The sequence below is a fragment of the Panthera uncia genome, chromosome B4 (assembly GCF_023721935.1).
Source record: "Panthera uncia isolate 11264 chromosome B4, Puncia_PCG_1.0, whole genome shotgun sequence".
Classification (NCBI taxonomy): domain Eukaryota; kingdom Metazoa; phylum Chordata; class Mammalia; order Carnivora; family Felidae; genus Panthera; species Panthera uncia.
Genome location: NC_064809.1, coordinates 76,637,363 through 76,700,277, shown reverse-complemented (window position 1 = coordinate 76,700,277; position 62,915 = coordinate 76,637,363). Strand labels below are relative to the sequence as shown.

The window sequence follows — 62,915 nt, the reverse complement described above, 5'->3', positions numbered from 1 at the left end:
GAGCAACAACCAGACAAGTTTCACATGCTTGTATTTTGTCTCCACTTCAGTTTCAGTTTTTTAGAGAAGAAGGAGAGTGTCTTAGACGTTTCTCTCTCACTGTCCAGCGGAGAGCGGTACACACAGTAGGAACTCAATTTTACGGCTATTGAATGAACTGATCTCTTCAGACTTTGGCATGCTCAGTAGCCCAGTGAACTCAAAGACTGGGGTGGGGAGCGTGGTGGCTGATTAGAAGGTGGCCATCACAGCAAAGATCGGGACTGCCAGAGATTCCCACAATGTGGGTCAGAGACAATTCCCTGCAATTACGTTCCCTAGAATTCGCTGGGAGGGGCACCTGTGCGTGGCAGTGATGATGACACCTGTCCGGAAAGTCCCCTCTGCCTCCTCCTTTTCCTTCTGCGTCACCACCCCCAGCCCGTGGCCGTCATCACCGCCATCACTATCACTGCCCAGCCCCCAGCACAGAAAGCCCTGCGTCTTTGCTGCTAGCTGACATCTTATCCCATTACTTGCTGGTTGGGAACGCGGCCTTGAGACCAGACGCATTCCAATTCCAGTGCCAGCTCTGACTTCCTAGCCCAGTGCCCTCAGGCAAATTCTTTATCATCTCTAAGCCTCCGGTTCTCACCTGTCAAGAAAAGTATGGAAGGTCAGGGTTAAAGTAGAAATGCTGGTGGTCCTAAGCACAATGCTGGGCACATGCGGTGTGAACGATTGATGCGAACTCTTTTTGTCTGCTCTGTCACTATTACTACGGTGGGTGGGTTCTATCGCTGCCACCATTGCTGCCACTACAAGTCATATGTCAGTCCCCTGGGAGCAGCTGCTGCGAACCAGCCCCCACCCCCAAGAGTGCTGGCGGGGGGGGGGGGGGGGGTACTAGCCCCGCCTTCTGGAGGTTCCTGAAATCTATGGTCAAAATTAGCGTGCTTCCCCCAGCATCACAGTGCTGTTCTGTCTGGAGCTCTGGCCCCAGATTAAGTTCTTTACGGAGATTCCTCTTATTGGTCTGCAGCTCCTTGGTGGCTGGGGCTGTGTGTTGGTCAAGGGACTCATTCACAAACCAGCACCTGCAATATGGCTTAGAAAGCCACAAGAAACCACTTACATTATGCCCCCCCCCCCCGCACCCCATGCCCTGGGGTGAGGCCCTGCTGGGGCGATGGGGGATGGGAGGGTGGGGGGCTGGGGAGACAGGGTCCCTGGAGAAGGCATCAGGATAGCTACCAGATGCCTGTTTTTGAAGGAATTTTGTAACATTTCACCCCACCAGGACTACCTGAACTAAGAAAGAGCTGCTCTCTCCCGCCCCTTAATTGAGTGGCTTCCTGAAATGATCAGGAAACTGACAGAACTGAAATGATCAGGAAACTGACAGAACAGTCCACCCCAAACTCAGGGACTCCTGCAGCTTGGTCCCTGGGTGTGGAGTGTTTCTCCAGGGATCACAGGGGTTGGGGAGACCCAGTATGGGGTGGACAACCTTATTCGGGAGCAAAAACGTGGTTGCGGGAACTGCCAGCTGCCTGAAAAGGTTTTTACTGTTGAAAAGGCAACATCAAGGTCACCACCAACCACCACCCCCCGCAGGCCTCACCCACAGAAAGCCCCAGACAATACCCCTGCTGAGGGCCATGCAGACTCTGTGTGGTTGCTTCCATTATCTTCCTATGGTTCGTTCTGTTGTTGAACAGCTGGGGTCCCGACAGTGACCCAAAGAATGACTCCTGGAACTTCTGTCTTGGATCTAGATCTTTGAAGACACCATGTTCTTTCCAAGTCTCCTCTTCTCTGGCATGAACACTTCGGCTCCTCACTACCACCAACCCAATAATGGGAGATGGGTTCTCTTGGGAGGAAACCTTGGGTTTTCAGATGGGTCTTCTCTGGATAAAGCCAGGCATTGCCTTTGCTCCTCACTGATAGATAAACAAAATGGAGGAAGCCCTGGAAAAATAAAGCTAGGAGATCTCTGAAGGGGATAAGTTTCCTGCTCCTTAATTAAGAGCACAGATAAATGCCAGATTAGACCACTCCAGTCTGCAAGGACAGCATATTCCGCTTGCTATCAGAAATGCTTTGTTCCCACGAAGGGTTGGAGATCTCTATTCTACAAATTGCCCATGGCCCCTGGCCCTTTAGCACTAGGAAAGGAGATAGTGGAGAGACGCCCTTTTCCGGTGTCCTGGGCTCGACAGGATAAAAGGAGGCAGCACTCTGGGTGCCCCGTCAGAGTGTTCTCTATCCGTTGGTATTCTCTCCAGCTCTGTCAACTCCATCCTTCCCACCATGAGTCGCCAGCTGAACATCAAGGCTGGTGGTGACAAGGGTGGCTTCAGTGGGCGCTCAGCCGTGGTGCTGAGGAAGGCTGTGGGCAGTATGGCTTCTTGCCGTGCCACTGGCAAAGGACCTGGGGCTGGCTTCGGCAGTCGGAGCCTCTATAGTCTTGGAGGGAATCGGTGTATTTCCTTCAATACAGCTGGCGGTGGTGTTTGGACTGGAGGTTACAGCTTTGGGCCTGGCTCTGGATATGGAGGGGGCCGGGCCACTGGCTTTGCTGGCAGCATGTTTGGCAGTGTGGCCTCGGGGCCCGTGTGCCCATCCATGTGCCCACCCGGGGGCATCCACCAGGTCACCGTCAACAAGAGCCTCCTGGCCCCCCTCAACGTGGAGCTGGACCCTGAGATCCAGAGAGTGCGCACCCAGGAGCGGGAGCAGATCAAAGCTCTGAACAACAAGTTCGCCTCCTTCATCGACAAGGTGGGTCTCACAGGAGGAGGATGAGACAGTCCAGTGAGATGGGAACAAATCCCTGTTGCCTGGGAGTAGACAGGGCACAGTGGATGGAAAGGTGGCAGCTGGGTGTCAGGAAGGGCTCCCTGATCATAACATCTTGTAAGCTAGGTAGCACAAAGAGATGAATGAATGTGCTGCTTTCTTGGGGGATTTTGCAAAGAAGGGTGGAGAATTGAGTGAAGCATAGCCCCACCTTGAGAAAGAAGTGCTGGGTTTCTGGAGGACAACTTGATGAATCTCCAGCTCTTTAAAGAAGACAAGGTAGGATCAGCACTATTGGGAGGGGAGGGCTCACAGTACAGAAGAAACCCTTGACTGAGTCATCAGGGGAGCATCTCCCAGGTGCTGAGTCAGGTGACGGAAGAAAGCTATGGAATTTCCTTCTTCCTCGAGATTTCAGGGATTGGTTTTGTCCAGAAGGCTATGGAATGAGCACTTGTAAAGGTCTAGTTTGCATGGAATCCCATGAGTGGAGAGTCAGCACTTAAGCCAAACGACTTTAGAAAAATTCATATAACCTGGGAGTCAATGGCCCATGTCCATGGACACAATAGCCTCCATTGTGGTCCCAGGTGCGGTTCCTGGAGCAGCAGAACCAGGTGCTGGAGACCAAGTGGGAGCTGCTACAGCAGCTGGACCTGAACAGCTGCAGGAAGAACCTGGAGCCCATCCTCGAGGGCTACATCAGCAACCTACGGAAGCAGCTGGAGACACTGTCCGGGGACAGGGTGCGGCTGGACTCAGAGCTGCGGAACGTGCGGGACGTGGTGGAGGACTACAAGAAGAGGTGAGCACGGACCACCAAGGTCATAGGTCATATTCCCAGAGGCTTCTTGGCAAACCCAATCTCTGTGCCACTATTTCGGTGGGGAGGGAGCAAGCACCAGGGCCAGGGGCTCACACCCCTCCCCTGGTTGTGGCACAACAGCTTGCTCTGTTGATAAGAACGTCCTATCTGGTTGATTGGAAGGAGTTCCATGCTCATTGATCCACCAACTGGTTCAGTGGCCAGTTTAGGGAGCCTAATGGACACTGGGATATTTTCCTGGGATCCAGAGAGTGGAATATAAATGAGGCAACTCAGGGACATAGTCCTGCCACTCCCAGCCTGTGCAATGCTAGGAGATCCAGCAGGGACTCTGCACCCAAGCATTTGCCCGGACAGTGGGAAGGGAAGGTTACTTGGCCAGTGGGACTGAGGTCTCTGCTATCCTCTCTCCTTTCTCCCAGGTATGAGGTGGAGATTAATCAGCGCACAACAGCTGAGAATGAGTTTGTGGTGCTCAAGAAGGTAAGAAAGAGAAGAGCCTATGGACCTTGGTCTCTTGCACCCCTATCTGAACCGCCTCCACTCAGGACTCCAGCCCAGGCCTCCTCGGGAGGGGCTTACGCCTAAATGGGGACAGAGTCATTGTTCTGGCCTCTAGAAAGTTGGAGAGACAGGACACACACCCAGGGGATGGGCAGAGAGACAGACAGCAGAGAATTCTGGCCTGGGAGTCAGGAATCTCTGGTCCAGCTTGACCTTCCTGTGTGACTTGGGGAAACTCATTCTACCTCTCTGGGCATTGTTTTTCTCCAATGTAACAAGCAACATTCCCCTTTCCCTATTTTCAGAGAGTAAGTGAGTATGAGAAAAAGCAATATTAAGTGATTTTATTCAACCATATGCTTCCATTTGCAGGCAAAAAAATAGGAAATCAGATGGCTCTGGGATCAGGGACAGGGAAAGCTGATGAGATGGGATGGTATTGACTGAATGTTCTGGGCACCTCTTGGCAGGATGTGGATGCAGCCTACACGGTCAAGGTGGAGCTTCAGGCCAAAGTAGACTCTCTGGATAAAGACATCAAGTTCCTCAAGTGTTTGTATGACGTGGTGAGGATACTCCTACCCTTTCCCCACCCTGCCTCTTGCCAGCTGGAGGCTTCACTTGGCTCTTCCCTGGGATGCCAATTAGAAGGATTTAGAATAAATAGAATGAAGCCTGTTTTTATAGAAAGGTGCAAAACTCTGCACTGCGAGACCACGGAAGTGTAAGATCTTGGTCCCCAGAAGCCATATACATAAGAGACAATCCCACCTGGACTATGATAGTGACCTTGTGTGCAGGCAGGAAAAAATGACCTTGTGAAGTTCTACTCAAGCACAGGTTCTTAACCCTGTGAGTTATGGGAAATGCCGTTGACTGCCTGCTGCCCATGTGGGGTATATCCTGCTGCTGTGAGCCTTCTCCCTCGGCTCCAACAGACAGATCTGGAGCAGGCACTTCTTCCCACCACGTCAGCCCAGAAGACTAATAAGCAGCAGAGGGAGGCTGGGTGACACTGACTCTCCTCATCTCTCAATTCAGGAGATGGCCCAGATCCAGACTCATGCCAGCGAGACCTCTGTTATCCTGTCCATGGACAACAACCGGGATCTGGACCTGGACAGCATCATCGCCAAGGTCCGAGCTCAGTATGAGGAGATCGCCCTGAAGAGCAAGGCAGAGTCTGAGGCCCTGTACCAGAGCAAGGTGGGCACCAGGGGGATCGCTGTCCTCCACCAGCCTCTCCTTTCCTGGGAAGGGACACCTCCACCAGTGAATTCAAGAGCCATCTTTGTAGATGTGCTGAAAGAAAGAATGGTTACAACCAATGCTTTAACCACATCCTACTCGAAAAGAATTCTTAGTAGAGACTATTATCCAAGGTAAAACATAAAATTGGTGTGGATGGGCATATTCAACGGAGAGGGACAGGCAATCCATTGATGGAAGAAAGAAGAGAGGTGTTCCTGCTGTAAAACAAATGTGTTTCCAGGGATTATGGCATGTCATTATGGGGCAGAAGAGTAACAAATATGGGGGAGAGTAACTAGGGAAGACCCAGGGTGGGGTGGGGAGGGAAGAGGAAGCCCCGAGCTCTTTCCTAATCAGTGTGGGGAGACTTCCAAGATGAGGAAGTGAAAGTCTAGGCACCTTCTGGGCAATGGCAATTATGTTTGGAGGAGACTCTACCTGGGTGCTCTTCAGGGCTTCACACCTGCCATGCTCTGGCCCCCCTTGTCATGTTTGTTAAATCCCACAAACAGCAAAGATCACAGGTTCCTCGTCCCCTATCCATGGATATGTCCTCTTCTCTGGAGGACTGGGCAAGGGGAGAGGGGAAGATATGAGCTATAAGCCCCGAGCCAACAATCCCGCCATCTTAAGGGTACACACAGCCGTCAGTTTCCTGGCTCTCCACTTGTCACTGAGAAAGGGCTATGGGAGAATTTATGTTCTGTGGGGACAGGGACTTCACCTATCCTGCTCACTGCTATGTCCTCCAGTACCTGGAGCAGAGCCTGGCCTATGCAGATGCTTCTGTAAAGAGGTGTTAAACAAGCTGAAAGCACTTCTTAGATTTTGAAAGTGCTTAATAAATGTGACTTACGTCTTTCTTTCATCCAGCTGAGGAAAGAACACAAGCAGAGCAATGAGAAATGATGGACCCAGCACACGGGCTCTGCTTAGAGAAGGGGGTGGACTTCTGGGCCAGAACCACCACAAAACCCCTGGAAGGGTGCCCAGGCCCCCGCTCTATCACTTCCTGCTCTGGAACCACCTCCCCTGGTTGGTCCCAGCCATGGGATTGTTTGCTCAGGACCTTTCCCCTACTTCAAGTCGGGGGACAGGGGATGCAGTCCTGTCTCATAACCAACTTTCTATCTCTGGGAAACCAGATCCAAGAGCTGCAGCTGGCAGCCGGCCGGCATGGTGATGACCTCAAACACACCAAGAGCGAGATGTCAGAGCTGAACCGGCTCATCCAGAGGATCCGGTGTGAGATTGCCAATGTGAAGAAGCAGGTGGGCAGCAACTTCACAAAGATTGTCAAGTTCTTGGTGAAGTTCAATTTCATCCCCTGCGATGGAGAAACTGGAGCCCACCCTTTTGCACAAAGCACATCTCCCAACCTGGGCGTGGGAACCCCTCAGCCATCCACTGTCCCTGTTTCCCACCTGCCTCTGTACCCCTGTGGTCAGAGCTGGCACTGTGCTCAGGATTGGGAAATGCCTTGAGCTTACCTCATCTGACTCCCAGTTCATAGGTAAGGAAGATGAGCTGGAGAGGGAAAGTGACTTGCCCAAGGTCTCCAGCTGGTCATCAACAGAGCCAACATTAGAAATCAGGTTTCCTCTTTCTTTTTTCCCTCTTTCTCAGACCTTTTCTATGTGAAACACACCTGCTGTACAACCCTTCAGATGTGCCCTCTGGCGGCAGCTCCCACACCTCCTCCTCCCAATGGACACTCAACACATGTGGGATGCGTGGGGAATGCATCCCGGGCCCCTCCATGGCCACGTTAAGCTCTTGCCCTCTGGGTGGGGCGTAGTCCTGGTGACGGAGGGAGGACAACAGCAGATGAAGCCCTCCTGGGTGGCCCTGCCCTGTACCATGTGGGATGTCCACTTCAGCTGGGGGATCCTGTCTCACCTGGAAGCAGCAAGACTTAAACACCATGTCAGTGGGGAGCTGATTTTAAGGTGGTGGGGAATCCTTCCTGTCCTGGTCCTCCCCAAAGAACCAGGTCAACTCTGCCAGTGACAGAGTCACCAAACTGAAAGATCAGAGCCTACTCTCCTCCCTGAGGCCTCTACTCCAGGCGATGTGGGGGAGCCGGGGAACAGTTTCCCTCCCCATCAGTACATGACATCACAGTGCTGCTAGGTGTTTGTCAGAATCTAGTTTCTGAGGTTGTAGTTGTGATTTCAGGCCTTTAATCTCCTGCTCTAAGGGAAGCCTCCTTCACCCAATTCAGGCTGCCAAGGGGGGAGCACTGAGCCAGACTCCCTGCAGAGTGCTGGATTGGTCCAGAAATGCTTGCTCTTGGTGCTAACAGGTAGCAAGGGTCCTGACTGGGAGCTGTCCTGCAGGCAGGAATCTGACTACAGTGGCACCTTGGCATGCTGTCTGCTCCTTAGAGGCGTTCTGGCTGGGGTCTCAGCATGATTCTCTTGGACCTGGTGTCCTTTGAATTTATAGCCACTGGTGGCCTCCAACCCCAGGGACTAGACAACTTTGCGAGCATCAAAGTTTTTTTCCTATACTCATGAAATGTAACTGCTTCAACAGCTTCTCACACCAATTCCTGTAAATATCCATCTGCGACAGAAAATAGAGGAGACCCAAGGTCTAGTGCTGGCTCTGCAGCTTTTAATTGCTGTCACCTCGGGCCTCATCTGTAAAGAATGGGGGTTGTGCTACCTAACCCAGAAGATCTAAAAACTATCTTGCATTCTGATGATCTCCCTGGTCTTTGGCTTTCAGTGTGCCAACCTGGAGACGGCCATCGCCGATGCCGAGCAGCGGGGCGACAGTGCCCTGAAGGATGCCCGGGCCAAGCTGGATGAGCTGGAGGCTGCCCTGTACCAGGCCAAGGAGGAGCTGGCCCGGATGCTGCGGGAGTACCAGGAGCTCATGAGCCTGAAGCTGGCCCTGGACATGGAGATCGCCACCTACCGCAAGCTGCTGGAGGGCGAGGAGTGCAGGTGGGGGGGTGGGCGGGGGGAAGCAGGGGAGAAGGGGCTGTGGGTGGCTCGCTGCTAGGCTGGGGACATTTGGGAAGTGGAAGATGAACAACATGAGCACAAGGTGGTGGTTTGACTGGGGAGCTCAGCTTCCCTTCCTTCCTGTGATGGAGGTCAAACATGAAGCAAATAGCATGAGGGGTGCTCTGAAAATACCAGGTGGGGTCACACAGAAACCCCAGATTGGGTTTCATCACTAGCTTTGCCACGCACAAGCTCTGCAGTCCTGGTAAATCATTGAGCGTCTCTGCATCTTTATGTTCTTACCTGTAAAATGAGATTATAATCCCCATCTCGAGGAGTGTTTTAAGGATGAATGAAAATAATCTACGTGTTAAAGCAGGTGCCCATCCAGGTTTAGCTGAATGTAGACACTTCCTTGAGGTTTTATCCTTCTCTAACTTTCTGTCTTACAGGATGTCTGGTGAGAATCCATCATCTGTGAGCATCTGTAAGTGTCCCTGAGAGATGGGTTGGGTGGGGACTCTGGCTGGATGGGAAAGCTGTGGACACCAGGATAGGGCGATGCTACCTCCTTTAGTGGTTCTGCCCCACCCCCAATCTGGGAATTTCTGCAACTGTCTTTTGAAGCTTCTCTGGCTTCAAAGGAAACCTATTTCCCTTTGTCCCATGGAAACAGTGACTGAAGTCATGCCTACCCCATTTCCTTCCTGTCTCTTCCCAGGGCGTTGTCATCCAGAGAGAGGGTTAACAATGCGCACAGGGGCAGGGACGCCTGGGTGTCTCAGTTGGTTAAGCGGCTGACTCAAGGTCATGATCTCATGGTTTGTGAGTTCGAGCCCTGCATCGGGCTCTGCACTGACAGTGTGGAGCCTGCTTGGGATTCTCTCTCTCTCTTTCTCTCTCTCTCTCAAAAATAAATAAAATAAACTTTAAATAACAAGTTAAAAAAAAAAGAATGTATACTGGGGGCCAAACAGTCCAAGAATCTCCAGGAGGACAGGGATCGCATCTGTGCTGTGTGGTCCTCGCCTCACGCGGAGCCTGGCACATCGCAGGGTGTCTGTGGGTCTTTGTGATGTTTCCAGGCTGCTGAAGGTTGCTGGGGGTTGAGGGGGGATGGCTTCTTTCCTGAGTGACCCTCACTGCCCTTCTTCTCTGTTCTCGGCCCTTCCTCCTCAGCTGTCATCAGCAGCGGTGGAAACAGTTACTACCACCCCAGCACCTCTGGCAGTGTTGACACGGGGCCCAGTGGCCTGGCGGGCAGCTCCAGCAGCACTTGGGCCGGACAGTCCAGGGCCAAAGGGGCACGAGTGGGAGACCTCAAGGATGCCCGGGGCAAGAGCGCCCCCTCCAGGAAAGCTACCCAATAAGCCCCCGGCACCTAGGAGAAGAGAGATCCTGGCCACCGCCCTACCTGGAGTTGTCTGCTGTCCCCCACCCTCCACCCCCGAGTCCCGGGACTGTCTGTAGTGCACTCGGCCACCCGTGCCGTGTCTCCCCTGACTGTCCTGTTTCCTCAGGTACCGCGTGGACTCTGACTTCTTGTTTCCCCTTACTGCCTTCAGGAGGCTTTGGGGCACAGGCTCCAATTACCTTCTTGGCCCTGGGAAGCTCTGGTTCTCCCCGGAAGAAGAGGGGAAGGGGGTGGCGGAGAAGGAGGGGAGGGGAGGGGGGAATAGTCTTGCTGTGTGCTGAGGCTGAGGCTCATTCCATGTGCACCCAGGAGGCAAGCGGTCAGCCAGCCCTTGCCTGTCCCCTCAGAAAGGTCTTTGCCGAATGACTCCATTATTTAGGAGAAAAGGTGTCCTCTCTCAGACCACCAGCTGTATCTGTCTCTACAAAGCCAAGTGACAGAGAACGTAGGGATCTCCTGCCACCTTGGGTCACCCACCACTCCTCCCTTACTGGTAATAGCTACAACCATATGCTAAGCACCTGCTATGTGCCAGGCTCCCCTCATGCCTGTCTTTCTTACCCAACCTGCTGGGTGGATGCAACCAGCATCCTCAGGACAGAGGAGAAGCCCCATCCTCTGAGAGGCTGTAGAATCTGTCCCTGTGACCCACGAAGTACCAGGGCCACGAGTCAAGCCCAGGTCTGGCTGACTCCAGGGTCTATATACTTTCCATGGCATATCACTGCCTCTTTCACAAAGGGAGTTTTTTTGAACCCATGGTTCTTTTGATGAGGGCAGCATGATTATGTTGCCTTTTTGTTGAGGACTGTGGGTGTGTGACTTATCTTGAGTGCTCTCTCTGGGGCTGTATCCTGCTGTGCTTGTGATTCTCAATTCTTATTGCTATGAGCTGTGCTTGGTGGGGGGAGCTTGATCTATCTCTGATGGTACTGCCCAGGCCAGAAGTCATGGCTCTTGATGTAAATATTCCTAAAAATGGTCACACCCAGTCCCTTCTTTGCTTGAGTTAAGAACTCTGGATTCCTGCTGTACATTCAATAAACTGCCCTTGAGTAATATCAGAGGTACATTCTTGTCAGTGTGTCAATCTCACCAAATTGCTCACCTCCTAATGATAATGGGCCCCGCCCCACCCACATGCACCAGCCTTTAGAAAGTCAGGAGGCAGATCAGAGCAAGCTGCTCTGGAGGTCATCGCAGGCTGATGGGACAGATGGACATAGATGCAAATCATGTCCTCGTACAAATCAGGGAATGGCAGTCCCAGGCAACAATGCTGAGAAGAGACCAGGATGTAGAAGCTAAGCAAAGAAGGCTTCCTGGAGGAGGAGGAAAGTTTAATCAAATAACTAGAAAGATAGGCACATAGATTCCTGGAAAGAGAACTTAAAGCACACCATCACGGTAGGTTTGGGGATAGCTTTTGTGTGCTTATTTTGGTGGGGAGTGGGAGGTCTTAGATTTTCCAAAGTGAGCAGTGGGGCTGGATGGGGTTCTGAGTTCCTCAGCTTTGGCCTGCAGAATTCAGCCCTCTGGTTGGCTTTCTGTCTATCTGGTATCATAAATGTGCCTGAGATGTTTGCCCCTCCAGCCCTCAGGGTAACAGGGGCAGGCCTTGCGAGGGCGGGACCTCTCGTCCCAAGCTGCCACCTCCATTGACCTCACTGTGCCTTTCATGTATTAAGGAGGTCCCCTTCTGTGTGTGCCAAGATGCAATAAACCTTGGGAAGCACAAGAGCCCAAGAGTCTGGTGGGCTTTCTGCCCAAATGCCTCTCTCTGATGTCACCGCTGTCATCACTGTGGGTACCAGAAATAGTGCCCTGGGAGTTATGGGGGCTCTGTTCTGGCTCAGCCACTAACCATCACCTGTTGCACTCAGACCAGCTGATAAAAACTGTGGACGATCCCCCCTGAAAAAAGGTACAGAAATGTGTCTGCATGTTCAGAGGTTTGCAAACCCACAAAGCCCATCCACGGACTCTGTGGGTCATGAACCCCTAAAGCCCTTCCCAGCACTGATGCTCTGCCTTTCTCCAAAGACCAAATTCCCAGTGACCCAGTAAGAGAGGCTGTGGGGAGGGGATGGGTGGATGGGATCTGTAACGTGAAACAGCCTTCAGAGGAACCCATGAGCCATTCATGGGGTTTACCTCCTCTAGGGCCACAGTGCAGGCATACCTCTGGCCATGGGGTGGTAAGGCCTGGGTGCTGTGCCCAGTCCTGGGTGCACAGTGAAGGAGTCTAGGTAGATGTGATTTTGAGGGACTGAGGCAACATGTCCTGTGCTGAGGTGTTGAGGAGAGCAGAGGGGAAGCTCCTTTGGTTGCAGTTTATCCACCTGAGAAATGGACAGATTCTTTGTTATCTGGGGCTGACTTAAGATCCTGAGAAATGCACAGGGGTGACTGTGCTGTTGCTTTGGGACTCAATTTGGAGATCCCTTTGAAGCCCAAGAAGGAGAAATCGTAGAGGTAGGACCAGTGGTGACCGACTTCAATTCTGTACGTCTGACTTCAGCACACAGGACAAAGAGACCAGAAGGAACAGGTGTGCATGGAATTTTTGGTTGGAGAGCAGCCCTGGGGAATGAGGGAGTGTCCACACTGTTTGGGAGGGTAAGCATCTGGTTTACTTGCTCTGTGTAGACCTCCAATGAAGATGTATTTAGGAGCTGAATCATCTATCCAGGTGATGCTCGTACTCACACAGCTTCTGTGCACGGACTGTCATTTGCACCTTTCATTACCTGGACAACTCTTTTTTTTTTTTAATTTTTTTTTCAACATTTTAATTTATTTTTGGGACAGAGAGAGACAGAGCATGAACGGGGGAGGGGCAGAGAGAGAGGGAGACACAGAATCGGAAGCAGGCTGCAGGCTCCAGGCTCCGAGCCATCAGCCCAGAGCCCGACGCGGGGCTCGAACTCACGGACCGCGAGATCGTGACCTGGCTGAAGTCGGACGCTTAACCGACTGCGCCACCCAGGCGCCCCTACCTGGACAACTCTTAATGCTCCTTTGAGATTCCATTCAGGTTCCCACTCCTTCTGGAAACTTCCATGAATCCCTAGGCTGGGCTGAGTGCCTATTTTCTAGGATCTTGCAGTGCCCATTGCTTACTCCAACGTGACATTTCCACACGTGATTGAGATGTTCTCTCTGTGTGACTGATTCCATCAGGGCCAGACTTGGGGGCTTCAAGGGCAAGGACTGCTTTATTCTTTTCTGGGCTTTACACTTAAGGGAGCTTTACCTAACAGAGGCACCTAGGAGATAATGCTCCTAGGATCTTTTTACCTAGCACAAATACGTTCAAAAGATTTGGGGGAGTAAAACCCATGCATTTATGGCCATTTTGACAAGGATGCCAATGCCATGCCTAGACATACTGGGACAATTGGCTAGCCACATGTAAAAGAATGAAGTTGGACGCCCACTTCTCGTCATATACAAAAATTACATCAAATGGATCAACAAGCTAAATATAGGAGCTAAACCCATAAATCTCTTAGAAGAAACATAGGAATAAATCTTCATGACTTTGGATTTGGTAAAGGATTCTTAGATATGACATCAAAGCACAAGCACCTAAAGAAAAAATAGATGAGGTTGGACTTCAAAATTTAAAACTTCTGTACATGAAACAACACTATCAAGACAGTGAAAAGAAAACCCACAGAATAAGGGAAGATCTTTGTAAATCAAACATCTGCTAAAGATTTAGTATTCAGGACATGTAAGGAACTTGTAGCACTTAACAACAAAGGACAACAACCCAACCAAAAATTGAGCAAAGGACTTTAATGGACTTCTTTTTTCCAAGATCTACAAATGGCCAAAGAGCACATAAAAGGGTGCTCAACACAATTAGTCATCAGGGAAATGCAAGTCCAAACCATAGTGAAGTACCATTTCACACCCGCTGGGGATGGCTGTAATAAAAAAAATAATGGAAAATAAAAAGTGTTGGCAAGCTTGAGGAGACATTGGAACCTTTGTACATGGCTGGTGGGAATGTAAAATGGTTCATCATTGTGGGAAACGACTGGGCAGTTCCTCATAGAGTTAAATGTAGGGTTGTCATATGAGCAATTCTACTCCTTGGTATGTATATCCTAAAGAATTGAAAACAGGCGTTTAAGCAAATTCATGTACATGCGTGTTTATCACAGCACTGTTCGCAATAACTAAAGGCAGAAACACATTGCTGTGGTCTGAGTGTTTGTGTGTCCCCCAAATTCACATGTTGAAATCCTAACCCCCAAATACGGTGATGTTAGGAGATGGGGTGGTACTTAGGTTATGAGGGGGGAGCCCTCGTGAGTGGGATCAGTGTTCTAATAAGACACCCCACAGAGCTCCCTAGCCCCTCTACCATAGGAGGACATAGTGAGAAGTAGGTGGCTATGAACCAGAAAGAGGGCCTCTTCCACAATGCGACCATACTGGTGCCTTGACCTTGGACTTCTCAGAAGGACTCAGAAGGACTTCTCAGAATCGTGAGAAATAAGTTTCTGTTGTTTATAAGGTGCCAGTCTGTGGTGTTTGTTATAGTTGTCATAGCAGCCTAGAAGGGTAAGACATAGCCCAAATGTCCAACAATGAGTGAATAGATAAAAAAAAAATGTGATATATCCTTTACAATGGGGTGTTATTCAGGCATAAACAGGAGTCAAGTACTGATACGTGCTACAATATGGACGAATCTTGAAAACACGGTGCTAAGTGAAGGAAGGCAGACATGAAAGGTCACACATTGTATGATTCCACTCATACAAAGTGTCCAGAATAGGTAAATCCATAGAGACTTGGTTGCAGGGGTTGGGGGAGGGGCAGAGCCTGCCAGTGGGTACTGCATTTCCTTTTGGGGTGATGAAATGTATGGACCTAGACAGAGTGATGGTTGCACCAGAGTGATGGTGCATATACTAAATGTCACTGAATCGTTCACTTTAAAATGGTTACTTTTATGTTATGGGACTCTCACGCAAATAAAAAGTAAAATTTGGGGGTGGAGGGAAGCAAGAAAAAGACCAAAGAGACCATGTCCTTGGACTTTGCTCCCAGCCTTTCCCACCATATGGCAAATAGCAACCTGTGATAAAGATGGGGGAGCAGTCGGGCCCAGTAGGGGGACAGAGATAACTAACCTTCCATTTGATTGGTCAAGGACAAGCCCAGGGGATTTGCCAGCCTGTCTTCCTCTGTCCCCAGTATGTGGCCAATGCCTGGCCCAGAGCGGTTGCTAAGAAGACGGCAGTCAGTGTGTGTGCTCTGCCTCCTGGAGCCACAGCTGCTCTCCCCCACCTCTCCTCCCTGTGCCTTTTCCCTCTGCCTGGAACCCTCCTGTTTTCTCATCTTCACAAACCTTCTCCCTCTCTTCCAAACTTGGTATCATGTGCGTCTCTCACTGATTCGTCCGTGTGCATTGGCAGAGAAGCTCTCGGTGAAATGGATGCTCTGTGACCTTGAGAAGTCACCTTGTCCATCCTACTGCCCCCCTCCCCCCGGGAAGAGATGTTCTTTCAGGCCCAACTAACCAGAACCTCTCCTACTTTTGTGGTTTCAGGGATGTTGAAAGAATGAATGAATTTGATTCCCTCAAATGGTCACCAGCTGGGAGTCACCATGCTGCCCCTCATGGCTATTATTGAAAACGAATATAAGGAAAATGGGACACTGACCTGTGTGCCACCAATGGAGAGGAACAGAGAGCTAGTCCCAACAGGGGCCCCTTGTCATCAGAAACCAGTGTATACATGCACAGACACATGCTCATTGGCCCACAGACCCATGTCTTCAGAAGATACCCAAAATATGTAACAGCCAGTACAGTCGGGCACTAGCCCATCACAGTGGATGTCAGCCACACACCACTGGGACAGCCAGGCCACTCCCTGCTGGCTGGCCACCCATTCTGCCCATGTCCATGCTCACGACCACTCACGCACAGATGTGCACCTACACACGTCCTCCCACATGGGCTGGGAGAACGTGACATCAGGGAAAAGCCGATATATGTGAGAAACACGTAGCTACCTCACAAGCACCCCCCGCCACCTACCTTCACCTGAGTCCTGACACTACATTAATGTTCTTCCGAAGAGCAAAGAAGGCTGAGAAGGAGAGCAGGAGTCAGATACAGCAGGCTGGAGGGTCTGTGCAGGAAGAAGAACAGGAGAAAATCCGTTTTTCACACTGAGGTTGAGATGACAGAGGGACAGCAGGGACCAGGAACCGGAACTTGAGGGGAGGCTGGAGCTGGCCCTGCGTACCTGGAATAGGACAGGCACTTGTACACAGGAAAGCCAGCACAGCGTAGAGGCTAAGAGTGCAGATGGCCACCAGGCCGTCCGGATTGGACCCTGGCTCCCCTACTTACGAGCTTAACTTCCTCGTGCCTCAATATCTTCATCTGTAAAATGGGTTGATAATAGTGCCCACCTCACACGCTGCTGTGAGGACTAAATGAGCTACCACACACGGACGGCTTAGAGTGGTGCCTGGCAGAGGTCACAGTGTGTGTTAGCTGTTATTAGTAGGATCAGTACCATCATTATCGTTGTTATTTACAAGGTGTCTCCCGTCCACCTCTGGGAGCAGGTGGAGCACATATGAGCATCCCCCTTTTTAGAGATGTGGAAACAGAGGCTTAGGAAGTTGGGAGACCTTCCCAAGGTCACCCGGCAGGACCAGGACCTGGTTCCTCACACTCCCAAATCCACACACTTCGTCAGAGGCTTCAGTGGGGTTGGAGGAAGGAGATGGCCAGCAAAGCTCAAGGGAGATGCTCCTGGCCACAGAGCTGAACGAGGAGGACGCCTCTCTGGCAGTCACACCACACAGTGGGAGTGGAGCTGAGTGCCTGGCAGGACAGCCCTCCTCCATCCTTTATACCCCAGCTCCTCTGGGGTGAGCTCACCTTTGGCCTTGCCAGCTGCAAACCTGCTGAACAGCTGTCCTGCCCCCATATGAGTGGCTCTGATTGCGGCCAAGTCCCCCAGGGACTGCGCTCCATCCAGCCACCTTGGGCCTGAGTGCCGCACCTGCTTGAAACTGCAGGGAGTACAAGGGTTCGAGGGGGACCTGTGGGGGGTCCACAGACCGCACGCTCACTTCCTGAGTCCATCTGCTGAGGAGGGCTGGCAGGATCGGAGCTGATGTCATCCAAACAACCCAGCTCATTCTCTCTAATTTTGGAGACAATTATTTTCTCCGAGAACCCTGCCCCTCTCAATGCCTCCAGCCTCTCCCCACCCCACTTTTCCTACCCACCCAGTAGTTACATTCTGCTTCCTCAAACTGTATTGCTCAGGGTCTACCTGGCTCAAGAGCCTTCAATGCCTCCCTATTACATACACAGCTTGGGATCTAGGGACCATCACCCATATTCGCCCTTTGCTAGTGCTTGCTCCAGCTGGAGGGCCCTTTCCTTACAAATGCCCTTCCTGGGCTGCTTTTGCCATTCCCCATTGCCAGCCCACCCAAACCTTTTTCCCTTAACAGACTAGAACCCAAACTCCCTCCTCCAGGCAGCCCTTGTGGATTCAGTGTCCCCAGGGCTCGCCTCCCCTCTGTGGCTTTCCTTTTTCCTTCAATCTCTAGTACCCTCTTGGATTGTACTTGATTTTCCCTTCTCCCTCTGAGGCTTTCTCTGGAGGTTTATCAGACCCCAGAAGGGAGCCAATGGGTCTTGACTGGGGCCAAGAGATCACAACGAGTGTGTCACACTGATCAGACACACAAAAAGCTGTGTAATTAAATTCTTTGTGTAAATAAAGTAACTTGTTTTGGCTATAAAACCGTACAGATGTAATTTATTTAACAGGCAATTAAAAATTTCCTTGAATGTTTAAGGAAAGCTAGATGTTCCTGGTAACGTGGGGGTTTGATTCTCTGATCTGAGACACTTCCCGACTGTTTCACAGATGAGTAAAACTGAGGCTCAGAGATGTCCATGCCTGTCTCAGAATATAATTCCCAGCTAGAAAACTCAGTGATCCTGGTACCTTGAAGGGTGTGAGGGCAAGGTGCAGTTGGGACACAAGATGTGGGAAATTGTAGCCTGTCTCTCCTGCCAGCCCCAAGGCCTCCCAAAGCAGGGGGCTCTGCCCCATCCAGCCCCTAAGTCTCCCCAGGTCTTAATTAAGCCTAGGGCAGGGCCTTCATAACCTTGCTGAACTGTGGTTCTATCCTGGTTTCCTTCTGTCCCTCCCTTTTTCCTCCAGCAAAAACACATGCACTCCAGGAGCCCTACCTGGGCCCACCCTTCCTGTGGGTGGCCCCGAGCTCTCCTCCTTCCTCTCCTATCATCATCCTCATCAACAACATAGGGTGTTCCATTCCTGATGGCTAGTATCTGATTAACTAATTCATGCTAAAGTGTTAATGACTTGTTAATAGCTTGATGAGATGCTTTTCCCAGAGACACCTGCATTTGGATGGATCCAGAAATGAAGTGCTTTGAGGACAGGATACTTTATATTGCCCCCCACTCAGCACCTGGTAGGTTCTCAGTAAATATCTGATAAGTGGATCAATAGCAATAAATGTAATGTTTGAAAAGTGCTTCTTACTGAGTTTGGTACTTGGCAAGTGCTCGGTAGACAGTGACTACTACTACTACTATTATTATTATTATTTCTAGTGGCGAGTTTTCCATGATCAGGAATGGTCTGAGTGGACTGATTCTTCGAGCCTAGGATCTCTGGGGACAGCAGCCCCTTCTTGTCCTCCAACAGCAGATGACACTGTATGGAGATGTCATGATCCAAACATCCTCTCCCAGAGGAGAGGAAGGAGGAGAGAGAGCAGAACAGGAGAGGACAAGTTGATTCCTAACTTCTACTTTACTCTGTACTTTTGGTACTTGAGAACATCGACTGAACACTGAATAAGTAGCAGGCATATACGGAGTGCTTCCCATGGGACCGTCACAGCTACCCCATCAGGAGTTTATTATCCCAGTTGTGTTGGGGAAGCTGAGGCTTGGAGAGGTTAAGCGCTGCTGGGTGGTGAGTGGGATCCAGACCCCTGGAGCCAGCTCCTGGTCTTGGCTCCTACCTGGTGGCATTCTAGGTGGATTCAAGCCCAAGGGCTCCCTGAAGATGCACCATCCATGCTGTTTGGTTAATTCTCCAACAACTGCCAGTCTTCTGGCAGTTAGGAAGGGATGCCCAGAGGCTGGTCTTGGGTCCTGAGGAGAGGTACAGGGGAAGGAGTCAACTGGGAGACATGGGACCCTCACCCGGGTCCTGGGCCCTCAGGGAACACAGCAGTACAGGTGTCAATGGACAGAGGGGTCCAGCACACAGAGGAGGAGATGGGGTTGAACCAGGGTCTTAAGCAGGATTTTGAAAGAGCAGAGGATATGGATGAGAAGGCATGGGGAGAAAGGTGTTTCAGTCTGGTTAGGGATAGTGTGGCAGAACTGCAGAAGCACTTGAAGACGAGGCCTGTTGGGGAGATGTCCTTGGCTGAAGCAGGGAACATCAAGGACAGGGAGAGAGGACAAGGCAGGGCAGCAGCTGCAGGGACATTGAAGGTTGGATTGGTTAGCTGCAATGCATGTCACAGAAACACACAGCCAGCCATCGAGGGGACATCGTGTTAGGACAGGTTCCAAGAGCTGGGAAAGGCCTTTAACGTTAGACCACAAGCCCCCATGTCCCCTACACTGGGCACATGCCTGGCCCACAGAAGCTCTCAATAGAGATAGAGGTTTACCGAAGGGAGAAAAGGAAGGATAGGGGAGGGCGGGAGGAGTAGCTAGGTGGTCTCTGATCTGGAGAACCTTCTACTTTCCTTACAAAGGAAAACTGAGATGACGTGACACAGCCTTCAGGGGGACCTCATGGGGGCTGCCCATAGAGCCACTGTCCTTCCAGAGCACACTAAGAACATGCTAAGGGTTAGGGAGATAAAGTGGGGCTCAGATATGGGCTGGGATGACCCAGGAAGACCTCTGGGAGAGGGAACAATAGAGCAGAGGTGGTGAAAGGGGAAGAGGGAAAGATGGATGGATGCCGGAGACACAAGGTGGGAAAGAGAGAAGGGAGGAAGAGAAAAGTTCTGGTAAGCCAGGAAGACAAAATGGCAGCGGGGTGGGTAAGGAGGAGTATGGGGGAGGAAGAGGGAATGGATTCCAGGCCAACTCCTAAAGTGAGAGAGCCCCACACCAGCTTGGTTCCAGATTTTTCTCTCTCCAGTGGCTTCACCCAGCCAAGAGTCACGGCCCACCTTGGGGTCCCAATAGAGATCATTGGGTAAAGGCAATCTCTGGGGACAGAGCCGGACACAGGCAGAACAGGGGTCTTGGCAGCAATGGCATTCACAGGGGAGGACTGGGGCCCAGGTCAAGAGTCAGGCATCTGAGATGGCAGGGACAGCAGGCAGAGTTTGGGGCAAGGATCGCAGGCTGGAGCAGGACAGCAAGGTACTCACTGGGCTTGCGTGGGTCTGAAGAGACGCATAGGAGTTCAGTTTCACCTGGACAGCAGTTCCTCCACTTGAACTCTAAACAGATGGTTCCTGTCCTCAGCTTGTTCCTGCTCTTACTAACAGATACACAAGACAGAAATGAGCCAACGGACCACCCAGGAGTCCTTCCTTGAAGCCTCCAGGCCCTGGTGAGCCTCTCTCTGCCATCTCCCTGCCTCCTCTGAGTTGACTCCCTGAATTTTCAGCCACCTGCTCCAACTCCCTCCTCCTTTTCTTCATTCTGTCCAGTGTCTGTTACTAGACATCAATTGTGCCTTGCACAGCCTCCAGCCTGCCTTATTGGAGCTTGAGAGTCATGAAGTGCAGAGACCCCATTTCCTGGAGAACTGATGGAAGCATATGACCCCTCATGTCCTCATGAGGGTCACTCCATCCTTCACACCCCAGTACATAGGGCCACTGTCCTCTCTGGGTTAGAGGAAGAGGCCGTCAGTGGGGTGTGTCTCCAGGAGACCAGAATGAATGGTCTCTTTCCGGTAAAGACGAGGACACACCTATGGTTGGAGCCCCCAGACACTCTACCCAGGAGCCTACTCTGTCCAGGAAAGCCCATCCCCTTCCAGCTCCCTGAGCCCCCAGGAGGAAGCCCATAACCCAGAGAAGTTTAGTCAGGATGGTGAAGTGCCAGTGACATCCCCCTGGAGAGGCTGGGGCCTGGGGCAAATTACCCTATAACAGCAGGTTAATTAGATAAAACCCAAATTACATGAGCAAGGCTTGCAAGCCCAGCAATTTGAAGGTTTCATGTTGTTTCAGAGGTGGGGAGGGCTTGATCTCTAGCTCAGCATAGAGAAAATGACTTCTTGCTCCCAGGCAAGCCAAACCCATGAATTAAGCTCTTGACTGCCCATCCACGAGCCCCAATGCCAAGCACATATAAGGAAGGGTGCCCTGCCAGTCCTCACTGCAAGCTGCAGAGCCCGTGTGGGACTTGGCCTTCACCCTTCCTGCATCTGACCTCCATCTCCACCAGCAGCATGAACCGCCAGTTCACCTGCAAGTCAGGGGCTGCCGCCAAGGGGGGCTTCAGCGGCTGCTCAGCAGTGCTCTCAGGGGGCAGCTCGTCCTCCTACCGGGCAGGGGGCAAAGGGCTCAGTGGGGGCTTCGGAAGCCGGAGCCTCTACAGCCTGGGGGGCATCCGGAACATCTCCCTCAACATGGCCAGCGGCAGCGGGAAGAGTGGTTATGGATTTGGCCGGGGCCGGGCCAGTGGCTTTGCTGGCAGCATGTTTGGCAGTGTGGCCCTGGGGCCCGTGTGTTCAACTGTGTGCCCACCTGGAGGCATCCATCAGGTCACTGTCAACGAGAGCCTCCTGGCCCCCCTCAACGTGGAGCTGGACCCTGAGATCCAGAAAGTGCGCGCCCAAGAGCGGGAGCAGATCAAGGCTCTGAACAACAAGTTCGCCTCCTTCATCGACAAGGTGGGTCTAACTTCTCTTCTCTTCTTAGAACATGAGCTTTTGTTACAGAGAAGGGATTCTCTGGTTTAACCAATCCTGACTCTTTCATTTAAATTCTTAAGACTAAGCATTAACCACAGAGTAAAGCCTACACCCAGGACACCACAATTCACATCCGGACCACACACTGGCTAATCGGGACCACTGATAAGATATACCTGTATTTTCTGGCTCCCTGGGGTTAGGGGACTGTGCTCCTCTGGACACTGAACTTATTTGGAAACTTTCCAGGCCTTTGAGCTGGCTTCTCTCTCACTTTAGACAAACCACCTTTGTTCAGAGGTGACCGTCTTCATGAAGAAGGTGACTCTTCTTTCCATGTCTCCAGACTGATTCTCCTCAGGTTAGCTATGAGGAGGCACAAAACAGGTGTTTTCTTTCATCACGGTGACTTGTTTAAGGTTCCTTGCATAATCTTTCCTAAGAGAAGACAGAGGTAGGTCTGTCTCTGCTGGCAGAGGCTCATGGGGGGTACTGGCAGGAGCTCCAAATGGAAGATCCCTGCTTCTTACTCAAGGGTCGGCTTGGTGCCATTGCTAAGCCTGGGGTCCATGCAGGCTGTGTGTGGGGAAAGCCAGTGAGAGGGAATCTGCCCCAGAGCAACCAGGAAAGCTTGTCTTTTTCCCATCCATTGCGAGCAGATCTCCTCCACTAGTCATTTGACTGATGGATCAGAAGCATCAGAGTGTGGTCATTCCCGGGTGGCTCGGCCATGGGAATTTTTTTTTTTTAGTTGGCTAAGGAGAGCCAGAGGCAGAAGAGTGCAGTGGGAAAGATGTCTCCACACTGCTCTGAGGTCAGACCTGGCTTCTACTCTGGCCCCATCACTTTCCAGCTGTCTTGGCTAAGCCAGCCACAGAGCCAGCCATGTAGAGAGTTATTTATCTCTGCCTCTATGTCATCTTTGCAATGCAGATAATAGCCTACCTCTCGGGGTTTGTCACCAGGTTTATAAAAGAAAATGCTTGTGAAGATCTTGGCACAGTGCCACACACGTACTCCCAAATGGTGGTTATTGTTACTATCATTTTTATCTTCAGAGAGATCAGGGAGGGGTGTTGAGAAGAGGAGGAACCACAGGTCTGGAATAGGCCTCAAGGCATCATGCAGTCCAGATAAGCCCCTGACTTTTGGTAGATGAGCAATTATTACTCCCATTCTATGAGTCAGCAAAAGCATGGAGATAAATGCCATGCCAGGGTTTGGCATCTGGGGCGGGGATGGGAAGGAAGGAAAGTGAGACTGTACTGGGGATGGGGGGCTACACTGGCTATGTGGCAGTTAGGCACCAAGGACGGGTCAGCCCAGAACAAAGCCTATGGTTGAAATGGTCAGTGGCCATTGGAGCCTACTCCCGTCCCCCAGCTCTAGACGCCTGCTCAGAGGATCCCTTGCTCACCTCAGGGGCCAGCACTGTCTCTGTGGCTCTTTATTCCTCCAAACCATTTCACATTTGGAAGATCAAAGGGCTCTGAGGTTTGGGGCTTGGGGGTCACATGGGAATGGACTGACCTTTGGCTGGGCTGGTCAAACCCCATTAAGGGGCAAAGTCTGGAGACATGGAAAGAAGAGTTACCTTCTTCATGAAGACGGTCACCTCTGAACAAAGGTGGTTTGTCTGAAGTGAGGGAGAAGCCAACTCAAAGGCCTGGACAGTTTCCAAATAACTTCAGTGTCCAGAGGAGCACAGTCGCCTAACGCCAGGGAGCCAGAAAATACGGGTATATCTTATCAGTGGTCCCGATTAGCCAGTGTGTGGTCCGGATGTGAATTGTGGTGTCCTGGGTGTAGGCTTTACTCTGTGGTTAATGCTTAGTCTTAAGAATTTACATGAAAGAGTCAGGATTGGTTAAACCAAAGCAAGACTGGATAATCTGCTGGGGGCAAGCAGTTTGGTGGCTGATCTCATCTCAACACTGAATCCCTGATGGTTTTCTGAGGTCCTGTGTTTATGACGATAAGGAACACAATCTTATTTAGACACTGGCTGTGCTTGGGGTGCCTGGGTGGCTCAGTTGGTTAAGCGGCCGACTTCGGCTCAGGTCATGATCTCGTGGTCCGGGAGTTCGAGCCCCGCGTCGGGCTCTGTGCTGACAGCTCAGAGCCTGGAGCCTGTTTCAGATTCTGTGTCTCCCTCTCTCTGACCCTCCCCTGTTCATGCTCTGTCTCTCTCGGTCTCAAAAATAAATAAACATTAAAAAAAAAAAAGTTTAGACACTGGCTGTGCTCATGTGGATTAAGTCACATTTAAAAAATTGTACTGCCCCAAACCACACAAGCGAGCAATAAGTAAATCCCCTCCCTCTGGTCAGTTTCCTGGCCCAGCGAATCCACAGTGGCATGGGAGTACTGCCCATCATGCCCCATATGCCATTTTTGCCCTGTGGAAGATGGTTCTCAGGGGCATAACTAGGGCTGAGGGAGGAGGACATGGGCAATGAAAGAGCTGGAGCCTGATGCAGACATTTAGATTACCTGGAAGCCCTTTGAGCCTTGTTGAACTTGACATGTTATAAAATGAAGGACAGACTCCCATCTTCAGCAAGGTCAAGCTTTCCAAAGATGGACCCAGCCTGACTCTGCCCTAGTATTTTTTAGGCACACACCTGCCCTGAGTCGGTTTGGCCATAGTGGGTTCTGAGCGACTGGGTGCATGAGTTACAGGGACACATGTCTGGGCTCCCTCACTTACCAAACCATTGGACCTTGGAAAGAGGCTACATTCTCTATGGCTCAGTTTCCTCTCCATTAAGTGGGGTTCACGATTTGCCCACCTCATGCAGCTGTCATGAGGAGAAAAGGAGAAAATTCAGGCAGAGTGCTTTGCACAGTGCCTTGTGAAAGACAGGTGTGACTGTTTCCACGGGGGGCTCAACAGTTTCTGCTCTTTGGGTTCCAGGTGCGGTTCCTGGAACAGCAGAACCAGGTGCTGGAGACCAAGTGGGAGCTGCTACAGCAGCTGGACCTGAACAACTGCAAGAACAACCTGGAGCCCATCCTCGAGGGCTACATCAGCAACCTGAGGAAGCAGTTGGAGACACTGTCTGGGGACAGGGTGCGGCTGGACTCAGAGCTGCGTAGCGTGCGGGACGTGGTGGAGGACTACAAGAAGAAGTGAGTGGGGAAGGGATCTCGCTGCAGCTGGACAGCTGCCCCTTTCCCTTTGAGCTCCCTCTGCAGGAGTGGCAGCTACCCCAGCTGAAAGGTGTTGGAGGTGAGGGGCAATGTTCCTTGTCATACCAGGCAGAATTACTCCCACAAAACTCTGGAACTTGATTCTCCAGCCTCTGATCTGGCACATAGGACAGATGTCCAGGTAGCTGGACGGTGGTCAAAGGATTATGTCTGGTTGGGTGAGGGAAACCTTGGGTAAGCCACTCAGAGCTCCTGGGTCTTCACTGGTAAAAGGGACTTACATCCATCCACCTCCCCGAATAGCCAAGAGGAGTAACTAAGGAAATACCCCCATTCATTTGAAAGGCTTGATTCAAATTTTCAAATTTGCTCCTTGCTTCCTCTGAGATTTCTCACAGAGCATTTGGTCCACGTGTTCCTCCCTCATTTTTGTACCTAGATCTTCAACAATCTCCTTTTTTCAAACTTGGTTACCGTGTCCCCTCCTCCAGGAAGCCTCCCTTGCCTGGCAGCCCCAGCAGCCCAATACTCTGTGGCCCATTAGCATCTGTCCCCTCAAATGGGCACACTGCCTCTTGTTCAGAGTCTTCCTTGAGGAATGAGGGTTCTCCGTGAGAGGGTTCTAAGTGAGACACATTGACCAGCTGAGCCCTGGCTTTCCTGCAGGTATGAGGAAGAAATCAACAGGAGGACAGCTGCAGAGAACGAGTTTGTGCTGCTCAAGAAGGTGAGGGAGAAGGCAGGCCTTGAGTCCGGGGCTGGCCTGGGACCAGGGAAGGCTGAGCCTACCAGTGTGCTCTGCTCTTGGTGAAAGAGAGGCAATTGCAAAATAATGAGGGGGGCCAGGGAAAACCACAATGGACTACCCAGAGAAGGAATGAAAAGGCAGAGACAATAATGGCCTTCCTGAGTGTTTCACGTGGACAGGGTTTGTCCACAACAAAGAACAGCAGAGGATGACACACGGGGGCTCCCCAGAGACCACGGGGCTTGACTCAGACGTCAGAAGGATGACTGATGGCTGGGGTTCCAGCTGTCTGGCTGGGGCTCCCTTCCTCAGAGGGGAGCCCCATTCCTGCTGAGAGCATAGATTCTCAGGATGGGGCAGGACTGGCCCTTCTGTTCGTTCCTGTCCTTTCCCATGAGCCTCTCAGAGAGAAGTGGGAAGCTATTTCCATGTGCAGGGCACCCAGGCTGGGGTTGGTGTTTTCTTCTTGGTAGTGACCGAGGGATGGTGGGGGCATCTTTCAGGACGTGGATGCAGCTTATGCCAATAAGGAGGAGCTCCAGGCCAAGGTGGACTCCATGGATCAGGAGATCAAGTTTTTCAAGTGCCTCTATGAAGCCGTAAGTCTGTCTCTCTACCCACCCCTCTGAGGGCAGCCAGCGGGTAAAACTCTGTTCTGGGGGCTAGAGGAGGCTCCCCTCTCTCAGGGAGGCCCCCTGGTTGGCCATTCATCTCCCATTTTAGCCCTAAGAAGCTCCTAATCTGCACCCTCTGGGTGGGAAGGAAATAGTCCAGGTCCTGGCTTCATGGTGGTGGGAGTCTGTCTGGGGCCTGAAGGGAGCTCACTTTGCCCAGGGAGCAACAGCCTTGGTTCAGAGCCTCTAAGTTAGCGTCTCCTGGATTTGCTAACCTTGCTTGGTGGCGGTTGGTGAGGGGTGGTGTTGGCCTCCTATAGTCAAGTTCTGAGACCAGCCCTGTTTCCCATGTAGGAGATCGCTCAGATCCAGTCCCACATCAGCGACATGTCCGTCATCCTGTCCATGGATAACAACCGGGACCTGAACTTGGACAGCATCATTGACGAGGTCCGTGCCCAGTATGAAGAGATTGCCTTGAAGAGCAAGGCTGAGGCTGAGGCCCTGTACCAGACCAAGGTGAGCTGGGCTGAGGCAGGACCAGGGAGGGCAACTCCAGCAGGCATGAGGGCTGGGCCTGAACACTCCCAGAACAGCGACCGTGTCCAGTTAAGTGTCCAACATGCCCTTCCCCCATGACATCACCAATCCCAGACATCCTGTACTCCCATGACACACGCATCATGCTTACCTATAGCTCTGTACTTTGGGGTCCCCAGTTCCAGGAGCTGCAGCTGGCAGCTGGCCGGCATGGGGATGACCTCAAAAACACCAAGAACGAAATCTCGGAGCTCACCCGGCTCATCCAGAGAATCCGCTCAGAGATTGAGAATGTGAAGAAGCAGGTGAGGGGACTGGCTACTGATGGCCCAGGGCAGGAGGGCAAAATTGAAGGGGGGATGAGTTGGCCAAGGATATCAGCCTCCCAAATCTCTGCCCACGAGAAGAAAGGAGACAGTGAGGTCACTGTCTTGAGTACTTAGAGCAGACATCCCTGAGGCATCTCATCTCCTACTCACCCCAAGGACCTCTGCTTCGAAGCCTCTCCCACAGGAAGCCTACTCTCATTCTCCAGAATGGACTAGGCCCACACCCCTGTTCCCTCTTTCCTATTCACATGCTCTGCCGGCACCTGTACTTCTCTTGTCTTGTCACTCTTTGACAATTGCCTGATACCAGCCTGTCCCGTCTTCCACTAGACTGGAAGAAGGCAGGGAGCTGGCTGCTTTGTTCCCCATTGTTTTCCCAGCATGGAGCATAGTGCCTGGCACATAGTAGAAGCTTAATAAACATTTTTGGATTAAATGATTGATAAGTGGGCTCGGACAGCACTCATTAAAGTGCTTTATTAAGGCCTTGCTTGGAACCACTCCCAAGAATATAGGCTGCAGTCTCAGCTTTAAGGTGAGAAGACAAGATGCATTTGTATAATAACAATAGCAGCAGCTCCTATCATTTTATCACATTGAATCGTCCCAAAGACTCTATGAGGCAAGCGTTACCCATTGTTGCAGATGAGACTGAGGCTCAGAGAAGTTAAGAGGGTTGCAAGCTGGCAAGTGGCAGAGCTGTGATCGGAATCAACTGTGGCTCCCAGTCTAGTGATCTTTCCATCTCCCCTTGGGCTCTAACACTTAGTGGCTCTGTGATGTGGGACAAGTTCATTATCCTTTCTGCACAGGACTACGTGGGCTTAGGTACATAAAATGCATATAAAGGGCTGAGTGCAGTACCAGACATATGGTAAGCACTTGGGAAATAATAGTTGGTTCTGGGAAATCTACTTCCCTGCACTCCTTGTCGGTGGTCCTATGCCCCTGGGTGGCCACTATCATTGTATCTACAACACCATATTCCAATGGTCTCTCCTCCCAGACTTTAAACAGTTCCAGAGCAGAAAGCCAATCACATTCTTATTCATTTTGTATTCTTGGCACATGGGTGGCCAAGTAAATGTCTTTGCGATGAACTGACGTGGTATTGAATTGGCCACGATCGCAGGAGGGGAGGACGTGCTATTTTTCATCACTACCAATGCTTAAACACGAGTGGAGATAGCCAGCTCCAGGAAGGGCCCCGGCCTAGAAGAGGAATGGGAGGTGTGAAGGGTGGAGGTGGGCGTCCCTGCCCGGGAATCAGCAAGCGCTAGTGAGATTTGGATTTGGATGACTCAAATTACCCCTTCCAGTTTTTGAACTTCTCTAACTCCCTGTTTAGGCTTCCAACCTGGAGACGGCCATCGCCGATGCCGAGCAGCGGGGCGACAGTGCCCTGAAGGATGCCCGGGCCAAGCTGGACGAGCTGGAGTCCGCCCTGCACCAGGCCAAGGAGGAGCTGGCCCGGATGCTGCGGGAGTACCAGGAGCTCATGAGCCTGAAGCTGGCCCTGGACATGGAGATCGCCACCTACCGCAAGCTTCTGGAGAGCGAGGAATGCAGGTGTGTGCGTGTGGGTGCTCTGGCAGGAGAGCCCCGGGGATTTGAGAAGGATGAAAGCGGAAAGCTTAGCACACTCTCCAGAATAAGATGCGTTCTTGGTGGTGAAGGGGTGGCAATGATGGGAATAATAACAGTAATTAATAACACCTGCCCTGGCGTGAGCGCTCACTTCATGCCAGGCGCTGTGCTTCAGGGATTAGCTCCTTCGAGCCTGGTGTACTTAGCACACCACCCAGCTCCCCCACCAAAACCAAAACCAAAACCAAAACCAAAACCAAAACCAAAAACCCCAGAACCCAAACCCATTACTATGTTAGACCGTCTAGTTCCACTTTCCTTATCTGTCCAGGTATAAGATGAACTTGTCAGAGATGTCCCAGGGCAGCCATTCCCATTTCCCCACTGTTCTCAGCAGACAGGAAAGACTCAGTGCCTGGGCCTGACCTTGGGAAGTGTGCATGACACCTTACGTGTGCACCTTGTGCCGACTGCAGTTTGACTTGGGTTGTTGCCCGGTTACCCCAAAGATTCAGCGGCAGCGCCCAGAGCTTTCCAAGCTCTGCTTGTTCCAAAGAAGCCCCGGAATTTCCACAGGTGCCCACTGGGTTCAGAAACCCACATCAGGCTGTTGGGGACACTGGCTTTGAGGTCAATAGATTGTGGGTTGGATGGCTGCTTGGTCTTATTTTATTTTTCTCCCTAACAGGATGTCAGGAGAATTTCCCTCCCCTGTCAGCATCTGTAAGTACTTGTATGCTTGGACCTAAAGCTGTAGAATCTGCAGACCAGAAAGGGCCTTAGTCCCCCCACTGTGTGTATACATGAGCACCTAAGGATCAGAGAGCAAAAAACCTTGAAATCAAACAGCCACATGGCAGAGGCATGGCCAGCAATCAGGTCTCCTGGCTCCCAGCCCAGAACTGCTTCCTCCTTATCCCTCTGTCTCCCCATTCCCAGGGGATGGCAGCTAGGACGGCTATCGCTATAGGGAAGGGGAAACAAAAGATGAGTGTGTGTGAGGCCCGGGACACCAGAGCTGCAAGTTGTGACCAGCCCTGGGCTGGGGAAATAGAGGGGGCTGAGGGGATCAGGGAAGGGGGAACCTCTGAGGCTAAGCAAGCTGACAGTATTGGATCTCTGGATTTCTCAGTTGGACTAAGAATTAAACCAGAGCTTCCAGAAGATGCCATCTGTGGGACAGCTAGCCAGAGGCACAGGTTGGAGGCTGGGAAGTTGAGCAAAAAGGCTAATAGAAGGGGGAGGGGTATATCCAGAACATAGGTGGGTGTGCTGGTACCAAAGGGATGGGCCTCTGGGAGTTAAGAATCAGCCAGTCTAAGCTGCACAAGGCAAGGGAAGGACATGGGGGAAGCTGTCTTTGGGGTATTTTCCCTGGGTTGGGGTTACAGCCCCAACAGCCCAAACAGCCAGATGGCAGAGGCATGGCCAGCAATCAGGTCTCCTGGATCCCAGCCCAGGACTGCTTCCTCCTTATCCAAACTGCATGTGGCTATAACCAAAGCCCTCACCTAACCCATCGTCCCAAGAGGCCCCTCTGTCCCAGAGAAGGGTAACCTCCTCTGGTTCTGCCCCCTGAGGGGAGCTGACCCTGCTCTCCCTCTACAGCCATCATCAGCAGCACCAGCGGCAGCAGTGGCTATGGCCTCCGGCCCAGCTCTGTCAGCGGCGGCTACGTGGCCAACAGCAGCAGCTGCATCTCGGGCGTGTGCAGTGTCCGCGGTGGGGAGGGCAGGAGCCGGGGCAGCACCAGCGACTACAAGGATACCCTGGGGAAGGGCTCCAGCCAGAACGCGTCCTCCAAGAAAGCCAGCAGGTAGAGAGGGCCGTCCGATGCCCTCCTGCCACCCGTGCATCCCCAGCTGTCTCCCACACACGCTCTTCCCCAGCCCACCAGCAGCCCCATCTCTACCCAGCCCTGCTCTCGTACCTCCAGTGCTGGCCTTGGCCACCCACTTCTCCCAGCCTGTGTCTTCCTGAGCCTGGACAGGTGTGGATGACTAAACCTGGGGAAATTCCTCCTGACATATGCCTGGCACTGCTTTCCTTGGCTGAGGTCCCCCACCTATGCCATCAACTCGGCTCCAGGCTCCCAGACTTCTGCCCTCTACAACAGCTTCCAGCTCAGTCGCTAAATACTCTGTCTGGCTCCCTGGGGCTCACACCGAGCCCCAGCTCTCACACTGGGGCCTTTGTCCCAGCTCCTGCCTAGGCTAGTGGCTGGTTCTGTGTTCAAGACAAGGAGGACTGAAGGACAACAACCAAGAGAAGCCAGTCCCCACCCCACCTTGGCTCCATCTCATGGCTCACTCTGAGCGGGACCCAGTACAACTCAGCATCTCTCTCCTGTGTCCAGAAGCAGAGAAGAGGAGGCCCTCTGCATTCCCTTTCTTCTTAGAACCCTCCTATTGCATCGTCAATAAACAGCACAATCTGATGGCTTGGTGTCTGAGTAGTCAAGGTGTGTGCACATACTCAGTTCCTTGGGTACTCACTGGAGCAGGGACCACACAGGCACACACAGACACACACACAGTACACACTGCATATTACCTGTGCAGCCCACAGTTTTATGTTAATTTTTTCTGCGGAGCAGGAAAAGGAGTTCTCAGAGCACACGTGGCCCAGGGGCTAGGCAGTGTTGGAGCTGCAAGGGAATGAAGCATGGGCTGACTTTGGGAGGAGGGAGGGAGAAGAAGAGGGAGAGGAATAGAGGAAGGGGGTGTGTGCAGTGTGGTTTGTGGCTTTCAGCAAAAGAATTACCTGTGTCTACTGACAGACATGGTCCTGCTCCCGACTGGGACCCTGGCCTCCATCTAAGAACTGGTTCTTTCCTAGAGGGAAGGTAGGGGTTTGGCAGTCAGGTGTCTGTATCTGTTCAACTCTTTCCTCGTTGCTCAGAGGCCTGGCCTTTTGGGAGAGGGGTCGCTCAGAAAGGGTGAAGCTTATAGGGACCCCACACTTGGGGCCTGTAGGATGCCCAGATGGCGAACAAGTTTTTGGAGCCTGAGACTGGACTTGGGTGAAGTGAGTTGGGAGTCAGGGTAGGCTATAAATTTTAGTGACTGTACAGTTGGCTCCCACCCAGATGGCTGTCTACCCTGGGGTGAGGAGAGGTGTAAGGAAGACAGACAACCCCCCTACCCCCAGCGACCAGCATGAGCTGCCAAACCTCAGTCAGGAAGTCCTTGGGGGCTTGAAGAGCTTACAAAATTGGAGGTAGAGGGATTGGAGAAAGGGATGAATGGGCTGGGTTGGCAGACAGAACTTTAGAGTAGTGGTTGGGGCTTAGCCCAAGGCCACCAGGGCCAGCCTCAAACCCCTGCTACCCAGGAGGTGGCCATCAGCTTCAGCCTCTCACCTCTCTCAACTTGGAAGTCAACACCACCATGTGGGTGGAGGAGGATGAACAGATCAAGACTCAGCAGCAAGTTTGCTTCACTGGTCAACATGGTGAAGCTTGTGTGTGTGTGTGTGTGTGTGTGTGTGTGTGTATGTGTGTGTATTTTCAGAACTGGGTAGAGACACTGTCTTTCAGAACTGTCCCTCAGCAGAGGATCCACATACACCTGCTGCCTCTGCTACCTTTGCAGCAGTAAGAACTGAGGTTCTGGGATAGCAGAAAGACCTTTCCAGCTGAGAGGCTTAGAAGAATTCTAGATTCTCAAATGGGGCTGGGGCGGGTTTGGGGGGGGGATGGAGGCTGCTTCTCTAGATCCTGCTGGTTTCTCATCCAGATTTGGAAAGGAAGTGAAGAACTCTCCCATATCCCTTTGTGCCCTTTGGCTCATGGGGGTCTCCTGGGTGGGCAGGGTTATCCTAGGTTTTGAGTTCATTTTCTAAAGCAGCAGATCAAGGTGCTGCAGGCTGAGAGGAGCTTCCTGCAGGAGACAGTCAGGAGCACCTACCAAGGCCCAAGTTAGTAGAGACTCAAGTTATGGAGCTTGGCAGGTGCTGGAGTGAGGGATCTCAGCTGGCTGTGAGCGACAGACCAGGTAAGAGTTGCTGGATGACTTGGGATACAAGCAGGGCTCTGAGGAAATGGAATAATGCTAATGACTTACAGGCAGGGTGGCCATGAAGTCACATGAGTCTAGGTGGTCATTTGATCACAGTTGCCAAAAGCAGTGGTTCTTCACAAAGGCTCAAAAATAACCTGGGAGGGGCGCCTGGGTGGCTCGGCCAGTTAAGCGACTGACTTCTGCTCAGCTCATGATCTCACCATTCATAAGTTCGAGGCTTGTGTCGGGCTCTGTGCTGACAACTCAGAGCCTGGAGCTCACTTCCAATTCTGTTTCCCACTCCCTCTGCCCCTCCCCCACTCGCACTCTGTCTCTCTCTCAAAAATAAATAAACATTAAAAAAATTTTTTTAAATAACCTGGGAACTTAAAATACTGATGTCTCAGCCACTATCCCAAACCAGTTATGGTGGTCTACTGGAGTGGGGCCCAAGCATTCGCAGCATCTCTCAAAAGTTGCGGAAGGGATTCTAATGAGCGTCCAGAGCTGAGAATGTAATCAGTGGAGAAAGAGGTCCAAACTCTAGTAAATGTAGCAAGGTCTGAGAATGAGGGAGTAGAGATGGGGTCAACACATTAAGATGGCAGCATGAGCTCTGAAAGGGACATGGGGGTGGGGCAATGAGGAAATTTACACCTAATAGCCCAGACTTGTGTCAGGTAAGACATGGCCATGTGCCGAAGGACAGGGTGGCAGGGGTTATGGGACACCAACAGAGGGTGAGGGGCAGGAAAGGGAGCCGGTTACAGGTGTGTAAAAGTGTTGCAATGAGCCTCACATCTTGCCTCTGGATCTGTGCCACTGTTCTGCCTCCCTCTCCTCACAGCTATGTGATGCTCTGTGGAGTGGATGCAGAAAAAAGAAAGCAAAGTTACAGTTCCTGCATTCAGGAAGCTTCTAGTCCTACAGACAGGAGCAGCCACTCGGGAAGGATACAGGTGGAGGAAAAGCCGGTGCAAATGAATAAAGTCCCCAACCCACCTTACTCGTCCTTTCCATCACCTCCCCCAAAGCCTGAGTGGTCCTAACCTCTGCACTCTTGTGCCTAGCACATGACTTGCACTGAGCACAGGCTGGTGGACTAACCACCCCCCTCTCCATGGGACTCTGACTCCCGGCTGCCACCATGGCCACTGATGGGAGCAGGCCCTTGGGACATCCCACTGGAGGGGACTCTGCAGCAAGCCAAGCCAGATATAGCAGCAGCCCAGCTGGGGGACTGCAAGGGACTGTCGTGGGTCAAGTTGGCCATAGATGTGGAGGTTGGCACCCTCAGGCCATCTTTGGAAGGCGAGGAGAACAAAAGGGGTCCCACATAGAACCTGGGGTGCCCACCAAGGGGGCTGAGCCCTCTTGGCTTGATCACTACTCTGTTCCTTCTCTCCTTCTGTGTGGCCTCAGTACCCCAGCCCTTTCCTATGCTTTGGGTCCAGAGTACCAAACAGGGGTCTGAGAAGAGGGATTAGAAACCGATGTTTATGGGGCACCTACTGTGGACCAGAGTCTCCCGAGCTGGGCACGCCTCCTGCGTCACTTTTCTGAGGTGGGTGTTGTTTTCCCTAAGACAGAGACCTGCTGCCGCCAGGGTCACAGAGCCAGCACACGGGGCCAGGATTCCATGAGGTCTGTCTCTCCAAAGCCCACACTGTTTCCACATCACCGCCCTGCCTCCCGGTGTGGGAACCATCTGCCTCTGCCCACCCAGCTGCTGTGCGTTCCCACCCTTCCCTGATGTCCTGTGGGTTCCCTGCCCATTGTTTGCTGGAACTTCCATCACGTTCCATCATCTGAAGACTGATACCTCCACGTCCTAGGCACCGGGCTAGGTTCCTTTTACGCCTATGAATTGCCACGTAACCTATCTCAGATTTCCCCAGTGAGGCTGTGGCCACGTTGTCACCTGCCAGTTATAGAGACTGATCCCCTCAATGTTTGGGGGGGCTGTCAGAGCAGCACATAGATCCAGCTCCCCTTGAAGCCCTGGTCTTCCGTGCCAGAGGTGGCCAGGGAAGCTGGTAGCATTGGCCCTGGAGAAGGAGCAGGAGGGGGCAAGGGGGGAGCCTCAAGCAGGTGATGAAGGTGGGCTAGTGTGGACCCAGCATGCGGGGAAGGCTACTTTTGAAGGGAATGGAGCTGAGGCAGACTGGGGTGGGCACTTTATCCTGAGAAGCTGGCTGGGCTGTGGGAGCAGAAGTATCAAAATGAAATCCTAGACCAGCAGGAAGAATCTGGAGGAGCACGAAGGAGGTGGCCCCTGTCAGGTAAGTGGGCTCTTCCAGACACTGTCCTTTCTCCAGACAATGGCACGATAGCCAGTCCAGCCGGCTGAAGACAGCCACCACTTCTGCAACCACTCCAGGTAAAGGCATCTCTGCTCTTCTATGGCACCTTCTGAGCAGACGCCGGAGTCTTCGTGTCTCACAACCTGGCCTTAGAAAAGTTCTGCTTCGAGTCTGACCACCGCCCCCCTCGAGGACACAGGACCTCGGCTCCCTGTCATGTGCGCAGCAAAGATGGTTTCTTGTCTAGCTCCCTCAGTGGCCGGCCTTCTCAGGGTTGGAGATTCTCAGGTCCCATCACCTAACCTTGCTGGCCCGATTCTCTAATGTTCCCTCAGTGGGCTATGGGCTTATCACAGTACAGCTTGAGGGAAGAAAAATATTTTTCCAGTCTCTCCCTCTGCCTCAGCTATTTCTTGGTCCCCCATTCTAGACTGGAATACAGTCACTATCTCTCCCCAGTGCTAGTGGAGGAGGGAGAAAAAGCGATCCAAAAATGAAGAATGAGGGACGCCCTGGGGGCTCAGTCGGTTAAGCATCCGACTTTGGCTCAGGTCATGGTCTCACAGTTCGTGGGTTCGAGCCCCACATCGGGCTCTCTGCTGACAGCTCAGAGCCTGGAGCCTGCTTTGGATTCTGTGTCTCCCTCTCTCTCTGCCCCACCCCTGCTCATGCTGTGTCTCTTTCTCTCCCAACAATAAATAAATATTTTAAAAAATTAAAAAAAAAACAAAAATGAAGAATGAGCATGACACAGGTAATTCAGAAGCACAGGTAACCCAAAGATAATTTCCATTTACAAGAGATAGAAAACATTTATCCTCTAGGAACTTGCTCCCCTCACGTGGTCCTGATTTTTTTGTTGTTCAAATAGCTCTTTAAAAAAAGTTTTTTAACGTTTATTTATTTTTGAGAGAGAGAGACAGAGTACCAGTTGGGGAGGGGCAGAGAGAGAGGGAGGCACAGAATCTGAAGCAGGCTTCAGGCTCTGAGCTGTCAGCACAGAGCCCGACGTGGGGCTCGAACCCACAAACTAAGATCATGATCTGAGTAGAAGTCGGACACTCAACCGACTGAGCCACCCAGGCGCCCCTCAAATAGCTCCTGATTGTCTTGGAATCTAGCCAAATCAGGAGAGAAGAGCCTCCAGGCTGCCATGGAAAATCCTCAAAAGAAAGAAAAGGTGGATGTATCGTGGCTTTTAGGACAGATGGGCCAAGGGTGGGAAGATCTCTGCTTGATTCCCCCCCATCCCCCCCAAGCAAGCAAGTGGAACATTAGTGGGGTGTGGGAGAAGGGGCCCCAGGCAGGCTGAGGCAGATTTGAAAGAGGGTTGATGGGGACACTGCACTCTCTGAAGCCCGAACACCCAGGGTGTTCCCTCTGCACATCCTCAGCTGGCAGATCAGCGAGGCCCATTGTCCTCTTTGAGACCCCTTCCTCCGCAGGCAGGGGTAATGGAAGGCATCTTCCCAACTGGTGGAAGGCAGGTTGGGCACTGCTCTGTGAGTATCCTTCATACTTAGCGGCAAAAGTGCACCTGAGTAAATGCCCCGGCCTGGAAGAGGTGTGCCGTGAGAGAGCACCCAGCAAGCCCTGGGGCTCCAGGACAGCAGAGCCGGACCCTGACAGCCCACCATCAATTAGGATTGCAAATCAGAGGCGAGGGCTGACAGCCTTTCATTTTGCCAAAATGGGACATAAAGGAAAGCAACACATAGCATCCACTCCCTTCATCATTTCATAAAGGAAAAGGACAATTTCACAGTAGGAAGGACACCTCTCGGAAGTAAGTTCAATCCTTTAGACTAAATAAAGTTAGCCACATGAAAACCTGCCGCATTGCCCTTCTTTTCCTCCATTAGCTCCGGACTAGTGAAAAGTGCTTCAAGCTGCCTCTTTGTGTCTCAGTGTCATCGTCTAAACAAGAATAAAACCACTCTGTCAACTGCATGACATTTAGAAAATCATCAAAAGGAACCATGAAGGGGAAGCCTGTAGAAACGCGGCATGGGCGTTCAGAGCGGTGCAGGTGACAGCACTACAGAGGCAATGCCATGGCCGTGTGGGGGTGCGGGGCCGGGGCTCCAGCCCCGGGCGCCGTTCAGAAACGCTGCGCTCCACAGCTAGTTCATTGTCCTCACTCGTCTGTTTCCTCTTCTACACAAAGGGAAGAAGAACAATTATCCCCTGACACCATTGCAGTTGAGACGTAAAATGCCGGCCCCACAATAAATGTTAGCTGCTATTATTATTATTAATTATTCTCATTACTGTTATTGAGACAATGATCACTACCTAGGAAACCACCAGTAATGTTTAGGGTTTCCCTGGGGACTCCGATCCCATTTTGATTTCCCAGCAGCAAGAGTGCCTGTCTCCCTGTCTTTACCTTGTACCCCAGACTCTTGTGTTTGAGCCCATGTTTCTGAACTCTGCTTCCTTCAGGGAGCTAACCCTGATATTCAGAGCCCATGGCTACCCACTCAGTGTCTCCCCACCATAATGGAGCTTTGGCCCCTGCACTGTCCTTCAACCAACACCCACCCCCTCCACCCGGAATCTCCTGAAGCCATGCCTCACCCCTGACATGTATATGTTGCTGTTTGTGGTTTACCCTAAACAGGATTGCTAGTCTTACCCTCAGGTGCCCATCGCCTCTTAGTAGTCGTGGCCGATGTGTCCTTCTGGGTTCCTTGGCAGGCAGAGCCTGGGAGGGGCAATGTTTTCTTGTGCAGCATCTAGGACAGAATTGCCCTAAGTTGAACTCACTGTTTTTGATACAAGGGTACAAGAAATGTGCAGAGCCGTGTCCCCAGCACTCTGAACACCATCCACCTGCACCATGCCCCTCTCTGTGGCTCAGCCACCCCTCCGCCTCACTTCAGATCCATCTTCCATGGGACTGGGAACGGCTGTTGCCATCTTACATCCCTGTAGTGGTGTTGGGAGTCACTGCCCAAGATGATTTCCTGCCTCTAGAGTCTCAGGGCAAGAGTGCAGGCAGGGCTCCCACTAAATGTCCAGCGCAGGAACAGGATTTTGGTGGCACTGTGACTGACCATTCAGGGCTGGGGTCCAGAAACTGAGATGCCAGCCACGATGGGTAAGAGGAGAACACACTGAAAAAAGGTATCTTGAGAGGAACAAAGTCGGGCGGGGCCTCTAGTCCACATCTCTGAAGCCTGCAAATTCAGAAATGAAGGTTGGGGAGGCAGGTAGAAAATCTAGCAGTAATGCAGAAGGCAGGGCCCGGGAAGTGGGCTAGGGGAAGCAGAAAGGTTGGAGAGTTTTATCAGCCGTGTGCTGATAAAATCTTTATTAGCTCTTTGAAAAAAAAATATGTGCACATAAATATATACACACACACATATATACACGCATATATGTACATATGTATGTACTTAGGTTTTTTGTTTTGTTTTGTTTTTTAAGATTTTATTGCATTCAGTAATCTCTATACCCAATGTGGGGCCCGAACTTACAATCCCAAGATCAAGAGTCACGTGTTCCACCCACTGAGCCAGCCAGATGCTGCTGTACGTAGGCTTATCACAAGTTTCACTGATAATATTTACAATAATAATAAAATATTCTTTATGGTAAACTCTAGAAAGCCACTGACTCTTGCAAAATGCTTTCAATTGGTTTTTGCAAAGCTCCACGTCCACAGCTAGCCTGTGGTTGCAACTGACGAGCAAATGTAGCCCCCACATGAACTCTGGTGCCTATTTTCAGTTTATTCGTTGGGATGAAAACACAGCAATGAAGATGAATGCTGGAGCCTCACTCTTTCCTCAAAGGTATGAGTGATTATTTCAGAGAATCAAATAATAGTTTTTGAATACCAGAAGGTTATGCTGTCAGGGTTTTTTTGTTTTGTTTTGTTTTGTTTTGTTTTGTTTTTTTTGCCGTTCACAGTGTAATGGCTACAGAGATGATACACTTTTAAGTTTAATCCACACAACATTTTTTCCAATACTTAAATCTAGACCAGGGCTGTCCACAGAAGTGCGATGCAAGCCATACATATAATTTAAAATTTTCTAGTAGCCACATTAAAAAAAAAAAAAAACCAGCCAAAATCCATTCTAATAATATACTTAACCCAATATATAAAAATATTATCATTTCAACATATATTCAATATAAGAATTGTAAATGACATATTTTACATTTTTTCCATGCTAAGTCTTTCTAATCCAGTGTGATTTAACATTTACAATACATCCATATCTGGGCTAGCCACATTTCAAGTGCTCAGACGCCACATGGGGCTAGTGACAATTGTGATGAACAGGGTAGCTTTACACAATCAACAAACCAGTAAATTGCTTCAAAATATATTCAGATGTTTGGCGATTATGTTGTACATTTGAAACTAATGTTACACGTCAGCTATATCTAATTTTAAAAGTATAAAAATAGAACAATGAATGAAGCTCTCATATGTGGTGTTTGGTGATTCCTTGGGTGTAAATATTCCCACAATGGTGATTTCAAGTTACCAACATGATGCCATTGATTACAGAGTCACAGAGATGTGCACCAGCAAATCATTGTATAGTATTTCCACCATACAGATTCAGGAGACGTAAGTAAGCTCTAGAGTTTAGGTAATAGTAAAATAATTAGGAGGTTACAAGTCTGAAGCATTTCTTACCTTGTTCTTTTTTTTAAATTAATGCTTATTTATTTTTGAGAGAGAGAGAGACAGAGTGTGAGTGGGGGAGAGGCAGTGAGGGAGGGAGACACAGAATCTGAAGCAGGCTCCAGGTTCTGAACTGTCAGTACAGAGTGCGATATGGGGCTCGAATTTGTGAACCGCGAGATCACGACCTGAGCCAAAGTCGGATACTTAACCGACTGAGCCACCCAGGCGGCCCTCTTACCTTTGTTCTTAATTTAACTTATTTAATTGTAAGTTCAGATAATTTAATTCGAAATCTGGCTATATGTAACAAGCAGCCCACAAAATTTTTAAAACTGTAACAGTTGGCTGTTGTAAGGCAGCTGAACTTGTTCCAGCACAACACAGTGCAGAGACAAGAATAAAGGGAGTCTTCAAAAGGGACAATGGGTTTTTGGCAGGAATCAAGAAGGAGTTTTTCTTTGTTGCACCAAATAGACATTTACTGAGTGTGATGGTTAATTTTATGTGTCAACTTGACTGGGCTATGGGGTGCCAGACATTTGCTCAAACATTATTCCAGGTGTGTCAGTGAGGGTGTTTCTAGATGAGATTAACATTTGAATCTGTAGATTGAGTAAAGCAGATGGTCCTCCCCCGTGTGGATGGGCCTCATCCAATCAATTGAGTACACAAATGGAACAGAAATGCTGAGTTAGAAGGAACTTTGCTGGCTTGACTATTTGAGCTGGGACATTGGTCTTGTCCCTCAGATCAGAACTGGCATGTCAGCTATCCTGGTTCTCAGACCTTTAAACGCCCACTGGAACCACGCTCGCCTTGGTCTTGCCAACTACAGAGCTTGAGATTTCTCAGCCTTCCTAACCATGTGAGCCAATTCCTTATGCTGAATATGTCTATCTGTCTATCCATCCATCCATCCATCTCCTATTCTGTTTCTCTGAAGAGCCCTGACTAAAACACTGAGATCCCATCTGGCACAGGGATTGTGTGGGAGGGCTGGTGCAGGGCAGGGAGGGTGGGATTAAGATTCTGGCCCTCAGAGGTCTTGTGATGGAAGGGAGGCACTGATGCTCACGGAAACAATAACTTGCACAAGCCATAATGGTGGCCCTGAGGGTTGTGGACCCCAGAGGTGGAAGGGTTTTTTGTTCTGTCTCTAGGTCATTGCCTCACTTTGTCCTCAGTTTCCTTGTGTGTTGAATGAGAAACACACTTGCACCTGCCGAGGTGGGTCTTCTTACATGACGAGTGCAATGGTGGCTTCCTGGATGAAGTTGGGTTTTAGGGGCAGGAATGTGAAGGACACTTTGGGAAGAAGATGATTGCCCTGGTGTGACTGCAGAATAAGGAAGGAAGAGCAAGAAGGTAAACACCAAAGTTTTCTTTTTTTCTTTTTTTTTTTAATAGATATTTTTTTTAATTTTTTTAACGTTTATTTTTGAGACAGAGAGAGACAGAGCATGAACGGGGGAGGGTCAGAGAGAGGGAGACACAGAATCAGAAACAGGCTCCAGGCTCTGAGCTGTCAGCACAGAGCCTGACGCAGGGCTCGAACTCACGGACCGCGAGATCGTGACCTGAGCCGAAGTCGGCCGCTCAATCAACTGAGCCACCCAGGCGCCCCAACACCAAAGTTTTAGAAGTGGAAATGTTTTTAGAATTTATCTAGAGATCTATCAGATGAGGAACCTGAGGGCTAGAGGCATTAAGGACCTTGCCTATGGTCACTAGCAGATGGAAAAATCAGGTCCCCTTGACTTTATATAGATAAGCATATTTGTAATTTATGCATTTGTGCTCAAATTCACACATTCGTGTAATTATCCCAGTTAGCAACTTATTCCCAGATGCATGGGTCCAGGACTTTCAGAAAGGTATCGTCAGAAAATGACATGGAATATGGGGAGAATACTATGAAATGCCTAAGAAAAAACAATGAGAACATCTGATTAAGTAAGTAGTTTATATTAGTCTCTGAGAAAGGGTCTGGATATTTGGACACCTCAGCTTTGCTTCTGCTGTTGCAGGGGTAGACCCCAGTAACTTCTCTGCATCCCAATCTTTAGCTCACAGATCTGAAATACCAAGGAGAATACAGTCAGCAGGCTCACTGTCTGACCTCTTGAGAGCCCCAAGCACCAGAGGTAGCTCCCTCCCCGCCACACACCATGGCTAGCAGTACAGAAGCTGGTGGAGGTGATCCTGTGCTGGCTGAGACATCCAGGCTTTGGGTCCCCAACAGACTGACCAGCAGGCCAGGCTCAACTGGAATATTCCTGGACTCCTAAGAGTTCCAGGTCTGAATGTGGCAGTACAGAGAGACCCCTCCTACTCCTCCCCTCCCCAGCCTGCCCTTCTCTTCTGACCCTTGGCTCCGTCCTCACTGCAAGGACCTCACACAAACCCTGGCTTACAACTGCAGACAGCCTGGAAGGGCACCCACCAGCAAGGCAGTCTGTGCTCCAGAGGATGGACCTCCAGAAGAAGAGGACCATACAGGCGTGGGTGTGGGCTGGGGGCAGTGGGTAGGGGATTCTGGGGGTTCAGTTGCCTGAAAGAAGAGTGTGGCTCCAGATAAGCTTGTCCCAGTGACCCTAGAGACTTCTTGTTCTGGAAGTGTGGAAGGGACCAAAGCAGGGCCCGCTAAAGAAGGGTCCCAGGCAGGGCTCCCCTTCGCCTAGGGTCAGGGTGCTTCTGGACACAGGACCTACATTTGGGACACCAACTGGGGCAACTACGCCAAGCCGTGGGTGTCAAAGGACAGGAAGGTGAAGCAAAGGGGCGGCACCTGGCCTGTCAAGGAGATGGGAAAGAGGCAGAGAGAGAAACTTTGGAGGTAGGAATAATGATAATGGCTATTGCCTGTGGAGGACTTCCTGGGTACCAGACTATGAACTAGCTTCTTTAAGGATATTTCCTTATTAAATCCTCATCAACAACTCTACTAGCACCTTCATTTTATAGAAATAAAAAACTCAGGGCCAGAGAGACTATGAAACTCATTTGGGTCACAAATCACAAGTGGCCCCCACATTCTCTCCTACTTGGATGGAGCACGTGTGCTGGAGAGGAGGCAGAGGAAATCTCACTGACCCCTCTTGGTTTTGTTCCAGGGGTTGGCTCTGCCTTCAAGGGGCAGTTCAGAGATGCTGGTATTGGGAGAGGTGTTCCAGAGAAGCTGGGGACTCTGTATGGAGCCAATGATATGGGTGTGGGAGGGCGAAGGGTGAGGCTGGAGCCAGCACTGTGAACTGGCAGGACTGCCAGATATGTTCAAGGCCATGCACAGGCCCAGATGTCCACATGGTCAAGGTTGTCCTTGGGGTGTAGCCGGTGTGGCCATGATCATAAGCCTGGTGTGCTGGGGAGGGGGCAAATGCCTCCAGAGGAGAAGCTTCTCAGGAATTTCTCCTGGGTCCTGCCTGAGATTAGTGACAGTGGTTCTCAGCATCTCTAGGAAGGTGCTACCTATCATAGGGGCAGGGTAAGATCAGGTGCCTAAGCCACCGCTCTCTTCCCCAGAATACACCTGGGCTGAATCGGCCACAGCCCCAGTTGTTTTGACTGCCTGGCCAGAGGCTGCTGCTTGCTGTACTCACCATCCTTCCCTGTAAGGACTGTAATTTGGCTTTCTAAGTGCTCATTTGTGGTTTCTAGACACCCGATGGTATAATTACAGAAATGGCCTTGCCACCTCCCTGACTCTGGATCAGGTGTACCTGTTGGTCCAGGTTTGCAGCTGGACGTTCTGAAGACATAAATCAGCCCCTTGCCCCAGCCCTGTCCTAAGTGCCATGGAGGGGTCTCCTCACTTCATGGGAGAAGAGACTTGAGAGCAGTGAGCAAGGTCTCAGTCTCGTGGTGGAGAATGAAAGCAGGGAGCCAGAAAACAGAGGGAAGGGGCTATTCCTGTTTTGGACAACCCGGAAGTTGGAAACCAGAGGCACGTTAGTAAGCTAGTCTGGGGCAGAGGCTTGAGGAAGGGGATGAGATGAGCAGGAGGGACCCTGGAGCATAGCTCCCTCCCTGCAAACATGTGAAAGGCTGCTTCCCAAAACAGAGAGGCCAGCCCTGTTGGTGCACAAAATCATTCCAGCCTTTGTCATAGCCTGTTTTATAGTACTGACATTATTTCGATGTGTATTAGAAAAGATGTCATTCAACAGTGAAAAAGTCCCCTTATAAAATAAATATATTAGGTAAACTTGCAAGCTAATCTAAAGAAAAAATATTATAGAGAATAACAGTCTAGGTCGTTTGTAGATATGAGCAAAATCCTGGCATAACACTTGAATGGCTGCAGTTGGGGAAATACTTAAGGAGTCATATTCATTTTAGAGAGGGACAAACAGGTACTGGTTGGAGAGGCCTGCAATCCCAGCATAGGTCTGGGTTGGCTGCCAGGGCTGAGCCAGCTCCCGAGGGCTGTGAGAAGTGCACCATCGGGCAAGCTGCAGCAGTGTAGACAGCTTGGGATGGCACCACATTTTTCTCCTTGGGAGTCAGTGTCCTCTGAATCAGAGAAGGGGTAGCGACTCAGAAGTGTCCCCAAATATGGAAAAATTTGCCAGAGGGAAAGAGAAATTTGAGCTTCTTCTGTGTCACTCCATAGAGCAGAACCACAGCCAAGAAGCATATGTTGCGGGGAGGCGATTTCAACTCGCAGTGAGGAAGGGCTTTCTTCTAATGGAAACTGTCTGAACATGGACCCCAGGGCAGAGGAGAGTGGTCTTCTCACTGGTCTCCAGTAGGGCTGGGGAAGGGCACGCCCTCTGGCTCCTCCCAGCAAGTACAGTGTGACCCTTCAATGAGGCAAGGTGAGAGAGATGAGACTGCCATGTTCTCAGAGGAAGCTGTGGAGAGGGTCTACTAGGGGACTCGTGGCCCGTGTTCCCAAGGCCCAGCTGCGTGCCTGAGGGGAGATGCTCCACAGGCCAGGTGAGGCCAACTCTGGTTGTTGGGAATGAATGAGAGCAAGTAGAGTGAGGCTCTGTGGAACCTGACAGAAGGTGCTCCTTCCCTCAGCCCTTAGGAGATGTTATGATGGAGACCCTGCCTCAGACATCTGGGGATTCTGGTCTATGGAAAACAGCCACAGCCTAGAGTGGAGTGTGTAAGAATAAAGAACATGGCCACCCTGCTGTCCAGCCTGAGGTCCAGGTTGGATCCCCACACCAGACTGAGGCAGGTAATTGATGGTGCTGGAGGCCTTTGGAGGTGTCTGCCCAACTGACTCATGAGGTGGGGCCCAGTTTGGCAATCTGAACCCCATGTTTGGGTGGTAGGACACTCATGCTGCATGGGTTTCCTCAGGGAGAAAACCCAAGACATCACTTACTCTGTTCCTTCTACTTCCATCTGAGGCTGTCCCCCATCAGTGGGAGAGCTGTGAGCCAGCCACACTCGTCTCCCTGGAGGAATGTGGAGAGCACACAGGCTGTGGAATCCTCAAGAGGGTGCAAGGTGATGGGGAGGGCAGAATTCCTAAGGAGCCAGAGCTATTTTCAGGTGAAGGACAGTCTGTAGCTTGCACTCCCAGCTGAGGTCATTATGAGATAAACCTATTAGGCATGCCCCATTCTCAAGGAGTAGAATCTTCATCCAAATCCTAATACAAAGGGTACTCTCTGTTTTCTGCCAACTAAGAAGACTATGGGGCTTTGGGAAGATTGACAGAACCCATTCTGTTTGGGGAATGTCCCTCTGGGGACTGTCTGGGAAAGAGTGGGGCCATTTTCCTTGCCTCCCTCATAAGGAACTGGACCATTGGTAAATGTCAGCATTTGTCCAGCAGGCCAAGGTCCTCAGGGAGGACATCAGTTGTGATGTCACATTCCAGGACAGATACATTCCTCACCAACTGTCAGAGACTCTTGCCTATGAATTCCCACCTTGCCTTTGTTGGCCACACCAGCGTGACGACCTATAGCTGGTGGCAGTTGATGGGGTGAGAACCCAAGGTGAACAAAAGCTGCAATGGGTGAAGTCAGGTGACCAGGAAATGAGGCCACTGAACTGCCAAGACCAAAGACCAATCCCCTGAAAACAACCTGGCAAAGTGGAGTGCTCTTTACCAAGCAACCTTGCCCCCCACCCCACCCCACTGCCCACTGCTTCCCTTCCTCTCCCCTACCAGAGGCCAGGCTCCAGGATGGAGCAGACATGAACTTCATGGTTCACACTCAATCAAATAGTAACCAAAGGATGGGTCTAATTCAGCCCAGGTTCTTCCTACCCTCAGCCAATGAATGAGAACCTGCAACTGTCAAGAACCAGCACTGCTCCTGCTATACCTCGGGGCAAGGAAATGTGGAGGGATTGGGAGGGAAAGTCAGTACTGAGGAAGATAGACACAGGGACCCATCCAGAGTGAACTCTTCACCTGAGAGCAGTGGACAAAACCCTAGAATGCATACAAACCCTGGAGCAGAAAAAAACATGTATTTGGCAGAGGAACCACAGTGGATGCTGAATGTAGCCTGTTCACTGTTGCTCCGTGGACATTGTTCCTGGTGGCACAACATATGGAGAGGGCAAAGACATGAGACCTAAGGTGGTCCTCTCTGCCATGGACACTTTTGGAGGTGGGCTGTGAGGAGCGGAACCCGGGAAGCGGGAGGGATAGGCAGGACTAGGTGGAGGAGAGGGTTACCTGGGTGTGGTGTGGAGGACAAAGAGTAGGTTCCTTGGCCAAAGCTGATCTGGATATAGACAGTGTATTTGTTTCCTGTTGTTGTTGTTGTTGTAACAAATTATCAGAAACTCATTGGTGGAAATAACACAAACTTATTATCTCACAGTTCTGGAGGTTAGAGTTGGAAAGGGGTATCACTGGGCTAAAATCAAGGTGTGGGCAGGGCTGCGTTTCTTCTGGAGGCTCTAGGGCAGAATTCACTTCCTTGCATTTTGCAGCTTTTGGAGACAACCTACCTTCCTTGGCTCACAGGTTCTGTTCTCTCTTCTTCACAGTTGACAACAGTGGTCAGGCTCTTCTTGCCTGACGTCACTCAGACCTCCCCTCTACCTCCTTCCTCCACATTTAGGGACCCTTGGGATTATGTTGAGCCCACCTAGATAACGTAGGGTAATTTCCCAATTTTAAGGGCAGCTGATTAACAGGCTTATTTTTTTCTGCAGCTTTAATTTAATTTAATTTTCTTTGCCATATAGCATAACCTGAGCCCACCACAGATGGTAGTAGGGATGATGAGGTAGGGGGATCAGAGGAATAAGGAGGCAAGAACAAAGTCATTAGAAAGCTTCTGTGTGTTCTTGAGCAAAGGAAGGCAACATTTTACCAAGTGACTGGGGATAACTTGATTCTCAGGGTTAATAATGTGAGATCATTTTCCAGATTCAGAACAATGGAGCCATGTTATGTCTGAGGTCTTGCAGACCATAACACGTTATTGTTCTCTGTGGAAGGCAGCGTGCCAACCTGCAGGAGGCCATGGCTGGTGCCAGAGTGAGGGGCCCCAGCCCTCGGGGATGCCCAGGTCAGCTGGAAGCTGGGGACTGCCCAAGAGGCTGGATAGGTCATGACATTTTGGCAGTGAAGCATCGATTGCCACCGAGTGTCTCCTTAGCCCTGAATGGTGAGGCTGCCCTTTCCAAGGAGATCTGGAGAGTAAGGAGGTCGATGGGTGGGACAAACCCTTAGGGCAGACTCAAACCGGTTGGGTTCCTGGACTGCTGAGGAGAAAAGTAGGGCATGGTGGGGGAGGAGGGGTCATCGTGAATGGAGCTTTTGTTCACTCCTTGGCACATACCCTGTCTGGGAAGGCTGATGGATAAGTGGAGAACACTCAGGCCTCATAGATACAAAGAGTCAGGAAGTCCCACCTGTGGGGGTATCATGGTGTTGATGGCCCTAGTGATGCTTCGAGAATTTCTGCATGAGCAGGGCTTGGGGCTTAAAGACTGTGATCTGATTGGAAAGAGGTAATGGCACAGCAGACTGGTCTCAGAGCTGGTGTGCAGAGAAGCACGCTGTTTTCATTTAGGTGGTATGTTTATTTGAGGAGGCTTTGGTGTGTGGGCTGCTGATGGAGATCACGGAGGTGTTTGGCTCCTCAGGTGCTTGGCTTGTGTGCTGGTTGAGAACATGGGCTCTAGGAACAGCCAGACTGGGGATCCAATCTCAGGTTTGACACTTACTAGCTGTATGACCTTAGACAAGACACAATTAGTTTCTGAGGTTCAGAAAACAGGGATGATAATAGCCTTATTACCCATGGTAACACAAGTAGTAAATAAAACAATGCACGTTCAATCTTAGCACAAGTTCAGGCACACCGTGAGACTCTGATAGCTATTTATTTCAAAGAAGAGCTGGAGGAAATCAGACCCAATGTCACCAAAAGAAATGAGGCCACATATCCGAGTGAGATGGGGTTCATCTCTTTTCTGAGTAGGGTGGTCCCATTGAAGGAGCTGGTCTACTCCCTATGAGTCCACTTGGTAGCCCAGCCCATCCCAAAGACTCAAAAATGCCAAATAACCCTCAGGCTGGGTCGTTCCCTCTTATCCGCTCCTCTTTGTGGCCTCTGCTCATCCAGAGCAAAGTTCTGGGGGGCCCTGTTTTGGTATCCTGGTGTAGGGAGCTTCAAGGGTGGGAAAGATGAGCAATAGAAGGAAAAGCTGAAGCCCGAACAAAGACACTGGGCCACACATGCAGCATTGGATAAGTGGTTTTCAGACACAACTCAGCCATCTGGGATAGGCTGCTGCAGAGATATCTGGGCCTTTGCCCCATGTCTGGTGCCAGGGACATAGGGAGAGGAGTGATAGTAGGTAATCCCTAAGATTCATCTCCCCAGGGACATGGTATAGGATGACCCCAATCCACTGCAGTCTTGCCCCAGAGTCCCAGCTGCCTCACCCCAGGTTCTGGCAGTCCAGAGAGGGGAGGGGTATCCACAAGGATCCACCCTTCTATCCCTAGTCAAGGTTAGAGTCTCCTCTCCCCCAAGACTGCTGCAGGATACTGACACATGCTGACTGCTGAATGGCATCTAAGGCCCCCTGTGTTTGCTGCCCTCACAGGCTGGCTGGAGACCAGAGCCACTGCCGAAGGCCTCCTCAGGTCAAGTCGGGGTCATGAGCCAACAACCTGAATGTCCATAATGGTGAAGACAAGGGCTTTTGGAGTCATATCTGCCTGGGTTCTTATCTAGGCTCTGTCACTTACCAGCTACTTAACCTCTCTGGGCCTCAATTTCCTCATTTGTAAAATGAGGACAATAATAGGCCCACCTAATGAGGGTGTAAGAATTAAATGAGTTACTACATCTAGAACTGTGCTTGGCCTTCAGCCAGTGCTATATAAGTGTGCCTGTTGTTACTGTCTTCTACCACACCACAAAACGTACCCTGGGCACTGACTCAGCCCATGTTCTGGGTTGTTTGGGGATCATGGAAAGTCCAATTTCAGAGAGGCACCCAGCTAGCCATTGTCAGACACCCATTTGGAACAGACTGCCTGAGAGGCCTCTGGGTCTTTGCCTCGTGTTTTGTGGCAGAGAAACCAAGACAGAGTCTGAGACAGAGACAGAGAGACAGAGACAAAGATAGAGGCAACACTCAGTGTAACAGCCCCTCTTAGCATGAAAGCCGGGCCCTGGGGTAGGGGTGTGAATGGATCCACCTGACTGGACAGCAGAGTTGAGGCTGAATGACCACAGGAACCCAGAGACTGGGTGGGATGAGGGACAAAGGAGCCCTTGGCAACTCCTCCAGAGGGTATGGATTTGAGGAGACAGCCAGCTGAGGGCATGATGTGGTTTAGACACAGGCCAACGCTCACATGTGATTCTCAATCCTTCTATTGGTGGGAAGAGGGATGGGAGAGGGGCAGGAAGAAAGGGGTTTCCATCAATTGCTCCTCTCTCCATCTGGCACTGGCACCCACAGCCTGGAGGGACCAAGCCTGCGGCTAAAAGGGCCTTGGCACTGACTTTGGCTCACAGGCTAGTCTCCCTCCAGCCCTTGACGACCACCCACTGTCCCCAGGCGATGATATAGGTCACCGTCCTCAGCCTGGCAAGGAGATTGGGGAGACCCAGCCTTGTCCTCAGACCCTGGGTCTCCCCCACGGGCCTGTCCTCTTCACTGCTGCACCCCCACGGTGGCAGCCCAGTGCATGGTCCCCCACAACTGCTCAAAGCACTTGTGGTGAATGAAGAAATTAGTAAATGGTTGGTACAAGTGTTTTCCCAGTTGCCTGGGACACTGTGTCTCTCTTGGAAAAAGCTAACCTCTTTTCATGAGCACTCAACAGTGACTGTCAGTCCCAGCGGGTGGTGAGCAAGGCCCACAGTTTGTGTGCCTATGGGGTGTGAAGACAGGATCTATGAACATGCAGAGGGTATGGCTGGGCTGGGCAGGAATCGGTGTGCCTCCAGGAATGTCCCAACACCCAGTGTTTCCTGAGATGGCCCTGGGTTTTCTTCTCCCTCTTCCCCAACCTCATTGTCTGGGCCCACTCACTCCATATGATTATAGCTAGCTAGGTCACAGCTGGGAGCGGCGGTGGGGGGCTGGGGGTGGCAAATGGAAACCAAACTCTGTCCCCATACCTTGCCCTAGGGCAGGACGAGGAGGCAGTGTACCAGGCAGAACCTCCAGAGGACAGCTCCAGCCTCTGTCTCTGCCTTCCCTCCCCTCCTGGCAGCTGTGGAGGCGGAGGGGGGGGGTGCGTGTAGGAAAGAGCAGGGAGAAAAGGGACAGGGCAGGTTAGGGATGCAAGAGAGTCTCCTTGCAGTCTCGGACCCAGTCAGGAGAGAAGCCTGCTATCAGCGAGTCGTGTCCCTGCCTCTCCTCCATAGAGAAGTTACTGCGGTTTTCCAGAGTACCAGGCACACTCACACCCACGTGTAAGGACCAAAGCAAATGCCAAGAAAGTGGTGAAAGCCCTTCTTTGCTTCTTCACCATTTCAGATGTACAGATGCCAAGTTCGTAGGACAGTGCCTTGCATGTGGGAAGGCCTACAGAAGTGTTTATTTAAAAAAATAAAAAATAAAACCACCCTCCATGAGAAAGCAAAGCACAGAGCGTTTTGCTGTATATCCTTTTTAAGTCCCTCTGACTAATTAAAGTATTTGTTGATTTCCAGCCCAGAGTTTCAATCAACCCAGGGGGATTTTCAAAGGCTTTGGTATGCCATTGGCAAAACACCCTTCAAATGAGCAAAGAGCATTCCCCAGGCTTGCAGGGGCCTGTCGGAGGGCAGCTCAGAGCTCAGTCCCACAGGCGCCCATCGCCTGCTCCCCAGGGCCCCCTGCATGTCTGCCCCACCCTTCCTGCCAACCCCAGCCAGCTCGCAATCACAGCTCCAGCTCATGCAGTCCCCTTCCTACTCCCTGTGCAGACCCTGCTTTCTCCCAGCATCGCGGGGGGAACTGCAGTGCAAGGCTGGGCCCGGATGTCCAGGGTCCCAGCAGTTCCAGGGCTGCCTGAGGACCAAAACGGGGCCCACAGTGGGCGCACAGGCTTCTCCACCCATGCTGCAGCTCACAATTTGTGTGAAACCCTTGCACAGGAAGAGTCAACCCCAAGGGCCCACTCGTCACCATGACCCAAATAACAGCAACAGGGCCCTACCTCCAAAACCCACCTGAGCCAAGATGGAGCGCTTGCTTGTGGACATTCGCATCCCTACCCAGGTCTGTTTGCAGATGTGGGGGGTGACAGTCCCTGAGAGGTGGGGTGGCGCTTGCAGCAGCATGAGGAAGTGCGGGCACACGTGGCCACAGGAGGGAGGGGTGGGGTGTTGGGCTCCCCAGTCCTCTATGGCCCTGCAATCCTGAGAATCCAGCTGAGATCAAAGCTGGGACCCACAGTTGGGGTGCAGGCAGGATTCCGCTGACTTTGGGTGGAGGCAGGAAAATTCTTCCCTCAGTTCCTCCCTGAGGCAGGGCTTTGTGAGGAGGTGCTGGGGCTGGCACGAAGTCCCCATCCCGCCGGATCTGGTTCTGCGCTCCCAGATGGGGCTGCCAAACACTGCCCAGTGAATAGGATGATTCATGCCCCAACTATGGCTCCCCACTTTTTGTGCTGAACAGGCATGGGATAGAAAGTCTGCAAAAGCAAAGGCAAGAAGGACACTGCAACTTTCTCTTTCTCCCAGAGGGGGACGTGGAGGCTGGGGCAGGGCACAGGGGCTGCTAGTGAGCTCAGGTGCTCTCAGGGCTGGGGTGGTGGGACAGGAATGGAGCAAAGTCCATGGGATGAAGAGTCATGAGCTCTGTCCTCAGAGGCTGAAGGGGACAAGAGACCCACCTTCTGAACATGGACCTGGGGATAGACGCAGATGGACAGGACTCTGGGACTTGGCACGGGGCAAGGGAGAGCCTCACACAAAGATCTGGGGAAGGAGTGGAAGGAGGAGATGCCTTATGCCTGTCAGTTCCATTCAAAAACTGTTTGCTGAGCACCTCCAGTGTGTAAGGCTGGGCAGATCGTGTGTGGCAAGGTGAAGGTGAGCCAGGTGTGTTCCCTAACCCTGGGGAGTGTCCAGCTTGGGGAGACCTCGAGGGTGTGTGCAAACCATCTTCTGTTCCATGTATGTTCTACTCCTCACATTGTCTCTTCCACATTGCGGTGGGGCTCCACGGATGGGGCCCTGGGCTGGAATCGTGGGATTTAGCCTAGTCCTTGCCCGTGGACACCTGGACTTATGCTTCTCCCTGCCCGCTCTGTGGGGCATGTCCTGTTTAGGAAATGCTGCCCAGATGTGACGTCCCCTCACACCTCCATGATGGAGGCTAGTGTGTTCTGCCTCCCTCTGCAGGGAGGCCAACAGGGCCATCCACTACGACGCATTTAGCCCTGTACTCGTCGTCTGCTGATGGGAAAAGCTAAGAGACGTGTGCTGCCAATACTTGGTAACTCGCTCTGTGGGTGCCCAGCAGAGAAGCTTGGTGAGCTCCGCGTAATCCCTCTCTTCCTGCCACGGTGAAATGCTAGCCGGCCTGGGACTCTCCCACACTGAGCTGCTCCTGGTGCCTGGCTCCCCCCTTATTTATAGCTTTCCGGGTCTGGCACAGCAGGAGGGGTTGCCTACCTGCTTAGGGGAGGGCTCCCACAAAGCTTGGACCGAAAAGTGCTGCTTTCCCCACCCTCCCCCACCCCAAGTCAGGCACCCAAACTCTCCCTGCCACAGTTACTCGCCACCCACACACCCTTGGTCCCTGGCATTGAATCCGAGGTTGGCACACTCTAGAGATTCTCAGACTGGCCAGAATGCATTCCTGTTCCACCGAGGCCTTCTTTTTCCTCAACAAAGCCCAGAGGAGGAGGGATGGGGAGAAGAGAATGCTCCAGTGTCTCAGGAAGGGTGGGGCTGCCCTGAGGGCAGCGGAGACTGTACCCAGAACCTGTGTGGGGCGGGGTGGGGGTGGGGGTGGGTGCATACCCTGATGGTGATCTCCCCAGACACCCACTGTCCGCTTGGGCCTGATCTATCAGCTGCTGGGAGTAGTCCCCCAGTATGTCTCCGGGTCCCCAAGACATTCACATCCGTTCCCCAAGAGGCAACAATGTATGAAATTGGCGAGCTCAGTAAAATTAATCTCTGAGAGTCTCAGGAATTCTCCAGGCAGGGGAGGCAACCCAAACCTCATTGCCCAAGACCTGTGAGGCGAGCTCTGGCCATCGGTCTGTCTGTCTGGATTTACCTGTCCACTGCTTGCTCATCACAGCCCTCTGGTGAACGAGCACATCTTAGCTGATTCCCAGCAGCTCAGAGTTATTTTCCCACAGCTCCGGCTTCCCTGTAGCGAACTAGAGATTCTTGAGCCTGGGCTGGGTCCTCCTTCCTTTACTCCTGCGAATGTAGCCCCTCAGCCCTGAGGCTCTCAGTCCATCCCCGACTTCCAGCCCCAGCCCAGGGGTGCCCCCCACCCTGCCCCAGCTCTTAATCACCCAGTGCTGTGCTGACTCAGAGTCCTGCTTCTATTTAGAGGAGGCCGAGAGGTGATCCCACTCAGGTCTGCGGCCAAAAGGAAGGGTGTGGTTTAAGACACACACTTGCTAAGCCTAAGCAGACCCCCTCTGCTCCATGCGGTGCCACAGCCCCCCTGGACAAGCACAGCAGAGGGGGCTTGCAGGGGTCCTGTCTAAAGTGACTGTGGCAGACAGCTATGCCTGCCCCCCCCACCCCAAATCTGCTCCGCCTGGCCTATCTGGCAGGACAATCCATAGCCGTGGGATTCCATTTTCTGTTCCCCTGGCCCTCAAGGAAACTTTGGGCTGGCGCTTAGAGAAACCACAGTAGTCCCTGCTGCTTGCAACGGGGTGGTTCGCCGTTATAACAGGCCGACAGATTCTCAACATGTTCCTGATGAGATTAGAAGCTCCTGCAGGTATGTGTTTGTGGCAGCCTTCAGCCTGTATCAACAGATACGATGACTCATTTCTTCCCTAGTGGAATAACTGAGGGCTTGCTGGAACACACCTGGGGGGCTGAGGGGAGGGGCACGGGCAGAGCAGCTCCCTCTGAAGAGAGACGTGACTGCCAGGCTGAGTCTAGGGACCTCTTGTGAGGGATTGCATGGGCCCCTTGGGTTTGCTAAGCCCTCATGGGGTCCTGCCCAGGCCGAAGAGCAGGGGAAAGGTCAAAGCCACAGAAAATCTCGAATCAGGAGGAGCTATGGAGCGACAGGCCTGCCCCTGCAGGCGCAAAGAGGTCTAGACCAGGGGCTGAGGACACCCTACATTCTCTGTTTCTGGAGCCTGGGGCTTGGGGAGCCTTTCTGGTGCAGACGTTGCCAGAGAATCTGCCCTGTGGGCTCTGGGATGCTAACTTGGCCTCCCCCAAGAAAGCAAATTGTGCAGCAAAGGACAGAAGTCTATTTTCCCCTCTAGCACGTAGCTGAGCTCTGAGGCCACAGATGCCCTTCCAACTGCCCAAATCCCTGCAGCAACCTCCTGCCTAAAAGAGTAAAAAAAGCAGTTCCCTGCCAGTGGGGACTCACTTTCCTCCAGTTCGTGAACTGTGTACACCGTGCTGAGATGGTTGACAGTATCCCTGGTCCTGTAAGCACCCCTTAGGATAGCGGCCAAATGCCCCCCTACTTTCTGGTGCCCTTCTTGGTGCTCACAGCCCCGGGCCCCCATGGCGAAGAGAGACTGGCTGGCAGCATCGCCAGCTTTCTGCCAAGACATCAGCGCTGCAAGGCAAGGTTATTCCTAACTGAGCACAGCCTGCCAGGAAGCAAGCGTTTGCACCCCACACCACTGTGCAGGTGTGACGGTGAGCTCACAGCTGCCCCCCAGGCATGCCCAGCCCACTTCATCATTCACAGCTCGACAGTTCTCCCGCCCAACCCAGTCCTAGAGGATAAAAAGGGGGGATTGAAGTTCCTGGGTAACAGAGCAGCCTTCTGCGTCCTGCTGAGCTCTGTTCTCGTCAGCACTTCCCGACCCCTAGTGCCCGGTACTCTTGCTCCGCCAGGAACAAGCCATCATGTCTCGCCAGTCGAGTGTATCCTTCCGGAGTGGGGGCGGCCGTAGCTTTAGCGCTGCCTCTGCCATTACCCCGTCTGTCTCCCGCACCAGTTTCACCTCCGTGTCCCGGTCCGGGGGTGGCGGTGGCGGCTTCGGCAGGGTCAGCCTAGGGGGTGCTTGTGGAGCAGGTGGCTATGGCAGCCGGAGCCTCTACAACCTGGGAGGCTCCAAGAGGATCTCCATCAGCACTAGTGGTGGCAGCTTCAGGAACCGATTTGGTGCAGGTGCTGGAGGCGGCTATGGCTTCGGAGGTGGAGCCGGGAGTGGATTTGGTTTTGGCGGCGGAGCCGGTGGCGGCTTTGGGCTCGGTGGCGGCGCTGGCTTTGGAGGTGGCTTTGGTGGCCCTGGCTTCCCTGTGTGCCCCCCCGGAGGCATCCAAGAGGTCACCGTCAACCAGAGTCTCCTGACTCCCCTCAACCTGCAAATCGACCCCACCATCCAGCGGGTGAGGACTGAGGAGCGGGAGCAGATCAAGACCCTCAACAACAAGTTCGCCTCCTTCATCGACAAGGTGAGCCGGGGTCCTTTTTGAAAAAAACAATATGAGTGTATATATAAATGCCAAAGAAAGGGGGAAGAAGGGAGGTTTTCTGACTTTGTGAAAATACCTGCATAGGTGTCTGTTATGGTTTTTTCTGTGTGCTGGATTTGTGGCCCATTTTCTTAGACTGGCAGCATAGAAGAGCGGGTCTTATTGCTTCTATTTCTTCGCTCTTCAGAGATTACCCCGAAAGGGCTCCTTGATTCCTGCGGGACAGAGAGATGAATTCTATGCCTCACGTAACAGGGCTGATTGAATAGAAAAGTAGATGAGTTCATCGGGCAGTCATCTGAGTACCTTCACAGCCACCCCTGCACCAGGCCATGCACCACCCAGCTGTGCCCACGGTGCAGGCTGTGTGTCCTGTCTCCCATAGAACACCTCACTCTGGACACCTCACTCTGGACCTCCCCTCCTGGGGCCCAGGGCCAGGCATGGCGGTGCCTGGTGAGGGGGGTGGGGAGGGCAGCATGAAATGGGAGGAAAACTGGTGAATTGACCATCGAGACACGAAATTCAAGTTTCTCCACCTTCACACTCTGCCTTCTCCAGGTGCGGTTCCTGGAACAACAGAACAAGGTCCTGGACACCAAGTGGACTCTGCTCCAGGAGCAGGGCACCAAGACCGTGAGGCAGAACCTGGAGCCCTTGTTTGAGCAGTACATCAACAACCTCAGGAGACAGCTGGACAGCATCCTGGGGGAGAGGGGCCGCCTGGACTCAGAGCTGAGGAACATGCAGGACCTGGTGGAGGACTTCAAGAACAAGTGGGTTGTGGGGAGCAGAGATGGGGCGGGTGGTGTCTTCTTGGCACCAGATGCACTTCATAACCAGACTGCCTGCCACTTATGCTTTCCCCACGGGCTAGATGTGTATACTTTTCTATGGACACCTGAAGTACTAGGGAAAAAATCCAGCCCATGTTTAGAAAGTACCAGGCCCAAGTTCAGTCCATTGGTAAGGCACTTAGCCACCAGCCAAAGCAGCAAGCTCAGTGCCCTTGGTACCACCTGGCGAAATAAACATCATGTAATCCTTGCTCTTTGGGGCTTTTCTTCCCAGGACACTGGAAGGATACAACATGGGCTTTCTGATGGGTGGCCCCCAAAGCAGGAACTGAGGACATAACCCAACATAAGTGGCTCAAATAATTTCTTTAGTCCTTGTGAACAAGCAGCTGGGTTGGTAGTTTTTGGTTTGTTTTTTCACAAGGCCATGAAAGCTGAAAAAAAAAAAGCAGTAGGGAAATTGACTAGAGGTGGAGTTGGGGAGAAACAGCACAGCTTCTTTCCAGGAATATTCCTGATACCACTGAATTGTAGCAATAATATAAAGATTATCTGGTAGGCAGTTACAGAAAAACCGATATCCTTATGGGTGAGGACTTTGCCCAGGGGTTCAGACTACCAGTGCTCCCCCACTCTCTGCCCTCATGATGCGAGAAGACACTTCCTAGAGGGAAGGCAGGCTCACAGTTGTCTTCATGCAGTAAAGACCCCAGGCCTTACCTGTCCCTCATCTCCTGATCAGCACTTCCTATCCTTTTTACCACCAGGTATGAAGATGAAATCAACAAGCGTACCACTGCTGAGAATGAGTTTGTGATGCTGAAGAAGGTGCGTGGGTAGAAGACAGCCTATAGCCTATGGCTATGCTGTCTTATGGTGTCATTCATTTATGTCAGGGTAAAAATCGGGTGTGGTGCCAACCATCCCTGTTTCTCTAGGACGTGGATGCTGCCTACATGAATAAGGTGGAGCTAGAGGCCAAGGTCGATGCCCTAATGGACGAGATCAACTTCATGAAGATGTTCTTTGAGGCGGTAAGAAATGCCCCCTATTTGGGACCCAGAGACATGGCCACTGGGACATCACCAAGAATTAGGGGCTCCAGGATTGACCTCAGTGATTCCTAGTCTGTGGACACATCTCTGTCTCTCCTTCCCCCTTGGTACTACTCACACTTTGTTACTTATGAAGCCAACACTTTAAAAAAAGAAAGTCAAATTTAAAGCAAATGCAGAGTGAGGTTTGGAGTGAGTTATTAGAGGTACAAGTATTCTTTTTCTGGCCACCTCCCCTTGCAGGAGTGCCACCCCCTCTCTGTTTTCTCCCAGCATGCAGACCACACAGCTAGATTCTTTTAAAATAAAGTATGACCCAAGAAGATGTGAGTCTGAGAAGTTACATGATGCGGGTTTATTGGAGGTTCAGAGTTGTTAAAGTTTTTTTTTAAGTAGATGGAGTAATGATTTGGATTGTTTATTAACTTATCTAAATTTTTGATGTAGGTGTTTTATTTCTTTTCTCAAGCTGACATACCACAATGAATGGAAGATTTGAATGGACCTGATATTAATGCTGACTTCAAATCTCCCCACAGGAGCTGTCCCAGATGCAGACGCATGTCTCAGACACTTCTGTGGTCCTGTCCATGGACAACAACCGGAACCTGGACCTGGACAGCATCATCTCTGAGGTCAAAGCCCAATATGAGGAGATTGCTAACCGCAGTCGGACAGAAGCTGAGTCCTGGTACCAGACCAAGGTGGGTGCTGTGGTGAATATATCCTGAGTGAGGGGATGGACACATGTCTAGGATTCCAGGTCATTGACAAAATGCTAAGGGTGGGGCTTCTGAAACCTGCTGAGGCCTCTTTGCATGACTTATGGGAACAATTATGCATGTATTTTCCATATAAATTCAAGAACCTTAAGGAGAATCTCATTCTGAATCCCACACCTATGTCTCTATGAAAACAAAGGCGCTAAAGGGAAAATGATCTAAGACCAGGTCCACCTGGACAAAGCTGAAACTAGCACCAGGGCCCAGACAACTACACTACTTGCCACCTTGGTAGCTCCTACCTGTGAGCTTTGGGAAAATGTTTCCGCCCTCATATGATTGGGATCTTTCCTCTTTTCTGGTGGCATCAGTATGAAGAGCTGCAGCAGACAGCAGGCCGGCACGGGGATGATCTTCGCAACACCAAGCAAGAGATCTCTGAGATGAACCGGATGATCCAGAGGCTTAGAGCTGAGATTGACAATGTCAAGAAGCAGGTAGGGAGAGGTTGGGAGACCTCTGTTTGGTTTTGTTTTACTTTTTATAAACACACACACACACACACACACACGCACACAGAACTGGGAGAAGTACCAGCATTTCAATGTTCTACAATCCACAATGACCAGGACAAATGTACTGGCTTCTCCCTGGAATCTCAGAATGAGATACCTCAGGCCTAGCTCAGCTACTAAAGAGTCCCCACTCTCTTCTTTCCCTCCGTAGTGTGCCAATCTGCAGAACGCCATTGCTGATGCTGAGCAACGCGGGGAGCTGGCCCTCAAGGACGCCAAGCACAAGCTGGCTGAGCTGGAGGATGCTCTGCAAAAGGCCAAGCAGGACATGGCCCGGCTGCTCAGGGAGTACCAGGAGCTCATGAACACCAAGCTGGCCCTGGATGTGGAGATTGCCACCTACAGGAAGCTGCTGGAGGGCGAGGAGTGCAGGTGGGCAACATAATGACTCACTTCACAAGCTCAGGATGGCCTCACATTTGATAATATGAAGCTTCTCCTCCACTACGGGGTGTAAATCACACAAACAAGTGACCACTGTCTTGTGCATGATAATTATTCTTCACTAATCCAGTTTCAATCTGACACCAAGGCATACAGCTGACCTATACAATGTTTCTGACCCTGTTCCCAGCATCGGATTCCTCTCTTTCTTTTTTTTTTTTAATTTTTTTTAATGTTTATTTATTTTTGAGACAGAGAGAGACAGGGCATGAACGGGGGAGGGGCAGAGAGAGAGGGAGACACAGAATCAGAAGCAGGCTCCAGGCTCTGAGCCATCAGCCCAGAGCCTGACGCGGGGCTCGAACTCACGGACCGCGAGATCGTGACCTGAGCTGAAGTCGGACGCTTAACCAACTGAGCCACCCAGGCGCCCCTGATTCCTCTCTTTCAAACAGCTAAGCAACTCAACAAATATCTTCCTCATTCTTCAAGTATCTTTTCTTCAGGAAGCGTTTCATGATTACTCCAGCTGACTTGAATTCACTTGCATTTGGATTCTCAAACTACCCCGTTTTCTGCAATCTTCGGACACTATCCACTGTGTCCTTCCTGTTAGAAGTATTTCTGTCCATGCCAAGTCCCCTCAGAGAATGTCAGCTCCTACCAGGCCAAAACTGCTTCATATATATTCATATTTCCCACAGCCTCTTACTCATAGTTTCTGTATAATGGGTGGAGGAGAATGTGAATTACAATCTTCCTCCCATAACCTGTTTTTAGGTCAACACCTCTTCATTGGAAGTCACTCTAGAGGGCTATCTCTTTCTCTGATTTAAGCAGCTTTTGGGCATGCAGTCTCCTTGTTTGTAAAACAAGCTCTAAACATGACTATGGGAATTATCCACATGGACTACTACTGTCTTTTGGGGAGTTTAAAACTCTGACTTTAGTTTTTCTCCTTTTAGACTGAGTGGAGAAGGAGTTGGACCAGTCAACATCTGTAAGTAAAGTTGAACAGACATTAACAATGATGATAACGTGGGGTATTTTGCACCAAGTCAAAATCCTACTATTTCTAGATACTAGTAACTCCCATCCCAATATATGATGTATTTAATACACTTAGTGGGAAGCAGGTGGTAGAGGGGAAAGAACACAGACTGAGACATGAACCAACATGGCACATGTCTTGTTTCTTAAAGGGTATGGCCCTATATCCTACACATCTTGTAACCTTTCCCTGTTGTTGTCCTTACCTGCTGAAGACTTAGCACCATCCCTTGCCTTCTATGCTCACCAACTGTCTGTTAGGGACTTAACTAAATGGATTAGTTCTGGGCCTTCATTTGCTACTTTGTGAAAGGGGCCAGGTACAGTGCTAACATTAGCAGTATCAAATAATTTGGACGTGTAGGATCAATCAAGCCAGCTGGTCTTACCAAGTTCTCTCCCCTTTCTCTGCAGCTGTCATCACAAACAGCGTGTCCTCTGGCTACGGAGGCGGCAGTGGCTTTGGCAGTGGCCTTGGTGGAGGTCTTGGCGGTGGTCTTGGCGGTGGTCTTGGCGGTGGTCTTGGCAGTGGTCTTGGAGGAGGTGGCGGTGGGAGCTACTACTCCAGCAGCAGTGGAGGCGTTGGCCTCGGTGGTGGGCTCAGTGTGGGGGGCTCTGGCTTCAGTGCAGGCAGTGGCCGAAGCCTGGGGGTGGGCTTTGGCAGTGGTGGGGGCAGCAGCTCCAGTGTCAAGTTTGTCTCCACCACCTCTTCTTCCCGGAAGAGCTTCAAGAGCTAAGAGCCTGCCTCAAGTCACTGCCTCTCAAGTGCAGCCACCAGACCTGTGGTGACCGCCTCTTCCAGGTGGTTGCCAAGCCAAAATTTTTCTTTTTCTGGAGTGTAGTCTAGAGCAAGCATATTGCAGAACTGCATTCTTTGGTTTCTGGAAGGGTCCACTCCCCAGTCTCTAGTCTCCCATGTCATGATTCTATGTTCTGCTTCAAATCAGCCTCTAGGTCTCTATAGCATGGTCCTTGATGTGAGAAGAATCCAAAGTTTTCTGGTATCTAAATCTTTCAGAACAGGGTCCCCATCCTAAGCCCAAATTTTGTTCTTGTTCTGACTACCTCCAAAGTGTGTTCAAATAAAAAATGCTTTTATAATATAAGCTGTCGTGCAGAATTGTTTTTTCAAGGCTTACAACCAGCTTAGAGACCCCATGAGGGGCAGTCTGTCCAGATGTGATTGGCTCCTCTGATGATTCATGGGGAGAATGGAATGACCTTGAAGGCAAAGTGGCCATCATGAGTGGTCCAGAGACTGCAAGAGGCAGAAGAGGAGGTTGCTAAAGCCTCTAAAATGAAGGAGTCTCTGAAGGGCATAAATGGTAATGTCCATTGTATTGCAATTTGGACAGATTTTAGAGCCTTTTGTTGGGAGGGGCCTGATTCAGGGTGGGCTGATTTGTAAGTAATAGCAGAAATGGGCTTAAGTGAGATTTGTAAATAAGGAATATGTTGCCTTCAGAACTCAAAAAAGCCTAAAAGACATTAGGCCTGTTCTAGTATTGTAGGTGCTAAAAGGGTCAATAGCTATTTCTTGACAGTGTCCATGTGGCCTTTGTATTACCAGATAATTTGAAGTATTTAACTGAGATGGCAGGAACTTGCACTATGTGTGGAGCAGTGGCCCATCCTCTTTTTTTTTGTGAGCTGCTTCGTATTTGCATGTCCTGAATGCATGTGTCCAGTGATTTTTTCAGAGGAGGATTCATCAGTGTAATATCATACTTGTGCTCCTAGAGAAAGTCACATACATTTAAGATCTTGCCTGCAAAGATTGTGTGCAATGCAGGGTTAAGGAGGCATTCCCTGAGCATCTGAGTTAAAGATGTGTTGTCCCCCTTCAGGGGTGAAGGCAAACTGTGAATGAAAGGCTGTGGGAATGGGTATTGAACAGAATATTGTTGGCCAAATCCATGAAAGCAAAGTCTTTACCAGTTGCTGATTGGATAGAGTCAGCAATTTCATTAATATTAGTAGGGGGCCTTAATGGGTGTGGCCATGACATTAAGGTTGTGGTAATCCACTATGGGGTAACTTTATTCTTTCCAACTTTAAAACCAAGCCAAATTGGATTTTTGAATGGAGAACGAGTAAGCATAATCCCTCTTCTCTAAACAGATCCCATATAATGGTTTTCACTCTTTGAAGGACTTGTTCTAATTTACATTGGAGCATAGAGGGGAAGGTCTATGGAGCCCCATTTTGTCAAGCCAATGTGTAAGTGTCAAGGGCTTAATTTAATTTTAGTTTGTTTGAATGTGCATGACCACTGTGAGATGTTTTAGGGGGCTATAGATGAAATTTAGGCAAGTCAGTAGCTCTGATTAATTAACGTGAGGCATGCCTATCTGTTCTCTATTTTGGGTTCGATAACTCTCCCATGATTACAGGGGTACCTTGTTTAAATTTAGTGAGATATGAGGCATAAGTGTAATTTGACTTCCAGTATGGATTAAGGTCATGAAGATTTGCCAATTGGTGTATTTCAGATGTTAAAGCTAATTTAGAACCTACATGATAGAGGCACAAAGCCAATCCATGCCCTTTTTAAAAATCTTTTTTGGGAATCCTCTTGCACTGTTGGTGGGAATGCAAATTGGTGCAGCCACTCTGGAAAACATAAAAACAGAAAAAATTAATCAAAAAATTAAAAATAGACCTACCCTATGACCCAGCAGTAGC

General features: G+C 51.1%; 3 protein-coding genes and 1 long non-coding RNA gene across 7 annotated transcripts in view; 3 read left to right on the top strand and 1 right to left on the bottom strand.

Annotated features, from left to right (window-relative positions):
* Window positions 1-2,295: 2,295 nt before the first annotated feature.
* KRT74 (keratin 74) lies at window positions 2,296-9,904 on the top strand. Of its 2 annotated transcripts, XM_049625537.1 has the most exons (9): window positions 2,296-2,766; window positions 3,375-3,589; window positions 4,033-4,093; window positions 4,585-4,680; window positions 5,156-5,320; window positions 6,511-6,636; window positions 8,099-8,319; window positions 8,775-8,809; window positions 9,502-9,904. In XM_049625537.1, exons 1-9 carry the CDS (start codon window positions 2,296-2,298, stop codon window positions 9,690-9,692), a joined length of 1,581 nt encoding a protein of 526 aa, XP_049481494.1. In that variant the 3' UTR covers window positions 9,693-9,904. The 2 variants fall into 2 exon arrangements, with proteins under 2 accessions (XP_049481494.1, XP_049481495.1); XM_049625538.1 differs by lacking the exons at window positions 6,511-6,636; window positions 9,502-9,904 and having other exon boundaries at window positions 8,775-8,970.
* An 11,312-nt stretch (window positions 9,905-21,216) lies between these two features.
* KRT71 (keratin 71) lies at window positions 21,217-30,663 on the top strand. Its single transcript, XM_049625536.1, has 9 exons — window positions 21,217-21,660; window positions 24,599-24,813; window positions 25,501-25,561; window positions 26,086-26,181; window positions 26,551-26,715; window positions 26,916-27,041; window positions 28,414-28,634; window positions 29,341-29,375; window positions 30,261-30,663. The coding sequence occupies exons 1-9, from the start codon at window positions 21,217-21,219 to the stop codon at window positions 30,470-30,472; spliced, it is 1,575 nt and encodes a 524-aa protein (XP_049481493.1). The 3' UTR covers window positions 30,473-30,663.
* Window positions 30,664-31,211: 548 nt separating this feature from the next.
* Window positions 31,212-34,418, bottom strand: LOC125919086 (uncharacterized). Its single transcript, XR_007456671.1, has 4 exons — window positions 34,166-34,418; window positions 33,453-33,512; window positions 31,416-31,486; window positions 31,212-31,299 (listed from the first exon to the last, which is right to left on the bottom strand). It is a non-coding gene; the product is annotated as an uncharacterized LOC125919086 (long non-coding RNA).
* A 20,315-nt stretch (window positions 34,419-54,733) lies between these two features.
* The window catches only part of KRT5 (keratin 5), a 23,690-nt gene continuing 15,508 nt past the window's right edge, over window positions 54,734-62,915 (top strand). Inside the window, exons 1-9 of one of the 3 annotated variants that reach the window (XM_049625532.1) lie at window positions 54,734-55,626; window positions 56,209-56,423; window positions 57,212-57,272; window positions 57,383-57,478; window positions 58,039-58,203; window positions 58,593-58,718; window positions 58,948-59,168; window positions 60,146-60,180; window positions 60,645-61,331. In XM_049625532.1, coding sequence (XP_049481489.1) covers window positions 55,075-55,626; window positions 56,209-56,423; window positions 57,212-57,272; window positions 57,383-57,478; window positions 58,039-58,203; window positions 58,593-58,718; window positions 58,948-59,168; window positions 60,146-60,180; window positions 60,645-60,967 — 1,794 coding nt within the window. In that variant the 5' untranslated portion in view covers window positions 54,734-55,074 and the 3' untranslated portion in view covers window positions 60,968-61,331. Of the gene's footprint in view, window positions 55,627-56,208; window positions 56,424-57,211; window positions 57,273-57,382; window positions 57,479-58,038; window positions 58,204-58,592; window positions 58,719-58,947; window positions 59,169-60,145; window positions 60,181-60,644; window positions 61,332-62,915 lie in introns of those variants that run through there. The other 2 variants (XM_049625534.1, XM_049625533.1) reach the window with 2 other exon arrangements.

Bases quoted from the DNA above. Each gene is read 5' to 3' on its own strand.
- KRT74 (XM_049625537.1), top strand. From the start codon at position 2,296: ATGAGTCGCCAGCTGAACATCAAGGCTGGTGGTGACAAGGGTGGCTTC. The intron at 2,767-3,374 runs GTGGGTCTCACA...TTGTGGTCCCAG, and splicing joins TCGCCTCCTTCATCGACAAG to GTGCGGTTCCTGGAGCAGCA. The intron at 4,681-5,155 runs GTGAGGATACTC...CTCTCAATTCAG, and splicing joins TCAAGTGTTTGTATGACGTG to GAGATGGCCCAGATCCAGAC.
- KRT71 (XM_049625536.1), top strand. From the start codon at position 21,217: ATGAACCGCCAGTTCACCTGCAAGTCAGGGGCTGCCGCCAAGGGGGGC. The intron at 24,814-25,500 runs GTGAGTGGGGAA...GCTTTCCTGCAG, and splicing joins GTGGAGGACTACAAGAAGAA to GTATGAGGAAGAAATCAACA. The intron at 28,635-29,340 runs GTGTGTGCGTGT...TCTCCCTAACAG, and splicing joins CTGGAGAGCGAGGAATGCAG to GATGTCAGGAGAATTTCCCT.